The sequence below is a fragment of the Loxodonta africana genome, chromosome 13 (assembly GCF_030014295.1).
Source record: "Loxodonta africana isolate mLoxAfr1 chromosome 13, mLoxAfr1.hap2, whole genome shotgun sequence".
Lineage (NCBI taxonomy): Eukaryota > Metazoa > Chordata > Mammalia > Proboscidea > Elephantidae > Loxodonta > Loxodonta africana.
Genome location: NC_087354.1, coordinates 95,424,828 through 95,496,916, shown reverse-complemented (window position 1 = coordinate 95,496,916; position 72,089 = coordinate 95,424,828). Strand labels below are relative to the sequence as shown.

Genomic DNA, 72,089 nt, shown 5'->3' with positions numbered 1-72,089 from the left:
ACAGGAAAAGAAAGTATACTTGGTTGCTATTGGTTGGAGTGTTCTGTATGTCTATGATGTCAAGTTGGTTGATTGTGGCATTTAGATCTTCTGTGTCTTTACTGAGCTTCTTTCTGGATGTCCTGTCCTTCACAAAAAGTGGTGTGTTGAAGTCTTCTACTATTATTGTGGAGCTGTCTCTCTCACTTTTTAATACTGATAGAGTTTGTTTTATTTATCTTGCATCCCTCTTACTTCGTGTATAAATATTTAATATAGTTATATCTTCTCGGTGTATTGTTCCTTTAATAATTATATAGCATTCTTCCTTATCTTTTGTGGTGGATTTAATTTTAAAGTCTATTTTGTCAGAAATTAATATTGCCACTCCTGCTCTTTTTTGATTTTATTTGCTTGATGTATTTTTTCATCCTTTGTGTTTTAGCTTGCTTGTTTCTAAGGTGTGTCTCTTGTAGGCAGTGTATAAATGGGTTGTGTTTTTCAATCCATTCTGCCACTCTCTGTCTCTTTATTGGTGCATTTAGTCCATTCACCTTCATTGTAATTATGCATATTTATGAATTTAGTGCTATCATTTTGATGTCATTTTTTGTGTGTTGTTGGCAGTTTCTTTTTCCCACTGAATTTTATTTGTTAAATAGGTTATCTTTACATATTGTCCATTGCTTATATCAGTATTTTTTTATTTTGTTTTTACTGAGTCTCTATTTTTTTCTTGTATTTTAATTTGGTGTGTAGGATAGTTTGTCTCCTTTGTGGTTACCTTATTATTTACCCCTATTTTTCTAAATTTAAACTTTTCTTTTATTTCTTTGTGTTGCCTTATCTTCCTCTCCATATGGAAGATCTATGACTACATTTCTTAGTCTCTCTTTATTGTTTTAATGTCATCTTCTTTTACATGATAACATCACTGTTACCCTGTTTTTGAGCACTTTTTTTATCTTGATTTATTTTTTTGATTTCCTTGTCTGGGTTGACATCTAATTTTTCTGCCCAGTATTCTAGTTTTGGATTGATGCCTGGTATTAATGATTTTCTAACCAAAGAACTCCTTTTAGTATTTCTTAAAGTTTTGCTTTGATTTTTACAAATTTCCTAAACTTCTGTTTATCTGGAAATGTCCTAATTTCACCTTTGCAGTTGAGAGACAGTTTTGCTGGATATATGACTCTTGGCTGGCAATTTTTTTCCTGAAATTTTTGTGTAAGTTATCCCATTGACTTCTTGCCTGTGTGGTTTCTGCTGAGGAGTCTGAGCTTATTCTTATTGGCTCTTCTTTGTAGGTGACTTTTCATTTATCCCTAGCTGCTCTTAAAATTCTCTCTTTATCTCTGGTTTTGGCAAGTGTGATTATAATATGTCTTGGTGATTTTCTTTTAAAATCTACCTTATGTGGAGTTCGATAAGTATCTTGGATAGATATCTTCTCATCTTTCACGATAATAGGGAATTTCTCTGCCAACAAATCTTCAACAATTTTCTCTGTATTTTCTGTTATCCCTCCCTGTTCTGGTACTCTAATCACTTGTAGGTTATTTCTCTTGATAGGGTCAACATGATTCTTAAGGTTTCTTAATTTTTTTTTTAATTCTTTTATCTGATTTTTCTTCAAATATATTAGTGCCAAGTGCTTTATCTTCAAGCTCAGAAATTCTGCCTTCCACTTGCTCAAATCTGCTTCTCTGACTTTCTATTGAGTTTTCTACTTCTGGAATTTTATTGTTAATCTTCTGAATTTCTGATTGCTGTCTCTCTATGGATTTTTCCAGCTTATTAAATTTTTCATTATGTTCCTGAATAATCTTTCTAATTTCTTCAGTTGCTTTATCTGTGTGTTCCTTGGCTTGTTCTGCATATTGCCTTATTTCCTCCTTGATGTCTTGAAGGGTTCTGTATATTAATCTTTTGTATTCTGCCTCTGGTAATTCCTGGAAAGTACTTTCATCTAGAAGATTCCTTGATTCTTTGTTCTGAGAGTTTGTTGAGGCAATCATGGTTTGTTTCTTTACATGACTTGATATTGACATTTGTCTCCAAGTCATCTATAAGTTATTGTACTAGTTCTTTTTATGTTTGCTTACTATGTTTTAGCTTCTTGCTTTGTTTTGTTTTGATATGCCCAAATAGTTTGCTTGAGTGACCTAGCTTGATGATTTTCACCTTTGGAGCTCTGATGTCCTGTCCCCAGATGGTTAGAGCTGTTATCAGGTATATCAGTCTAGGAGTCCATTCACTTTTCTTATATGAATTCAGCTCAAGTGTCCAGGTATCTGATCAGGAAGTGTGTGCTACAGGCTCTGCCCTACAGTCTTAGAGGGGTAGGGGTGGTTGGTGTAGTTACCAGTATCTGGTTGCAACAGGGAGTCACACTCTGAACAAGGCAGGGGCTGAGAATCAACCCCTCTGTGTCTCTGAGGAAAGAGTGTCCCTGTTCTCTAGGGTGTACAGGTAGGTGGGTTCTACAGAAGGACCATGGGCACCCAATGTTTTTGGTCATAAGGACTGGGAGGTATCATTTATCCTTGGACACCTGTCGTGGGCGGCTGTGTGACCTGAGTAGAGCTATCAGTCCTTAGGCCTCTGGTGTGGGTAGGTGAGGACCCTGTTTAATAGGCAAGGGAATGTCAAACAGGAAACACCCACTGCTTCACCACACAGCTGAAATGGTTGGAGTCCAGTCTCCTCAAATAAGCCCACACAGGTTCATGGGGAAAGGTACTCAAAGTCCATGGACCATTTATGCCTGGACAGGAGCAGTTTCTGTCTTGAACTCCCCCGATTACTGGATCTGGCAATTTATTTTTTCCCACAGTTGCAAATTTATTCCTTCTCCAAGGCCAGGAGGATGGCTCTAGGCACTCAACCAGGCCTTTCTCAGGTCCAGGGAAGTCAGCCACTGAAGACATTTTGGGAACGGGGGGGGGGGGGCCGGGAGCTCAGTAAAATATACTCAAGTACTTAGATTTGCTGAGAGCACTGTTCTGTTTCTGTTCCAGAGGTGTGAGTAGGCTGTGTGGCTGGCTGCTTCTCCTGAGGAAACTGCAGCCAAATGCTAGTACCAGCCCACCGCCACCACTAACTGGAATGGTGCCTGAGGGCTCCCCATGATTGATCCTTTTTTAAGATGACAAGAATAGATAAATATAAGGAGACCAATGTCCAGTGTTGGTTTCCAAGGAGGAAAATGGTGGAAAATTAACAGTTTATAGAGACTAGGTATTTTGGGTACAGAGAAAAAGGGCAGTGAATGTGGAGGTAGTGAGCACAGCACAACCAAAGCAAAAAATACTGAGCACATAAAAAAAATATAGGGATGGGAATATGCAAATCATTATATGTGTAAGCATAGGTTTGTACGTAGGTGAGAACAGATAGAAGTATCTTTAGGTGTGTGTAAACATAAATATTTGGGTATAGGCACATATATTCATTGAAGACACAAATAGGGGAACTCCTCATATATTACCAGACAACTGCCAACATTGATGTTCTGGATTTGAAGTTTTAGGACCATAATCTCATGGGACAATACAGTCAATTGACATAACATAGTTCACAATAATGATCTGAATCCTAGAGAAGTGAAGATGTCTGTGGTCTTAAAACCTGTGATTAGCCATCTAAGACACAAACTACAGGTCTCTACTGACTAGGAGCAAAACAGTCAGAAAGTAACCAAAAGAGCAGAGAAGAACCAAACCTACATGAACTACAACCTCATCCACCCTGAGACCAGAAGAGCTAGATGCTGCCAGGCTACCACCATTGACCATTCTGAATGAGGTCACAATAGATGGTAACAGACAGAATGAGAGAAAACCATGGAGCCAAACTCAAATTTTTACTAAGACACACACACACAAACAAAACTGCAAAACCAGACAACCTGGAACAACAGAAAACAAAGGATTCTCTGAGACTGCCATCCTGAGACACTCTTTAAACCTAGAACTGAATCTATCCCCTGAGATCAACTTTTAGCTAAATAACAGAGTGTCACACAAAATAAAGGATATTACCTGTATGATCAGTGATCTGCTAAAAAATCATCAGTATGAGACCAAAAGGTCAACAATTATTCAAAAGCAAAAATGAGAAGGTAAAGGGGAAGGGAAACTAGAGCACTAGAAGTAGAACAATCAGAACACAATTAAGGAGAATGTTAATACATTGTGATGAATGTACCTAATGTCACTGAATAAATTTTCTACTGACCAGGATAAAACAGAAAATTTAAAACAGAAACCTAAGTTGCTGTGCAAATTTTCAGCAAAAAAATGAATAAAATAATAATAATAATAGATACAATTCTGGAATATTGCCCAGATGTCTACGTATAGCTCCTCCTTCCTTGAATAGGCTGGCAAATCTACAAATACGCCTCTCACAGTGAATCACATAGCCCTTGGATTACAGGATGACTGAGGCAAGGAATTTGGGGTCCCTTTACCATTTTTTTTTACCGTGGTGCATTATGGGAAATGTTAAAGATATTTTCATTCATTTGAACGTTCTCCAAATTAAAAAAAAAGAGTGCATGATTGTATCAGACAAACGTATATCATTCCCTAGATGAAAAAAGACATAAGTTCATTAAAAATTATTAGAAGTATTAACGGTGTTGAAAAGTTAAGTGTCTTTATGAGCATTTTGTTAGAAAATCACAAAACAAAACAAAAAAAAGTAAGGACTAATACAATCCCACAGACTCAACCAAAACACTTAGCATTTAGAGATGGGGGAAACAGCTGATGCATTTGAATTACTTTCTGTATGATACTGGAAATTTTATGATAAGCCTTAAAGCTCAGTAGAAAACAAAGAAGTATGAATAGTACCCTAGATCCTCCTCCCTTGTCCATTTCATCCATTTCCTTCCAAATTCAAACCCCTCCTTAAAGGTCCCTTTTGAAACCCTAAGTCCAGTGAAGAAAATGTTTCCTCCGAAAGTAAGTTGAATTCCACCATTTTCTTGATAGCTTTTTTCACATACTTGTTTCTCAGGCTATAGTCAGGGGGTTCAACATGGTTATCACTGCAGTATGGTACACCGTGGCCTTCTTCTTGTCAGTGTCCAGACTGCTGCCAGGGGTGGGCCTGAAATGAATGGGAAGTATTGTTCCATGGAAGACAACAATGGCTGTGAGGTGGTGGGCACAGGTGGAAAAGGCTTTATGTCTTCCCTTTGCAGAGCACATCCTCAAGATGGTGATGAGAATAAACAAGTAGGAGGTAAGGACGGCAATGATAGTGATGATCTCATTGACAGCAGCCACAATGTACAATGGAAACCCTGGTAGCATAGTGGTTAAGAGCTAGAGCTGCTAACCGAATGGTTGGCCTTTCAAATCCACCAGATCCTCCATGGAAACTCTATGGGGCAGTTCTACTCTGTCCTATAGGATGGCTATGAGTCGGAATTGAAAATGTCCAACAGCAGTTCATTCATAGCGACAGCAGATCAAGCAAGTGATAAGGAAAGGGTTTGATTGCAGAAGTAGTGTTTACTCATGATTGAGAGCTAGGACAGGATCTCAAGAGCTAAACACATGCAAATCAGAGAACATACAGCTCCTCAGAGGTATCAGCCAGGCAACAGCTCTTTACAGAGTTTCTGGGACATGATGACCTTGTACAGCAGTATGTTGCAGGTGGTCTCAAATCAGTTGTAGGCCATCTCGGCCAGCAGGATGACCTCAGTGTTTGCATAATTACAAAACAAATAGAACTGCACAATGCATTCTAGGAAGAAAATGGCTTTGTCTTTGTTTATGCATGTTTCTTTCCATGGAAATGATTGCTATTAGACACATGTTTTAACCCACATGATGATATGTTGGATTCTGATATATAGTAAATGACAGTATTTGTTTACTAGATTATTTTCCCAAAGTTCAACCACAAACTATTCTTACTGAATGCATGTCTCCTGAGAAAGAGAGTCTAATGATAGCAAAATTCTAAAAGAATGAGGAAAAAAAAAAAAACATAACTGGCAGTGATTCCTTAAATCTTGTAGGCAAAACACGACAAAGTTATCTTGTTTATGTATTTATCTTAAAGAGATGGGACGTGTGCTTAAAGGTTGATTTAAATTTAAAATGTTGAATGAGATTCATGTCATGATCACAATCCATGAATTGAATAATCTCAATGTGAATCTCCAAACCGTTGATGTAAATGAATTTAAAGCATACAGGATAATTCCATTTTAAAAAATATTATATTAGCAATGGTCAATGAAATTATAATATTTTAATATTTTCTGAATGTTTTAATTGCACTGTCTTAAGCAAGGGGTCTCTAAGTGGAAGAATAACCAATACCCTAAATTGTCATATGATAAACCATGGGAATATGTTTTTGATAACCTTGCCAGAACCTGAGAAAGTGAGTGACTCTACCAACTATACAAAGAAAATATGCAAAAATGTATTTATTAAAACAACAATCATTATTACTGCTCACTATTATACAGGTCAGGTGGGCAGTTCTGCTGATCTGGTCTGTGTTTGGCTGATCTGGGCTCAGCTTACTTAGGTCTATGAGATCAACTGGCAGGTCAGCTGACATAAGAGTTTCTCACCCTTGAAGCTGGTGGTGGGCTAAGTGTCAGAGAGTATAATGGAAGGAGTGGGCAACTGGGTTATTTTTCTCTCTTTACTCAATAGTCTAACCTGTGTTTGTTCATATGGCAGCTTCCCAGGTTTCTTTTTTTTTTTTCAATAGTGGGTGTAAAATCCTGAAATCTCTCAAAGGTTTGGAATTTGCTTCAATGTCTTTTTTGCCACCTTTGTTAGCCAAAATAATTCACAAACGTAGGCTGCGTTGGCAAATTGGTCAAACTGAGAGTTCTGTTGAGCAGGATTCAGTAATCACACCCATGTTCAAAAAATAGATAAATAAATTATACATAACATTTGCAATGGCTGGGTGGGCAAACTAATTGACAAACAAATAGGGCAGGTGCTTGATGTCGCTACTTTTTGCATATAATGGTTTTCTGAGATCCATTTCTAAGCCTGTGGTGCAGCCTATCAAACTTATCATTCTGTCACTCCGGAGCTCTTTTGAAAACACGGTCAGGGTATAGACAATATTTATTCAACTTTGCAGTCATGCGAAAATAACCTGAATATAACATACTACGCAGGAACACACGGGTGCAAGCACACACATACATTACACAGTATTCACTCGATAATAATTGACTGACTCAATGTTACATTCTTATTTCCTCGAGATTGTTTATTCCGTTCTCTCCTGAATAAGATGCCTTCTTCACTGAAATGTGTCTCCTAAAATCCTGCCCATTCTCCAGGCCAACTTCAAATAATACCTCTTTTATGAAGATTATTTCTAATGTCTCTAAGTGGATTTGAACTATTCCTTGCTCAAAACTTTTAAGATATTTCTTCTGGCCTGCCTTTTACAACAGCCCCGTTCTTTATTTCGCCAGCATTACCACCAAATTATGCATTCCTTGAGGACAAAGCCTATTTCTTACCTTTACTGCCATTTGTAGATATGTCATCAAAAAATGTGTGTTTACTGAGAAACTACTATATTTCAAGTACTTAATGAGAAAGTGGGATGAAATTAATGTTTATTCAGATTATGCAAGGTGCCCCACATATCTATATTATCTTTTGTTCCTCACTATCAGATTATGAACCAGTTAATGTTCTCACAATTTGCATAGGTTTAAAACTAAAGATGAGAGAGACGCTGAACTTTTCCTGCAATGAAGAGACAAAGCCAAATTTAGTCTTTTTGAAACAATATCCACGTACTTGCCATTGTGCAAAATTAAGTATTAATCTTAAATGTATCTTCTAAAAAGGCCTTTTTGGACACACTTTATTTAAAGGTTAGGGACAAATTCTACTAAAATAATATGCTCAATGAGAAAAGACTCTAGTGTCCATTAATTTGCTGACTGTATTCTTGACATCCTTATTCCTCAGACTGTAGATCAAGGGATTCAACATGGGGATCACCACTGTGTAAAACACAGAGGCAACTTTGACCGCGTGCCTGGAGTTTTTGGAGTTGGGCACACAGTAGAGGAAGAGGATGGTGCCATGGAAGATGGTGATGGCAGTCAGATGAGAGGCACAGGTAGAGAATGCCTTACAACACCCACTGGCTGAACTCATTTTCAAGATGGTGACAACAATAAACACATAAGAAGTGAGAATGATGAGTAATGTACTCACCATATTAAAAGTAGCAAAGATGAAAAGCAACAACAGGCTGAGAGAAGTATCAGAGCAGGAAAGGAAGAGAAGTGAGGAGAACTCGCAGAAGAAGTGACTGTGTTGGCCATGAAAAGATAATTTCAAAGCAGAGCATGTGAGCATCAAGGAACACCCTACTCCCCAAGTATATGATCCTGCCACCAGCATAGCACAGAGTCTCTGGGACATGGCAACTGTGTAGAGCAGAGAGTTGCAAATGGCCACAAAACGGTCATAGGCCATTACAGCTAATAAAAAGATTTCAGTCACCACAAAGGTACAAAACAAAAAGAATTGTACTACACATCCTAAAAATGAAATGCTTCTGTCTTCTGCAACTAGGTTCCCCAGCATTTTGGGAGCAATGATCAAGGAAGAGCAGAAATCCACAAATGAGAGGTGGCTGAGGAAAAAGTACATGGGGATGTGAAGTTTGGGGTTAATTTTGATGATTACAATCATCCCAAGATTCCCTACAACAGTGACACTGTAGATGGCCAGAAAAACCAGGAAAAGGGGAACCTGCAGTTCTGGGCAATCTGAGAAGCCCAAAAGGGTGAACGTGGCTGTGCTTCTATTTCTCTCTGGCACTAACGTGGCTTCAGTTCATTGAAATCTAAAAGTCAGTCCTGGAAATTAAAAAATAAATAAATAAATAAATAAACATAGGAATGATACAGGAAGCTTAGTCAACTATCCTTTGCTAAGACTGGAAAAGATGTCTCTTTCAGAATGCTAAGACTGGAAAAGATGTCTCTTTCAGAATGCTAAGACTGGAAAAGATGTCTCTTTCAGAATGCTAAGACTGGAAAAGATGTCTCTTTCAGAATCTACGTGTTTATTAACTAATAAATGCTAAACCAAAATTTTAAAACATGCTATTTTTTAAAATTTTCTTAAGAAAAACTATGGAACCGAATTTTATTTATTTAAGGTCTTGAGTCTAGTTTTCTGTATTTATGAATATATAAGATGAGATTTTTTTTTTTAAGATGAGATTTAGGGATTGCATAAAAATTCATTGCCATCAAGACAATTTTGACACATAGTGACTCTATAGGACAGATTGAACTGCCTCATAGGGTTTCCAAGGAGCAGCTGGATTCAAACTGCCAGCCTTATGGTTAGCAGTTAATCTCTTAACCACTATACCACCAAGCCTCCTGGGATTATATGGTAGGTAATTTTAAATCAAATCCTCACTTAACACTTTCAGTTCTCCTTGAATATTATAAGCTCATAAAAGACAAGCCCCACCTGAGGCAGTGACAAATTATGTCCGCTCCACAGTCAATAACAAAAATCAGAATTGTCTAAATTATTTTATCAACTAACACAGTACATGTACACACTATGGACATAAAGAATGGACAGCCTTAACACTTCCCATTTGTGTTTTTATTGTTAATGCTGCACAGTATGCTAGCCTTTGTTTTTTCTTTCTGACACAGTAAACCTGATTCCAAAATAAATCTTAATTAATTTAACACCCTAAGTGGTGCCAATGGTTAATGCCCTTGGCTGCCTATCCAAAAGTTTGGAGGTTCCAGTCCACCCAGTGGAGCCTTTGAATAAAGGGATAGTGACCTACTTCAGAAAAGTCAGCCATTGAAAACGTTTTGGAGGATAGTTCTACTCTTACACATATGGGGCCATCATGATTCCAAGCTGGTTTTTTTTTTTTTTAATGTTTTTTCCGATTAGGAAATCCTAAATTCCAGTCAGGACCCTGGGCAGCTCAGTGATTAAAAGTACTCCCTGCTATCCAAAGTTTCAGGGGTTTGAACCAACCAGCTTCTGTGCAGGAGAAAGCGGTGGCACTCTGTTCTGGAAAGATTTACAGCCTTGGAAACCCAACGGGGCACTTCTATTCTGTCCAGTAGGGTATGTTTTTTTTAAGTTCCTATTCTTTCTCATTGCTTCAGGAATAGAAAGAAATTAGAACAGATGAAAAAATAAAAATATTCTGGTCCACATCCTTACTCTAGAGGTGGCATAATACAAACCAGAAGAAGCCTTGACTTTCCCAGTGACCTGCAGATCAAGACCAGCCTATGACTCCCAACCATGTATGCATTTCCCCACCCAAACACTGGTCCATTTTAGAGATCTACCTACTAATATATTTCCTTTATCAATGATCACTCTCTTTAATTTGTGAGCAAACTAGGGACTGTAAATATGAGAAGTATTCCACTGACATTGTTATGTGCCACAATGATATACTTGAGGGCAGCATCCAGATGATACACAGGAGAATGGGATTTAGAGATGTTTATACACCAGGAATAAAGACACTTTGACTGAGAAATTCCCATTCCCAAATTATCTCCAACTTACTTCTCTTCCTTCAACACACCTAGAATACTCATTCTGTCCCTATATTATGTCGGTAGAAGATAAAAGCATGGAGTAGTAGTGCATGTTTAAGCCATTTCATGTAAAAACAGTGATATAAAGGAATCATTGTATTTCTAGAATTGGTAGCCAGCACCTCTCACATCCCAACATACTTGGAAATTTTTTCTGTCTATGATTTCTCATAAGTTTATCTCTTATTCTGTAACCTAACAAATCATTATCAAATGGCCAAGAAATAAAGGTATCAGGTTTTGTGCTGGACTGAGATCCTCAATGATCCTATCATGTTCCTGTATAAATCTGAGCGCTCAAAAGCCAAAGCATCACACATACAGTAATTTTAATCATAACATTTTTAACACCATATTTTATTTATCTAAGACATTTGAACGTTAATTTTGATCAAACTCATGTCTTTAACGTCATTGCCCTTTTTTCTCCTAAATAAAAAATAATAATAAATATATCTTCTCATTTAGTCCAGGAAATAAAGATAGGAGAGCTAAAATCTTCTTCCATATAATTTCCTCCCATTTCATTGTTCTTTTGGTCTCAGTAGACACCTGTTCTTCATGACATGCTTTATAATCTTAATTAAAGCTTGAAAGATAGATTGATAGGTAGATAGATAGATGACAGATAGATAAGTTGATTGATAAATATCATTTTTTATGAAAGATTCTGTCTAATCACTGATTATTCCGTTCTGCTTAAATGCCTGTCTATTGTACCTTGACGACTGCTCCAAAAATTTACAAAAGTAAGAAAACACACATTCTCAAAACTGTCAGGGCACATCTATTCCCCCACCTCAGGCATCTGTCATCCAGGGCACTATTATTGAGGGGTCAAGTCCTCTACGCAAAGAGTGCACATTCTGTTCCTTGTATGATCAGATATGCACCTTTTGCTATGGCTCTGTATTCCTCATGAAATCTCTACATCTAAAGGTTACATATTACCCATTAGTTGTTTCCTGGATACACGACACTGAAGTTAATAACACTATGACTTTAGAATTTTAAAACAAACCTGCTAATGGCAAAGGGAAGGCTTCTCCTGCATCTGGGAAACTTGGATGGGAGTGAAGTGTATGCCGTATTACATCTGTACTCACGACCTTGAGTCATGAACCCTAGAGACTATCTCTTGCCTCATTCTCTAGAGGACAAAAAATAAACAATTAAAATTAACTACCTTTCTCAGCTGTACTAGAAAACCAGGAGGAACATTATAGTATCATTAGGGACATTTTATAAGAAACAATTTATATTTCAAAGTCATCTTCCCCAGTCTCCTGAACATTCGCATACTCTCCCACAGTTATCAGTTATGTGTATCAATGTTGTTATTTTGTTGTTATGTGCTGTTGAGTCAGCTCTGACTCAGCGACCCTATGCACAGCAGAACGAAACACTGCCTGGTCCTGCACCATCCTTACAATCGTTGTTATGCTTGAGCTCATTGTTGCAGCCACTGTGTCAATCCACCTCATTGAGGCTCTTCCTCTTTTCCACTGACCCTGTACTCTGCCAAGCATGATGTCCTTCTCCAGGGACTGATTCCTGCTGACAAAATGTCCAAAGTATGTAAGACGCAGTCTCGCCATCCTTGCTTCTAAGGAGCATTCTGGTTGTACTTCTTCTAAGACAGATTTGTTCATTCTTTTGGCAGTCCATGGTATACTCAATATTCTTCGTCAACACCACGATTCAAAGGCGTAAATTCTTCTGCAGTCTTCGTTATTCATTGTCCAGCTTTCACATGCATATGATGTGATTGAAAATACCGTGGCTTGGGTCAGACACACCTTAGTTTTCAGGGTGACATCTTCGCTCTTCAACATTTCAAAGAGGTCCTTTGCATCAGATTTGCCCAATGCAACGCGTCTTTTGATTTCTAACTGCTGCTTCCATGGTTGTTGATTGTGGATCCAAGTAAAATGAAATCCTTGACAACTTCATTCTTTTCTGCATTTATCCTGATGTTGCTCATTGGTCCACTTGTGAGGATTTTTGTTTTCTTTATGTTGAGGTGTAATCCATACTGAAGGCTGTGGTCTTTGATCTTCATGAGTAAGTGCTTCAAGTCCTCTTCACTTTCAGTAAGGCAGGTTGTGTCATCTGCATAACGTAGGTTGTTAATGAGCCTTCCTCCAATCCTGATGCCCCGTTCATCTTCATATTGTCCAGCTTCTCATATTATTTGTTCAGCATACAGATTAAATAGGTATGGTGAAAGAATACAACCCTGATGCACACCTTTCCTGACTTTAAACCAATCAATATCCCCTTGTTCTATCCAGACAACTGCCTCTTGAACTATGTAAAGGTTCCTCATGAGCACAATTAAGTGTTCTGGAATCCCCATTCTTCCCAGTGTTATCCATAGTTTGTTATGATCCACACAGTCAAATGTCTTTGCATAATCAATAAAACACAGGTAAACATCCTTCTGGTATTCTCTGCTTTCAGCCAGGATCCATCTGACATCAGCAATGATATCCCTGGTTCCACGTCCTCTTCTGAAACTGGCCTGAATTTCTGGCAGTTCCCTGTTGATGTACTGCTGCAGCCATTTTGGAATGATCTTCAGCAGAATTTTGCTTGCACGTGATATTAATGATATTGTTCTATAATTTCCACCTTCAGTTGGATCACCTTTCTTGGGAATAGTCATAAATATGGATCTCTTCCAATCAGTTGGCCAGGAAGCTGTCTTCCATATTTCTTGGCATGGACAAGTGAACACTCCAGTGCTGCATCTGTTTGTTGAAACATCTCAATTGATATTCCATCAATTCCTGGAGCCTTGTTTTTTGCCAATGCCATCAGAGCAGCTTGGACTTCTTCCTTTGGTACCATCGGTTCCTGATCGATCATATGCCACCTCTTGAAATGGTTGAATATTGACTAATTCTTTTTGGTATAATGACTCTGTGTATTCCTTCCATCTTCTTTTGATACTTCCTGCATCATTTAATATTTTCCCCATGGAAAATATTCACTATTGCAACTCGAGGATTGAATTTTTTCTTCAGTTCTTTAAGCTTGGGAAATGCTGATCATGTTCTTCCCTTTTGGTTTTCCATCTCCAGCTCTTTGCACATGTTATTATAATACTTTATTTTGTCATCTCAAGAGGCCCTTTGAAATCTACTGTTCAGTTCTTTTACTTCATCAATTCTTCCTTTTGCTTTAGCTGCTCGACGCTCAAGATATGTGTATCAATAGGAGACATAATTATTAAATATAAGTTGACTGAATGCTATGTGCTATTCTAATAGGTGAGAAATGATGCCTAAGTGTAGTTTTCATTTGTGCTTCTATTATTGAGTCCAGTCGAACAACTCTTGATACCTTTTAGAACTATTTGTTTTTCTTTAATGTGGACTCTTTAATCATATCTTATGTCCATTTTTCTATAGGACTAATTTTCATTTTCTATTCAACTCTGTGATAGAGTTGGTGATTTCTCATTTTTTTTTAATTTTATTTTATTCTCTCTTGTTTTTGTTATGAAGTTTCTGTATATTCACGTAATCTAAATTTTAAACCTTATTTTCGTAACCTCTTTTGATGTGTGGAGTAAGAAAGTGATCCAATTCATCTTTTCATCATGTGGCTAAGGAAAGATGGCCATATGGCTCTTGAACATCTCTTTGTCAAAAGACAACACTATTTTAGTAATAGACACTTTATAAGATGTCCGAAATCCTGGTGGTGGAGTGGTTAAGTGCTATGGCTGCTAACCAAAGGGTCAGCAGTTCAAATCCACCAGGCACTACTTGGAAACTCTATGGGCCAGTTCTACTCTGTCCTGCTGGGTCGCGATGAGTCAGAATTGACTCGACAGCAATGGATTTGGTTTTTTGATTTGGTTTATAAGATGTTTTTGCAGAAGATTGTTCAATGCAATTTGTCATTTGATTTCTTGACTGCTGTTTCCATGGGTGTTTATTGTTGATTCAAGCAAAATGAAATCCTTGACAACTTCAATCTTTTCTCCATTTATCATGATGTTGCTTCTTGTTTATACAGTGGTATAATGATCCTTTTCCTCACTCTTTCTCAACATTTTCATTTGTTTCAAGTGCAAAGGTGCTCAATCATAAGATCTGTAGAATCCATGACAAAATCTTCAGATAAGAATTATTTCCATTTATCACACAACACATCCACCTGTGTCTCCCAACAGAGACTGAATGCTTCCTCCACATGTTTGGAAATCACTAGTGACATACAACAGAATAACTTTAAAGTCAAGTTAACAAATCAGAAAGACCTTTTCTAAGATGAGTTGACAGCATTGCTCACATTGAACTGAGAGAGAAAAAAACACACCGTCATAAAATTTATTGATTCTGAAAGTGACAGTTTAAACAGATTCATTACAAGCATCCTCAGATGAAACAGAATTAAGTGGTTTTCTTAAGGCAGAAAAAAAAAGAGACAAGGCATTGTGTCTCATAAAATAAACTAGCCTTCATGGTACAGGTTTATTACAAGCCCAATACCAACGTTTTGGGATTTAATTCATTCCAAAACAATTATTTTCAAAATAATTTCAAAATAACTTTGACTAGCAACAAAGTGCTGCCAACTTCTTGCTTTGTCAAGTATACTATCCAAACACAATAAAAATAAATTCATTAATTAAACACACCCACACTCATAAGCAAACAAAACTACTATCTAATGATATAATTATTCCAAGCCAAAGCAATGTTTCTGGAGCTGGATCAAGAACTCCAGACAGCATCTGAGGTATAGAAGAGTTGGGATAAGTCTAGACATGGGGAAGAGGAGGTGCAGGGAGAGCACAGAAGCTGGGAGAAGCTACACGCTAACATTTGAAATGCTCACTCTTTGGAGTCATTTTGGGATAGAGCTGGGAAACAGCCCTAACAGGAATCACAGAAAAGGGACTCATATGAGGAAGCAATAGCCTAATTTTTTAAAAGGTGCATAAAATGCCTTTGGGAGTTCTCAGGAGAAGCAATTGGAAAGAGGCAAAGGGAGACCATGGTGAAGTGAGAAAGTGCTGTTGAACCTCAATGAGCCCCAACATGGGCAGGAACTACCTATGACCAGAGGAACAGCAAGGGCAATAGGGCTAGAGGAATTCTTCAGACTGACAGGGCAAAACAGAAAGAAAATTGTTCCACTGTGGGCAGGTGCACCCATGGGGGAAATATACAGAGAGCCCATCTTTGCCAGAGAAACTCAAACTCCACCACTTACATCAGCATCTGAGGGTAGCTAAACAACTCCCTCCCTCCCACACATGATTATTGAATTCCAGAGTTCAAGCATTCAGAATTACTGGGTCAGCAATGAAAAAAGCCTAAGGATAAGAGTGCTGTCTAGCAGATTTCAGAAGACAAAACCAAGCTCACTTCTGACTCATAGCAATATTGTGAGGCCGAGTGGAGCTCCACTATGTCATTTCCAGTGCTGTAAGTCTTTATAGAGGCAGGCTACTACACCTTTGTCCTAAGGAACAGCTGGTGGTGAGGGTCCTGGTCTTCTGTTTGGGAGACGTGCACTTGGCCCTGGGACACCAGCGAGTACAACCAAAAAGTTTTCCCATGAAACAAAAATAAAAGATTTAACATAAAATAACAAAGATAACCAAATGGTGCAAGTTCAACAAAAAAATAGTAAAACATGCAAAATCATAAAAGAAGAAAGACCAGTCAAAAGCAAAACAAGAAGAAAAGGGAAATTCTACTGTGGAGGCCAGACTAACACAAAGAATTGATAATTATCAGACTATGGTGAAAAATATGTTTAAAGAAAGCAAAAAGCACACACAAAACAAATTAGCAGAGACAGGGCAACAAATGGAACAACAAAGTGAAAGACTCAATGTGGAAACCGAAAACATCAAAAAAGAAAACTACTGGAACTGAAGAATAAAACAAATGAATCACGAAAAGCAAGAGAAACACTCAACAATAGAGTTGAACATATGGAAGATAGAATAAATGAATTAGAAGACAAATTAACTGAACTTACGAAGTCTCAAGAAAAAGAGCAAAGAAAAGTGAACAAACACTAAAGGAAATATGAGATTCAGTTAAGAAACCTAAAATTAGAATTATTCGAATCCCAGAGCACCATGACAACAATACATGGAAATGATTTTCTGAGATATAATTTGAGAGAATTTTCCAGATCTGAAGAGAGAACCAAGCCTCTACATACAGAAAGCTACACAAACCCCAACTAAATGAGACAAAAAAAAGAGCAACTCCACGCCATATCTTAATAAAATTCTTGAAAACCAAGTACAAGGAGATAATTCTGAAAGCAGAAAGAGAAAAGCATAAAATAACATACCAAGGTGCTTTCATGACAATTATTGCAGATTTCTCCCCAGCAACTCTAGAAGCCTGAAGACAATGGAGAGACAGACATACAGAAAATACTGAAAGGAAACAATTGCCAACCAGGAATTCTTTTTTTTTTTTTAATTGTGTTTTAAAGAAAGTTTACAGATCACATCAGTTTCTCATACCAAAACTTATACGCACATAGTTATGTGACCCTAGTTGCTCTCCCTGTAATGTGACTGCACATTCCTCCTCTTCACCCTGTATTTCATGTGTCCATTCAACCAGCTCTCTTATCCCTCTGTCTCCTCATCTTGCCTTGTGACAGGAGCTGCCCACTTAGCCTCATGTATCTACTTGAGCTAAGAAGTACTCTCTTCACCAGTAGCATTTTATGTCTTATAGTCCAATCTAATCTATGCGTGAAGAGTTGACTTCAGGAATGGTTTTAGTTTTAGGCTAACAGAGAGTACAGGAGCCAAGTCCTCTGGGATCCCTCCAGTCTCAGTCAGACCATTAAGTCTGGTCTTTTTACTAGAATCTGAATTTGAGTTCTGCACTTCAATTTCTCCTGCTCCATCAGGGACTCTCTGATACGTTCCCTGTCAGGGAGGTAATTGGTGGTAGCCAGGCACCATCTTGTTCTTCCAGTCTCAGGCTGATGGAATCTCTGGTTTATGTGGCCCTTTCTGTCTCTTGGACTCATATTTTCCTTGTGACTTTAGTGTTCTTCATTCTTCTTTGTTCCAGGTGGGTTGGGACTAATTAATGCATCTTAGATGGCCACTTGCTAGCTTTTAAGACCCCAGATGCCACTCCCAAAGTGGGATGTAGAACATTTTCTTAATAAACTTTGTTATGCCAATTGACCTAGATGCCCCCTCAAACTCTGGAATACTCCACTGAAACCCGTCAACCATGGGTAATCCTGCTGGTATTTGAAATACTGACGACAGATCTAGCAGCATCACAGCAACAAACAAGCTAATGCAGTAGGACAAATTGACAGATGTATGAAGGAGAAACAAAAGGGAACAACATGCTTGACATTTCTCAAGATGAAGGAACTGAAGAAAAAAATCAAGGCTCTAGTTGCAATAACGAAAAAGTCTGTGGGCAAAATACTGAACTACACAAGAAGCATCAAAAGAAAACTGAAGAAATACACAGAATCACCGTACCAAAATAATTGGCCAACATTCAACCATTTTGGGAGGTAGCATATGCTCAAGAACCAATGAAGGAAGATGTCCAAGCTACACTAAATACATTGGCAAAAAACAAAGCTCAAGGAATTGACAGGATACCAATTTAGAGGTTTCAACAAAAAGTTGCAACTATAGAAGCACTAATTCATCTGTGCCAAGAAATTTGGAAGATAGATAATTGGTCAACCAAGTGGAAGATATTCATATTTGCACACATTCCAAAGAAAGGTGACCCAATTAAATGTGGAAATTATAGAACAATATCATTAATATCACACGTAAGTAAAATTTTGCTGAACATAATTCAAAAATAGTTGCATGGGTTCATGGACGGGGAACTGCCAGAAACTGAGCCGGATTTGGATGAGGACTTGGAACAAAGGGTATCACTGCTATTGTCAGATAGAGTTTGACTGAAAGCAGAATACCAGAAAGATATTTACCTTTGTTTTACTGACTATGCAAAGGCATTTTATTGTGTGGATAATAACAAATTATGGGTAAAATTGAGGAGAATGGGAATTCCAGAACACTTTGTACTCATGGAGAACCTGTACATAGACCAAGAGGCAATTATTTTAACAGGACAAAGTGATACTTGGAGGTTTAAAATCAGGAAAGGAAGGTGACAGGGTTGTATTCTTCCACCGTATTTACTCAATCTGTGTGGCAAGGAAATAATCTGAGAAACTGGGCTATATGTAGAAGAACAGAGCATCTGATTGGAGGAAGCTCATGATATGCTGATGACACAACCTTGCTTGCTAAAAGTGAAGAGAGCCTGAAACACTCAGTGACTGAGATCAAAGACTACAGCCTTCAATATGGATTATACCATAACATAAAGAAAAAGATTCATGATACATCTTTCAACAGGGATAAATCTAGAAGGCATTATGCTGAGAGAAATAAGTCAACACAAAAGGAAAAATACTGTATGAGACCACTATGGTAAAAAACCAAGAAAAGTTTGCACATAGAAAGAAACAAACTTTGATGGTTACAAAGGAGGGCTGGGTGGGGAGGGAAAAATACTAAATAGACAACAGATAAGTGATAACCTTGGTAAACGGTAAGACTGTACACAATATTGGGAAAGTCAGCACCACTTGACTAAGGCAAGGTCACAGAAGTTTCACAGACACATCCGAACTCCCTGAGGGACTGAATTACTGGGCTGAGGGCTGGGGACCACAGTCTTGGGGGACATCTAACTCACATGGCATAAGACAGTTTATAAAGAAAATATTCTACATCCTACTTTGCTAAGTAACATCTGAAGCCTTAAAAGCTTGTGAGGGGCCATCTAAGATACTCCACTGGTCCCACTCTGTCTGGAGCAAGGGAGAATGAAGAAAACCAAAGACACAGGGGAAAGATTACTCCAAAGGACTAATGGACCACAATTACCAGATCCTTCACCAGATTGAGTGCAGCACAACTAGATGATGCCTGGCTACCACCACTGACTGCTCTGACAGGGATCACAATAGATGGTCCTAAATAGAGCTGGAGAAAAACGTAGAACAAAATATTAACTCATAAAAAAAAGACCAGACTTATTGGTCTGAAAGAGACTGGAAAAACCCCAAGAATATGGCCCCCAGACAGCCTTTTAACTCAGTACTGAAGACACTCCTGAGGTTCAGTCTTCAGCCAAAGATTAGACAGGTCCATAAAACAAAATGAGACTAAATGGGCACACCAGCCCAGGGAGAAGGACAAGAACATAGGAGACAGGATAGCTGGCAGTGGGGAACCTGTGTTCAGGAATCGGAGAGTGTTGACATGTTGTCAGCGACCAGTGTTGCAAAACAATATGTGTATTAATTGTTTAATGAGAAACTGCTCTGTAAATCATCTAAGACACAATAATAATAAGAAAAAAGATCCTCACAACTGGACCAATAATCAATATCACGATAAATGAAGAAAAGATTGAAATCGTCAAGAATTTCATTTCAATTTCAGTTTCATTTTTCAATTCCACAATCAATATCCATGGAAGCAGCAATCAAGAAATCAAAAGACACATTGCTTTGGGTAAATCTGCTGCAAAAGACCTACTTAAATTGTTAAAAAGCAAACATGTCACTTGGAAGACTAAGGAGTGCCCTACTCAAGCATGGTATTTTCAATCGCCTCATAGGTATGCAAATTCTGCACAATGAACAGAGAAGACTGAAGAAGAGTTGATGCATTTGAATTATGGTGTTGGTGAAGGATATTGAATATACCATGGACTGACAAAAGAATGAACAAATCTGTCTTGGAAAACCTACAGCCAGGATGCTCATTAGAAGCAAAGATGGGGAGGCTTCATCCCATTTACTCTGGACATGTTGTCGGGAAGGACCAGTCCCTGGAGAAGAACATCATGCTTGATAAAGCAGAGGGTGAGTAAAAAGAGGAAGATCCTCAACAAGATGTATTGACACAGTGTCTTCAATAATGGGGTCAAACATAGCAACAACGGTAAGAATGGTTCAGGGCTGAGCAGTATTTCATTCTGTTATACATGGAGTTGCTATGAGTCAAAACCAACTGGACAGCACCTAACAAAAACAACAAGAGCAGCTTTGTATGTATTATTCAAGAGAATACTCCAAATAAAAAGTCAAGAGCATTAAATAAATACTTGTCTCTATATCTAGGGGGAAAATTAAAAAAATAAGAAAGAGAGTTCTCCAAAAAAATGCAACAAAAAATGCAATCATTAGGACCAAGTATATGATATTTTTAGGGAATAAATTCAATGATTAAATCCTTCAAACAGCACATCAAGTTTGTAAGAAGTAAGTACAAAGTAAACTAATAAAAAAAATTTGTATATTGATGTTAATGGAGACACACCAACGTAAATGCGGGAGGGAAGTGCATACCAGGAATAGTTTAAGGTTATATTTTAAATGTTATTCATATGTCAAATATTATTGTAATTGTAAGTTGTAGAATGTAATACGTGTGGCAACCAAAAGGAAACATTGAGAATAAATAAGGAAGAAAACAAAAAGTCTCATCACAGTAAAATAGACAAACCACTGGCTAGATTGACCAAAAAAAAAAAAAGAAGAGGCAAATAACCTAATGAAGAAATGAAATTAGTGACATTATAACAGATTCAATAGATATAAAGAAGGTCATTACTATGAAGGTGATTACTGTGAAAAATTTTACCACAACAAATTTGAAAACATAGATGAAATGGACAAATTCCTATGAAAATGCTACCTACCCAAACTAACAAAAAGAGAGGTAGAAAATTTAAACACACTCATGACAAAAAAAGAGACAGACGATATCATCAAAAATCTGCCAACAGAAAAAGGCCCATGACTAGATGGCTACACTGGAGAATTCTACCAGAAATTCAGATAAGAGTTGACACCAATCCTACTTAATCTCATTAAAAACATAGAGAGGGGCGGGTCCAAGATGGCTGAGTAGGTAGAACTACCTCATATCCCTCTTGCAACAAAGACTCGGAAAAACAAGCGAATCCAGCACATACATGACAATCTATGAACTCTGACCATCAAACACAGAACTAAGGAGCTGACCTGTGTGACAGGGGAGCAAAAAGCCGCGCCTTGAAGAAGCCACCGCTTCTGGATCCGGCATCCCGCGCCACAGCCTTGAGCCCTCGCGGTTCCCTTGTGCCAGAGTGTGGGGCTGATTGCGGCTTCCTGAGACGGGCCAAGCATGGGACACAGCCCTAATCCCTAACCCCCTGGAGTAACCTCGGTAGAGACTCAGCCAGAGCAAGCAGGCTGCATGCTGATGTGGCTGACAAGAGAATGAGCAACCACGGGGAAGCAGTGACTGCTTTTGAAGCTTGTAGCCAGCATCCCAGTCAGAAAACCTTGACACCAGGCTTTGGACTAAACACAGAGGAGCTGATCATGGCTTCCTGAGACAGTGTAAGCTTGGGACGCAGCCTTAGCCCCATGAAGTAACCTTGGCGGAAACCCAGCCAGTGCATGCAGGCTGCACAACGATGCAGCTGACAGGGGAAGGAGAAATCATGGGGAAACAACAACTGGTATTGGAGCCTGGAGTGCAGCATCCCAGCCAGAAAACCTTGGTGCTGGGCTTTGGACTAGGAGCAGAGGAGCTGATCACGGCTTCCTGAGAAGGCGGAAGCACAGGATGCAGGTCTGACCCTCAGGGGCAATCTCGACCCAGCCAATGCACACAGGCTACTTGCCCCTCTGGAATCTCAGATAAAACAGTCATCGCCAAGCAAGACAAGTAACTTTGTCTATATTGTGCTACTCTCTCCTATCTATCTGATCCCTCCCCTCCCTGCCCCAGGTGGCTTCATTAAAATTGGAATTTCCTGGGCCAGCAAGTGAAGTGCTCTGCAGGTTTTTTTTTTTTCCCAACCCATTCTCCTGGCCTGAGAGAAGCAGCAATTAACAACCCAGAGGGAAAAATCCTTCCCCGACTTCCCTAAACTGGAATAAAAATACAGAATGAGCTCCAGCCAAGCATAAAAGATCCACAGTCTTTGGCTTTCATCCCTACAGAGAACAAGGTGGCTATTATACTGCAAAGGCAATTCTGATAGAGATCTGACTGTAATTATTTTAGCTGAGCAGTGGAAAGACAAGTTCTGGAGGTCTGATACTTCTCTACCTATTAAACAGAGCCCTCACTGATCCACAGCAGGGAACTGAGGGCTGAAGATCCACCCAAACCACCTAGTGAATATAAATGGACTAAATGCACCAATAAAGAGACAGAGAGTTGCAGACTTGATAAAAAAACACGATCCGTCTATATGCTGCCTAAAAGAGATACACCTTAGACTTAGAGACACAAGCTAAAACTCAAAGAATGGAAAAAAATATATCGAGCAAACAACAACCAAAAAAAATTAGGAGTGGCAGTACTAATTTCCGACGAAATAGACTTTAAAGTTAAATCCACCACAAAGGATAAAGAAGGACGCTACATAATGATTAAAGGGACAATTGGTCAGGAAGATATAACCTTATTAAATATTTATGCACCCAATGACAGGGCCACAAGATACATAATACAAACTTTAACAGAATAGAAAAGTGAGATAGACACCTCCACAATTATAGTAGGAGAATTCAACACATCACTTTCGGAGAAGGATAGGACTTCCAGTAAGAAGCTCAATAGAGACACGGAAGATCTAATTGCTACAATCAACCAACCTGACCTCATAGACTTATAAAGAACACTCCACCCAACAGCTGCAGAGTATACTTTTTTTCCTAGTGCACGTGGAACATTCTTTAGAATAGATCACATATTAGCTCGTAAAACAAACCTTTGCAGAATCCATAACATCAAAATATTACAAAGCATCTTCTCAAGCCATAAGGCCATAAAAGTAGAAATCAATAACAGAAAAATCAGGGAAAAGAAATCAAATACTTGGAAATTGAACAATACTCTGCTCAAAAAAGACTGGGTTATAGAAGACATTAAGGAGGGAATAAAGAAATTCATAGAATGCAACGAGAATGAAAACACTTCCTATCAAAACCTCGGGACACAGTGAAAGGAGAGATCAGAGGTCAATTTATATCAATAAATGCACACATATGTAAAGAAGAAAGAGCTAGAATGAGAGAACTGTCCATACAACTGGAACAAATAGAAAGGGAGCAACAAAAGAATCCATCAGGCACCAGAAGAAAAAAAAATAATAAAAACTAGAGCAGGATTAAATGAAATAAAGAACAGAAAAACAATTGAAAGAATTAACAAAGCCAAAAGCTGGTTCTTTGAAAAAATTTTAAAAAATTGATAAACTATTGGCCAGACTGACAAAAGAAATACAGGAAAGGAAACCAATAACCCGAATAAGAAATGAGATGGGCCATATGACAACAGACCCAACTGAAATTAAAACAATCATATCAGATTACTATGAAAAGTTGTAATCTAACAAATTTGAGAACCTAGAAGAAATGGGTGAATCCCTAGAAACACACCACCTACCTAAACTAACACGATCAGAAGTAGAACAATTAAATAGACCCATAACAACAAAAAAAAGAGATGGAAAAGGTAATCAAAAAGACACCCAACAACAAAAAAAAAACCCTGGCCTGGATGGCTTCGCTGCAGAGTTCTACCAAACTTTCAGAGAAGAGTTAACACCACTACTACTAAAGGTATTTCAAAGCATAGGAAAGAATGGAATACTCCCTAACTTATTCTATGAAGCCAGCATATCCCTGATACCAAAACCAGGTAAAGACACCACACACAAAAAAAGAAAATTACAGACCTATATCCCTTATGACCATAGATGCAAAAATCCTCAACAAAATTCTAGCCAATAGAATTCAACAACATATCACAAAAATAACCCGTTGTGACCAAGTGGGATTTATACCAAGTATTGAAGGTTGGTTCAACATTAGAAAAATAATTAATGTAATCCACCATATAAATAAAACAAAAGACAAAAACCACATGATCTTATCAATACATGCAAAAAAGGCATTTGACAAAGTCCAACACCCATTCATGAGAGAAACTCTCAGCAAAATAGGAATTGAAGGAAAATTCCTCAACATAATAAAGGGCATTTACACAAAACCAACAGTCAACATCACCCTAAATGGAGAGAGCCTGAAAGCATTTCCCCTGAGAATGGGAACCAGACAAGGATGCCCTTTATTACCACTCTTATTCAACATTGTGTTGGAGGTCCTAGCCAGAGCAATTAGGCTAGACAAAGAATTAAAGGGCATCCAGATTGGCAAGGAAGAAGTAAAATTATCTCTATTAGAAGATAGAGATTTCTGATTTTATACACAGATTTCTGATTTTATACACAGAAAACCCTAAGGAATCCTCAAGAAAAATACTGAAGCTAAGAGAAGAGTTCAGCAGAGTTTCAGGTTACAAGATAAACATACAAAAATCAGCTGGATTCCTCTACACCAACAAAAAGAACATTGAAGAGGAAATCACCAAATCAATACCATTCACAGCAGCCCACAAGAAAATAAAATACTTAGGAATAAAGCTTACCAAAGATGTAAAAGACCTACACAAAGAAAACTACAAGGTACTACTTCAAGAAACTAAAAAGGACCTGCATAAGTGGGAAAACATACCTTGCTCAGGGATAGGAAGATTAACAGTAAAAATGTCTATTCTACTAAAAGCTATCTATATATACAATGCAATTCTGTTCCAAATTCCAACGACACTTTTTTTTAATATGATAGAGAAACAAATCACCAACTTCATATGGAAGGGAAAGAAGTCCCAGATAAGAAAAGCATTGATGAAAAAGAATGAAGCGGGAGGCCTCATTCTACCTAATTTGAGAACATATTATACAGCCACAGTAGTTAAAACAGCCTGGTACTGGTACAACAACAGACACATAGACCAATGGAACAGAATTGAGAACCCAAATATAAATCCATCCACATATGAGCAGCTGATATCTGACAAAGGACCAGTGTCAGTTAATTGGGGAAAAGATAGTCTTTTTAATAAATGGTGCTGGCATAACTGGATATCCATCTGCAAAAAAATTGAAACAGGACCCATACCTCACACCATGCAAAAAAACTAACTCCAGGAAGGGGGCCAAGATGGCTGACTAGGTAGACGCTACATCAGATTCCTCTTGCAACAAAGACTCGGAAAAACAAGTGAATCGATCACATACATGACAATCTACAAACCCTGAACAACAAACACAGATTTAAAGAGTTGACCTGAGTGACAGAAACCGAGAACGAACAACTACAGGGAAGCAGCGTCTGTTTTCGGAGCCTGGAGCCAGCGTCCCAGTCAGGTAACCTTGGCGCCGGGCTTAGGATTGGGCACAAGAGAGCTGAACACAACATCCTGTAATGGCGCAAACACGGTCCACAGCAGTACCCCCCGGAACTGACCTCGGGAGGGGGCCCAGCCGGTCAACGTGGGTGGCATGGTGACGCGGCTGGCAGAAGGAGAAGTCGCCGGGAGGCAGCGACTGGTTTTGGAGCCGGGAGTGCAGTGTCCCAGCCGGGGAACCTTGGCGCGGGGCTTTGGACTGGGAGCAGGGGAGCTGACCAGGATATCCTGTGAAGGTGCAAACATTGGGCACAGCCCTACACCCCTGAACTGACCCCGGGAGGGGGCCCAGCCAGTCCGCGCGGGCGGCGCTGCAATGCGGCTGGTGGGAGGAGAAGTCCCTGGGAGGCAGCGACTGGTTTTGAAGCCGGGAGTGCAGCGTCCCAGCTGGGGAACCTTGACACTGGGCTTTGGATTGGCAGCGGAGGAACTGACTGCGGCTTCTGCGGGCCAGACCCTCAGGGGCAATCTCTACCCGGCCAGCATACATAGGTGACACGCCCCTCGGGAATCTCAGATAAAATAGTCATCCCAAGCAAGATAAGCAACTTTGTCTATATTCCGGGGTGATACCCTCTCCTGTTTTTCTGAAACCTCCCCTCCCCTTCCCAGGAGGCTTCATTAACATTGGAATTTCCTGAGCCAGAGGGAGAACTGCTCCACAGCTTTTCTTTTCCCTTTTTTTTTTGGTCTTTTCCTAACCCATTCTTCTGGCCTGAGAGAAGCAACCACAAAAAACCCAGGGACCAAAAATCCTTCCCTAATTGGACTAAAAACACAGAACCAGCTCCAGCCAAGCACATGTGATCCATATCTCCGGCTTTCATCCCTACAGGGAACAAGGTGGCTATTACAATGCAAAGGCATTTCTGATACGGATCTGACTACATTTTTTTTAGCAGATTCACTGTGAAAACAAGTTTCCCAGGTCTGATATCTCTGCACATTCAACAGAGCCCTAACTGACCCACAACAGGGAACTGAGGGCTGAAGCTCCCACCTGACCACCTAGCCTCCTGCCTTAGGGGTCTAAGGAGGGTGACACCTACCAATCTGTAGAGGTACTTGCATTGGGGGCCTAAGGTACAGCTGCAGAGCCCTCCAACCAAGGTGCTTTAGGAATAGAGACACACCTACCTCACTGACACTTGGGGGAAGCCTGTCAGCATCCTGCCCCCCTGGAGTGTGAACCCCAGCTGCTAATAGAATCTGGTGCACACAATTATCACCACTACTTCTCAAGGTGGATAGGTATTAGGGTGCAGCACACACTTGATGACCCAAAATCAGATTCTACTCAAGAATAGTGAATAGACGCACGCATATATATCTGGCAACAGCCCAAACTAGCTGGTAATAGGTCATAAGTAACTCAAGGGCTAAAACAATCAAGACAGCGCAATCTAGTAGCCCATCCATGTATATAGAAAGAAAACAAAACAAGATAAGACTCAGTGAGCAAATATAGAATAAATCACTACTATATCTTTTTTTTTTTTTTTTAGTGATGGCTCGGAGACAGCAGTCGATATCAAACCACATAAAGAAGCAGACCATGACAGCTTCTACAACCCCCCAAACAAAAGAATCAAAATCTTTCCCAAATGAAGATACACTCCTGGAATTATCAGATATAGAATATAAAAAACTAATTTACAGAATGCTTCAAGACATCAGGGAGGACCTCAGAAATGAAATAAGACAAACTGCAGAAAAAGCCAAGGAACACACTGATAAAACAGTTGAAGAACTCAAAAAGATTATTCAAGAACATAGTGGAAAAATTAATAAGTTGCAAGAATCCATAGAGAGACAGCATGCAGAAACCCAAAAGATTAACGATAAAATTACAGAATTAGACAACGCAATAGGAAGTCAGAGGAGCAGACTCGAGCAATTAGAATGCAGAGTGGGAAATCTGGAGGACCAGGGAATTAACACCAACATAGCTGAAAAAAAATCAGATAAAAGAATTTAAAAAAATGAAGAAACCCTAAGAATCATGTGGGACTCTATCAAGAAGGATAACTTGCATGTGATTGGAGTCCCACAACAAGGAGGGAGGACAGAAAACACAGAGAGAAAAGTTGAAGATCTGCTGACAGAAAACTTCCCTGACATCAAGAAAGACGAAAGGATAACTATCCAAGATGCTCATTGAACCCCATTTAAGATTGATCCAAAAAGAAAAACACCAAGACTTATCATCAAACTTGCCAAAACCAAAGTTAAAGAGAAAATTTTAAAAGCAGTCAGGGCTAAAAGAAAGGTCTCCTACAAGGGAGAATCAATAAGTTCAGACTACTCAGCAAAAACCATGCAGGCAAGAAGGCAATGGGATGACATATACAGAGCACTGAAGGAGAAAAACTGCCAGCCAAGGATCATATATCCAGCAAAACTCTCTCTGAAATATGAAGGCGAAATTAAGATATTTACAGATAAACACAAGCTTCGAGAATTTGCAAAAACGAAACCAAAGCTACAAGAAATACTAAAGGAAATTGGTCAGAAAACCAATAATATCAGATACCAGCACAACACAAGGTCACAGAAGAGAACATCCTGATATCAACTCAAATAGGGAAATCACAAAAACAAATTAAGGTTAATTAAAAAAAAATGCTCAAAACACGGAATCATTGAAGTCAATACGTAAAAGATCACAATAATCAAAAAGAGGGACTAAATACAGGTGGCATAGAACTGCCATATGGAGAGGAATACAAGGCGATAGAGGACAATACAAGTTAGGTTTTTACTTAGAAAAATAGGGGTAAATATTAAGGTAACCACAAAGAGGTATAACAACTCCATAACTCAAAATAAAAACCAAGAAAAACGTAACGACTCAGCAAACATAAATTCCACTACTATGAAAACGAGAAACACACAATTTACAAACAAAAACGTCTCAGCACAAAAAAGTAAGAGGAAAAATGAAATTGTCAACAACACACATAAAAAGGCATCAAAATGTCAACACTAAACACTTACTTATCTGTAATTACGCTGAATGTAAATGGACTAAATGCACCAATAAAGAGACAGAGAGTCTCAGACTGGATAAAGAAACAGGATCCGTCTATATGCTGCCTACAAGAGACACACCTTAGACTTAAAGACACAAATAAACTAAAACTCAAAGGATGGAAAAAAATATATCAAGCAAACAATAAGCAAAAAAGAAGAGGAGTAACAGTATTAATTTCTGAAAAAACAGACTTTAAACTTAAATCCACCACAAAGGATAAAGAAGGACACTACATAATGATAAAATGGACAATTGACCAGGAAGATATAACTGTATTAAATATTTATGCACCCAATGACAGGGCTGCAAGATACATAAATCAAATTTTTACAGAACTGAAAAGTGAGATAGACACCCCCATAATTGTAGTAGGAGACTTCAACACACCACTTTCGGAGAAGGATAGGACATCCAGTAAGAAGCTCAATAGAGACACGGAAGACCTAATTACAACAATCAACCAACTTGACCTCATTGACTTATACAGAACTCTCCACCCAACTGCTGCAAAGTATACTTTTTTTCCTGCCACACATGGAACATTCTCTAGAATAGACCACATATTAGGTCATAAAACAAACCTTTGCAGAATCCAAAACATCGAAATATTACAAAGCATCTTCTCAGACCACAAGGCAGTAAAACTAGAAATCAATAACAGAAAAACTAGGGAAAAGAAATCAAATACTTGGAAACTGAACAATACCCTCCTGAAAAAAGACTGCGTTATAGAAGACATTAAGGATGGAATAAGGAAATTCATAGAATGCAACGAGAATGAAAATACTTCCTATCAAAAGCTCAGGGATACAGCAAAAGCAGTGCTCAGAGGCCAATTTATATCAATAAATGCACACATACAAAAAGAAGAAAGAGCCAAAATCAGAGAACTGTCCCTACAACTTGAACAAATACAAAGTGAGCAACAAAAGAATCCATCAGGCACCAGAAGAAAACAAATAATAAAAATTAGAGCTGAACTAAATGAATTAGAGAACAGAAACACAACTGAAAGAATTAACAAAGCCAAAAGCTGGTTCTTCGAAAAAATTAACAAAATTGATAAACCATTGGCTAGACTGACTAAAGAAATACAGGAAAGGAAACAAATAACCAGAATAAGAAACGAGAAGGGCCACATCACAACAGATCCAACTGAAATTAAAAGAATCATATCAGATTATTATGAAAAATTGTACTCTAACAAATTTGCAAACCTAGAAGAAATGGATGAATTCCTGGAAAAACACTACTTACCTAAACTATCACAATCAGAAGTAGAACAACTAAATAGACCCATAAGAAAAAAAGAGATTGAAACAGTAATGAAAAAACTCCCAACGAAAAAAAGCCCTGGCGCAGATGGCTATACTGCAAAGTTCTACCAAACTTTCAGAGAAGAGTTAACACCGCTACTATTAAAGGTATTTCAAAGCATAAAAATGACGGAATACTACCTAACTCATTCTATGAAGCCACCATCTCCCTGATACCAAAACCAAGTAAAGACATCACAAAAAAAGAAAATTACAGACCTATATTTTTTTACCCCTCATGAACATAGATGCAAAGATTCTCAACAAAATTCTAGCCAGTAGAATTCGACAAGATATCAAAAAAATAATTCACCACGACCAAGTGGGACTTATACCAGGTATGCAAGACTTTTTTTTTTTATGCAAGTCTGGTTTAATATTAGAAAAACCATTAATGTAATCCACCATATAAATAAAACAAAAGAAAAAAACCACATGATCTTACCAATTGATGCAGAAAAGGCATTTGACAAAGTCCAACACCCATTTATGATGAAAACTCTCAGCAAAATAGGAATTGAAGGAAAATTCCTCAACATAATAAAGGGCATCTATACAAAGCCAACAGCCAACATCACCCTAAATGGAGATAGCCTGAAAGCATTTCCCTTGAGAACGGGAACCAGACAAGGATGCCCTTTATCACCACTCTTCTTCAACATTGTGCTAGAAGTCCTAGCCAGGGCAATTAGGCTAGACAAAGAAATAAAGGGTATCCGGATTGGCAAGGAGGAAGTAAAATTATCTCCATTTGCAGATGACAGGATCTCATACACAGAAAACCCTAAGGAATCCTCCAGAAAACTACTGAAACTAATAGAAGAGTTTGGCAGAGTCTCAGGTTATAAGATAAACATACAAAAATCACTTGGATTCCTCTACATCAACAAAAAGAACATCGAAGAGGAAATCACAAAATCAATACCATTCACGGTAGCCCCCAAGAAGATAAAAACACTTAGGAATAAATCTTACCAAAGATGTAAAAGACCTATACAAACAAAACTAGAAAGCTCTACTACAAGAAATTCAAAAGGACATACTTAAGTGGAAAAACATACCTTGCTCATGGATAGGAAGACTTAACATAGTAAAAATGTCTATTCTACCAAAAACCATCTATACATACAATGCACTTCCTATCCAAATTCCAATGTCATTTTTTAATGTGATAGAGAAACAAATCACCAACTTCATAGAGAAGGGAAAGAAGCCTCGGATAAGCAAAGCATTACTGAAAAAGAAGAAGAAAGTGGGAGGACTCACTCTACCTGATTTCAGAACCTATTATACAGCCACAGTAGTCAGAACACCCTCGTACTGGTACAACAACAGACACATAGACCAGTGGAACAGAATTGAGAACCCAGATATAAATCCATCCACATATGAGCAGCTGATATTTGACAAAGGCCCAGTGTCAGTTAATTGGGGAAAAGATAGTCTTTTTAACAAATGGTGCTGGCATAACCGGATATCCATTTGCAAAAAAATGAAACAGGACCCATACCTCACACCATGCACAAAAACTAACTCCATGTGGATCAGAGACCTAAACATAAAGACTAAAACGATAAAGATCATGGAAGAAAAAATAGGGACAACGTTAGGAGCCCTAATACAAGGCATAAACAGAATACAAAACATTACCAAAAATGATGAAGAGAAACCCGATAACTGGGAGCTCCTAAAAATCAAACACCTATGCTCATCTGAATACTTCACCAAAAGAGTAAAAAGACCACCTGCAGACTGGGAAAGAATTTTCATCTATGACATCTCCGACCAGTGCCTGATCTCTAAAATCTATATGATTCTGTCAAAACTCAACCACAAAAAGACAAACAACCCAATCAAGAAGTGGGGCAAAGGATATGAACACGTACTTCACTAAAGAGGATATTCAGGCAGCTAACAGATACATGAGAAAATGCTCTCGATCATTAACCATTAGAGAAATGCAAATTAAACCTACGATGAGATTGCATCTCACTCCAACAAGGCTGGCATTAATCCAAAAAACACAAAATAATAAATGTTGGAGAGGCTGTGGAGAGATTGGAACCCTTATACACTGCTGGTGGGAATGTAAAATGGTACAACCACTTTGGAAATCTATCTGGTGTTTTCTTAATAAGTTAGAAATAGAAGTACCATACAACCCAAAAATCCCACTCCTCGGAATATACCCTAGAGAAATAAGAGCCTTCACACAAATAGATATATGCACACCCATGTTTATTGCAGCTCTGTTTACAATAGCAAAAAGATGGAAGCAACCAAGGTGTCCATCAACGGATGAATGGTTAAATAAATTGTGGTATATTCACACAATGGAATACTACACATCGATAAAGAACAGTGACGAATCTGTGAAACATTTCATAACATGGAGGAACCTGGAAGGCATTATGCTGAGCGAAATTAGTCAGAGGCAAAAGGACAAATATTGTATAAGACCACTATTATAGGATCTTGAGAAATAATATAAACTGAGAACACATACTTTTGTGGTTATGGGGGGGGGAGGGTGGGAGAGGGCTTTTTACTGATTAATTAGTAGATAAGAACTGCTTTAGGTGAAGGGAAGGACAATACTCAATACATGGAAGGTGAGCTCAACTGGACTGGACCAAAAGCAAAGAATTTTCTGGGATGAACTGAATGCTTCAAAGGTCAGGAGAGCAAGGGCGAGGGTTTGGGGACTATGGCTTAAGGGGACTTCAAAGTCAATTGGCAAAATAATTCTGTTATGAAAACATTCTGCATCCCACTTTGAAATGTGGCATCTGGGGTCTTAAATGCTAACAAGCGGCCATCTAAGATGCATCAATTGGTCTCAACCCACCTGTTTCAAAGGAAGGTGAAGAACACCAAGGTCACACGATAACTAAGAGCCCAAGAGACAGAAAGGGCCACATGAACCAGAGACCTACATCATCCTGAGACCAGAAGAACTAGTTGGTGCCCGGCCACAATCGATGACTGCCCTGACAGGGAGCACAACAGAGAACCCCTGAGGGAGCAGGAGTTCTGTGGGATGCAGACCCCAAATTCTCACAAGGAGACCATACTTAATGGTCTGACTGAGACTAGAGGAATCCCGGCGGTCATGGTCCCCAAACCTTCTGTTGGCACAGGACAGGAACCATTCCTGAAGACAGCTCATCAGACATGAAAGGAACTGGACAGTGGGTAGGAGAGAGATGCTGATGAAGAGTGAGCTAATTATATCACGTGGACATTTGAGACTGTGTTGGCATCTCCTCTCTGGAGGGGGGATGGGAGGATGGAGAGAGTTGGAAGCTGGCAAAATTGTCACGAAAGTAGAGACTGGAAGGGCTGACTCATTGGGGGAGAGCAAGTGGGAGTACGGAGTAAGGTGTATATAAACTTATATGTGACAGTCTGACTTGATTTGTAAACGTTCACTTGAAGCTCAATAAATGTTAATTAAAAAAAAAAAAAACTAACTCCAAATGGACCAAGGGCCTAGACATAAAGTCTAAAACGATAAAGATCATGGAAGAAAAAATAGGGACAATGTTAGGATCCCTAACACAAGACATAAACAGAATACAAAACATTACCAAAAATGACGAAGAGAAACCAGGTAACTGGGAGCTCCTAAAAATCAAACACCTAGGCTCATCTAAAGACTTCACCAAAAGAGTAAAAAGACCACCTACAGACTGGGAAAAAATTTTCAGCTATGACATCTCCGACCAGCACCTGATCTCTAAAATCTACGTGATTCTGCTAAAACTCAATCACAAAAAGACAAACAACCCAATTAAAAATTGGGGAAAGGATATGAATAGGCACTTCACTAAAGAAGGTATTCAGGCCGCTAACAGATACATTAGGAAATGCTCTCAATCATTAGCCATTAGAGAAATGGAAATTAAAACTACGATGAGATTCCATCTCACTCCAACAAGGCTGTCATTAATCCAAAAAACACAAACTAATAAATGTTGGAGAGGCTGCAGCGAGATTGGAACACTTATACACTGCTGGTGGGAATGTTAAATGGTACAACCACTTTGGAAATGGATCTGGTATTTCCTTAAAAAGCTAGAAATAGAACTACCATATGACCCAGCAATCCCACTCCTCAGAATATATTGTAGAGAAATAAGAGCCTTTACACGAACAGGTATATGCACACCCAAGTTTATTGCAGCACTGTTTACAATAGCAAAAAGCTGGAAGCAACCAAGGTGTCCATCAATGGATGAATGGATAAATAAATTATGGTATATTCACACAATGGAATAGTATGCATCGATAAAGAACAGTGATGAACCTATGAAACATTTCATAACATGGAGGAATCTGGAAGGCATTATTCTAAGTGAAATTAGTCCAATGCAAACGGACAAATATCGTATAAGACCAATATTATAAGATTTTGAGAAATAGTTTAAACTCAGAACACATTTTTTTTGTGGCTATGAGAGGGCTGAGGAAGGGAGTGTGGGAGAGGGTTATTTACTAATTAGATAGTAGATAACTACTTTAGGTGAAGGGAAGGACAACACTCAATACAGGGGAGGTCAGGAGAACTGGACTGGACCAAAAGCAGTTTCCTGAATAAACTGAATGCTTCAAAGGTCGGTGGAGCAAGGGCAGGTGTTTGGGGATTATGGCCTCAGGGGACATCTAAGTCAATTAGCAAAATAAATTCTATTAAGAAAACCTTCTGCATCCCACTTTGAAGTGTGACGTCTCAGGTCTTAAACGGTTGCAAGCAGCCATCTAAGATACATCGATGAGTCTCAGCTCACCAGGATCAAAGGAGAATGTCACAAGGTAATTAAGAGCCCAAGAGACAGAAAGGGGTACATGAACTAGAGACTACATCATCCTGAGACCAGAGGAGCTAGATGGTGCCTGGCCACAAGTGATGACTGCCCTGACAGGGAGCACAACAGAGAACCCCTGAGGGAGCAGAAGAACAGTGGGATGCAGACCCCAAATTCTAATAAAAAGACCAGACTTAATGGTCTGACTAAGACTAGAACTGGGCTGGGTGGATAAGACTAGAAGAATCCCTGCAGTCATGGTCCCCAAACCTTCTGTTGGCCCAGGACAGGAACCATTCCCTAAGCCAACTAATCAGACATGGTTTGGACTGGATAGTGGGTTGGAGAGAGATGCTGATGAGGAGTGAGCTGCTTGCATCAGGTGGACACTTGAGACAACATTGGCATCTTCTGTCCAGAGGGGAGATGGGAGGGTAGAGGGGGTTAGAAACTGTTAAAACGGTCACAAAAGGAGGGACAGGAAGGAGGGAGCGGGCTGGCTCATTAGGGGGAGAGTAAGTGGGAGTATGTAGTAAGGTGTATATAAGTTTATATGTGAGAGACTGACTTGATTTGTAAACTTTCACTTAAAGCACAATAAAAATTATTAAAAAAAATGAAGAGGAACACTACCAAACTACCAAACTCTATGAAGCCAGCATTACCCGACACACAAACTACGTAAAGAAATCATGAAAATTACGGATGAATATCCTTATGAAAATAGACACAAAGCTTTTCAACAAAATTCTAGTCAGCAAACTTAAGCAACATATAAAAAAAAAAATCATAGACCATGATAAATTGAGATTTGTACTAGTATTACAAGGGTGGTTCACCATTAGAAAATCAGTTTAACCCACAACATAAAAAAAAAGGAAAATAAATACATGATCATATCAGTTTATGGAAAAAGGCATTTGATAAAATTCAGCATCCTTTTTCTGATTAAAAAAAGCTTCAGAAAAATAGGAAAAGAGAAATTTCTCAACATAATTAAGGGCATGTATACAGCAACAACAGCCAACATTATACTGAAAGGAAAAAGGCTGAGTCTTCTCTTTCAGAAAGAGAATGAGACAACGATGCCCATTATCATCACTCTTATTCAACATTCTACCGGAAGTCCTAGCCAGTGCAATAAAACAAGATTTGAACTGCTGACCTTTTGATTAGCAGCCAAGCTCTTAACCACCGTATGCATCCTGTTGTTGTTAGGTGCAGTCGAGTTGATTCCAACTCATAGAGACTCTATATACCACAGAATGAAATACTGCCTGTGCCTGTGCCATGCTCACAATCATTGTTATGCTTTAGCCCATTGTTGCAGCCACCGTGTCAATTCATCTCCTTGAGGGTCTTCCTCTTTTCCACTGACTGTCTAATTTACCAAGCATGATGTCCTTCTCCAGGGACTGATCCCTCTTAACAACATGTCCAAAGCATGTAAGTTGCAGTCTCACCATCCTTGCTTCTAAGGAGCATTCTGGTTCTACCACTTCCAAGGCAGATTTGTTCATTCTTTTGGCACTTCACAGTATATTCAATATTCTTCGCCAATGCCACAATTCAAAAGCATCAATTCTTCTTTGGTCTTCCTAATTCATTGTTCGGCTTTCACATGCATATGATGCGATTGAAAATACCATGGCTTGGGTCAGGTGCACCTTGGTCTTTAAGGTGACATCTTTGCTTTTCAACACTTTAAAGAGGTCCTTTGCAGCAGATTTACCCAAAACAATGCGTCTTTTGATTTCTTAACTGCTGTTTCTATGGATATTGATTATGGATCCAAGTAAAATAAAATTCTTTACAACTTCAGTCTTTTCTCAGTTTATCATGATGTTGCTTATTGGTCCAGTTGTGAGGATTTTTGTTTTCTTTATTGAGGTGTAATCCATACTGAAGGCTGTGGTCTTTGATCCCTAAGTGCTTCAAGTCCTCTTCGCTTTCAGTAAGCCAGGTTGTGTCATCTGCATAAAGTAGGTTGTTAATGAGTCTTCCTCCAATCCTGATGCCCCGTTCTTCTTCATATAGTCCAGCTTCTCAGAATATTTGCTAAGTGCACAGATTATATAGGTATGGTGAAAGGATGCAACCCTGATGCACACCTTTCCTGACTTTAAACCACTCAGTATCCCCTTGTTATGTCCAAACAACTGCCTCTCGATCTATGTACAGGTTCCTCATGAGCACAATTAGGTGTTCTGGAATTCCCATTCTTCACAATGTTATCCATAATTTGCTATGATCTACACAGTCCAATGCCTTTGCAGAGTCAAGAAAACACAGGTAAACATCCTTCTGGTATTCTCTGCTTTCAGCCAGGATCCATCTGACATCAGCAATGATATCCCTGGTTCCATGTGCTCTACCGAATCCAGCCGGAATTTCTAGCATTTCCCTGTCCATATACTGGTTTTGAATAATCTTCAGCAAAATTTTGCTTTTGTGTGGTATTAATGATATTGTTTGATAATTTCCACATTCTGTTGGATCACCTTTCTTGGGAATAGGCATAAATATTTATCTCTTCCAGTCAGTTGGTCAGGTAGCTGTCTTCCAAATTTCTTGGAAGTTAGAGGAGTGCGTGCTTCCAGTGCTGCACCCGTTTGTTCAAACATCTCAATTGATATTCCCTCAATCATTGGATCCTTGTTTTTCGCCAAAGCCTTCAGTGCAACTTGGACTTTTTCCTTCAGTATCATCAGTTCCTGATCATGTGCTACCTCTTGAATCAGTTGAACATCAACCAATTCTTTTTGGTATAATGGCTTCGTGTATCCCTTCGATCTTCTTTGGAGTCTTTCTGCATCGTTTTACATTTTCCCCATAGAATCCTTCAGTATTGCAACTTGAGGCATGAATTTTTTCATCAGTTCTTTCAGCTTGAGAAATGCCAAACAATTTCTTCGCTTTTGGTTTTCTATCTCCAGCTCTTTGCACATATGAGTATAATACTTTTTATTCTTGAGTTGCCCTTTGAAATATTCTGTTCAGTTCTTTTACTTCATCATTTCTTCCTTTTGCTTTAGCTGCTAGACATTCAAGAGCAAGTTTCAGAGTCTCTTCTGATATCTATTTTGGTCTTTTCTTTCTTACCTGTCTTCTTAATGACCTCTTGCTTTCTTCAGGTACGCGTCCTTGGTGTCATTCCACAACTGGTCTGGTATTCGTTCATTAGTGTTCAACGTGTCACATCTATTCATGAGATAGTCTGTAAATTCAGGTGGGATATACCCAAGGTTGTACTTTGGCTCTCATGGATTTGCTCTAATTTTCTTCAGTTTCAACTAGGACTTGCAAGTGAGCAGTTGATGGTCTGTTCCATAGTTGACCTCTGGCCTTGTTTTGACTGATGATATTGAGCTTTTCCATCATCTCTTTCCACAGATGTAGTCAATTTGATTCTGGTGTATTCCAACTGTGAGGTTCACATGTATAGTAGCCATTTATGTTGGTGAAAAAAGGCATTTACAATGGAAAGGTCGTTGATCTTCCAAAATTCTATCCCAGGATCTCCAGCATAATTTCTATCACCAAGGCCATATTTTCCAACTATTTGTCCATTTTTTTTTCCAACTTTTGCAATCCAATCACCAGTAATTATCAGTGCATCCTGATTGAATATTCAATCAATTTCAGACTGTAGAAGCTGGTAAAAATCCTCAATTTCTTCATCTTTGGCCTCTGGTTCTTGCATAAATTTGAATAATAGTAATATTAACTGGTCTTCCTTGTAGATGTATGGATATGATCCTATCACTGACAGCACTGTACTTCAGGATAGATCAGGAAATGTTCTTTTTGACCATGAATGCAATGTCATTCCTCTTCAAGTTGTCATTCCCAGCATAGTAGACCATATGATTGTCTGATTCGACATGACCAATACCAATCCATTTCAGTTACTGATGCCTAGGATATTGCTGTTTATGCATTCCATTTCATTTTTGACAATTTCCAATTTTCCTAGATTCACACTTCACTTACTCCATATTCCAGACAGTAATGGCTGTTTGCAGTTGTTTCCTCTCATTTTGAGTCATGCCACATCAGTAAATGAGGTCCCAAAAGCTTGACTCCAGGTCATTAAGGTCGACTCACTTTGAGGAGGCAGCTCTTCTCCAGTTGTCTTTTGAGTGTCTTTCATCCTTGCGGTCTCATCTTCCGGCACTATACCAGATGTGTTTTGCTGGTATGCATAAGGTTTTTACTGGCTAATTCTGTTCTGAAGTAGACTGCCGGGTCCTGCTTCCTAGTTTATCTTAATCTGGAAGCTCTGCTGAAACCTGTCTGACATGGATAACCCTGCTGGTATCTGAGTACTGGTGGCATAGCTTCCAGCATCACAACAATATGCAAGCTCTGACAGTCCAACAAACTGACAGACATGTAGGGGGTGTGTACCATAAAACCTTAAAAATAATGGCACAAGTGGATATATGCACAGCTCCGTTCATTGCTGCTTTATTCAAAATAGCAAATAAATGGAAACAACTGAATTGCCCAACAAAGGATCCATTGATAAACAAATTGTGGCACATACATACAATGGAATACTGGGCAACCATTAAAAAAAAAAATGCGTCCATGAATCGTATTATAGCATGGATGGATCAGGAAGTTATAATGCTAAGTGAAATAAATCAAGCATATAAGGACAAATATTGTATGGTCCTTCCTTTATAAGATGACAAGCACAGATAAATATAGTGAGACCAATATTCATTGATGGATACCAGGGAAGGGGTTAGGGAAAATAAGGTTTATGTAGCAGAGACTAGTTATTTTCAGTGACGAGAAAAGTGGCCTTGAATGTGAATATAGTCATCACATTACAACCAAAGTAAAAAAGAATGTTTGAGCACATATGCTAGATATAGGAAAATTGATGTATGAGTAAGTATATGTGTGTACATACATGAAAACAGATAGAAGTATCTATAACCCACTGCTGTTGAGTTGAGAGGTATCTATAGGTATGTGTAAATACAAAAATGTGGGTGCAGGCACATATATTCATTGAAGACAAAAATATGAATACTCCACACACATAACCAAACACCTTTCAACATTGATTTGCTGGGTTTTCAGGCTTAAGACTATAGTTTCCTGGGACAACTCAATGTACTGGCGTAACAGTTCACGAAAATAGTGATCTGAATTCTAGTAAAATGAGTAGTGTCTGGGCTTTTAGAAGCTTGAGGTGTAATAGTGAGTGGTGCCATTCTCATATGCACCCCTTGATTCCCAAGAATCCTGGCTATGGGAGAAACACCATCATATATTGAACACTGGCTTAGAGCATATACAGCCTCCTGGAGAACATTGCCTTAGCCTCTGGCATTTAAAAGGGTGAAGTTACAGTCTCTTAGGTTTTAAAGGGTAAGATCTTCACCAACTTGGTTCCAGAGTGTGGGGCCACTGTTCACTTGTCCCAGCAGGATGGAGTTGGGTGTGCTGCCCAAATCTGAGGGGGCAGGGATGCCATGCCCAAGGGGCAGAAGAATGAGGACATCCAGGGCTGAGGGGGTAGTGTCACCACTCAGAAGGACTAGACAAATGAGGCCACCCAAAGTCAAGGAAGCAGAGTTGCTGTTCCAATGGGCCTGAAAAGCAGAGCTGAAGCCCAGGGCCAAGGAACCTCCTCCCAGAATCCAGAGAGTGTTGCTAACACCCAGAGTCTGGGGTGCAGGAAAAAAAAAAGTGCAGGACAAGTGTCTAAATGGGCTCAGAGAACAGAGGATTATTTTTAAGCCTTGAGAACTAATGTAAAGTATTTTGCTGGCTTGCTTGGTGCCTGTTACCCTTTTTTCCCTCCAATTTGAAACGGAAATGTCTACCGTGTTCCTGTTCCACCATTGCATTTTGGAAAGAGAAATGGTCAGGCATTTGACTGTGTTCTGATTCATGGGCTGAGGCCACTGGTTTGCCTGGATGGTCAGGGAATTGGAAGGAACATGATTGGAAAATTGGAGACAAGGAGTTATGGGGAAGAGACATGCAGATGGGCCTATCTGAATGGGCCAAAGTAGTGAAGATATTTGTGTCTCATGTGAAGGTTCATCAAAGGGTGACCTCAGCAGAGAAGGATTTTAATATGAAGTGGATAGAATGACATGTTCAGTGAAAAACAGTCATCATTTTTCCCCAGCCACTCCCATCATTGCCCAATGGGCTCAAGAAAAAGTGGCCTTATTGGCAGGGATGGAAGTTATATATGGACTCAGAAACACAGAATTCTATTCACCAAGTTTGACTACAGCCACTGCTGAGTGCCCAATCTGCCAGCAGGACAAAACAACACTGAGTCCCTGATATGGCATCATCCCTCGAGGTGATAAGCCAGCCACCTAGTGGTAGGTTGGTTACTCTGGGCCACTTCCATCATGGCAAAGGTAGTGTTTTGTTCTTACTGGAATAGACACTCTGGATATGGATTTCTTTCCCTGCACGCAGTGTTTCTCCCAAAAATACCACCCATGGACTTACAGAATATCTTATCTACTGTCTTGGTATTTCACATGTTATCACCTCAGATCAAAAGACTCACTCCACAGCACATGAAGTGCAACAACGGGCCTGTTCTCATGGAATTCACTGGTCTTACCATGTTCCCCATCAAACTGAGGCAACTGGCTTGATAGAATAATGGAATGGCCTTCTAAAGACACAATTATGACACCAGCTAGGTGGCAATACCTTGCAGGGTTGAGGCCATATTCCCCAGGAGGTTGTATATGCTCTAACCAGCATCCAATACGTGGTGTTGTTTCTTCTGTAGCCAGGATTCATGGTTCCAGGAATCAGGGGTGGAAGTAGGAGTGGCACCACTCACTATTACCTCTAGTGACCCACTCACAAAATTTTTGCTTCCTGTCCCCAGGACAGGAATGCTCCCACCTGAAGACACATCACTGATCCCATTGAACTGGAAGTTAAGAATGCCAGCTGGCCATATTAGTTATCCTTATGCCTGTGGATCAATAGGCAAAAAAGGGAGCCACCGTATAGTCTGGTGTGACTGATCCTGATTAAGGAGAGGAAATTGCATTGTTATTACATAATGGAGGTAAAGAAGAGTATGTCTAGAATGCAGGAGATCTGTAAGGGCATCTCTTAGTACTACCATGCCCCGTGATTAAAGCCAATGGAAAACTATGGCAACCCAATTCTGACATGACTATGAATGGTCCAGACCCTTTTGGAATGAAGATTTGTATCACCCCACTAGGCAAAGAACCACTACCAGCTGAGGTGCTTGCTGAGGGTAAAGGGAATATTGAAAGCGGAGTGGAAGAAGGTAGTTCTAAATACCAGTTACATTCACTTGACCAGTTGCAGGTGAAAGGATACAACGCTGACATGCACCTTTCTTGACTTTAAACCATGAGGTATTCCCTTGTTCTGTTTGAATGACTACCTCTTGATCTATGCACAGGTTACTCATGAGCATAATTAAGTGTTCTGGAATTCCCATTCTTCACAGTTTTATCCATAATTCGTTATGATCTACACAGTTGCACGCCTTTGCATAGTCAATAAAACATAAGAAAACATCTTTCTAGCATTCTCTGCTTTCAGTCAGGACCCTTCTGACATCAGCAATGATATAATTCATTCTGTATACTCTTCTGAATGTGGCTTGATTTCCGGCAGTTCCCTGTCGATGCACTGCTACAACCACTTTTGAATGATCATCAGCAAAATTTTACTTGTATGTGATATTAATGATATTGTTCCATAATTTCTGCATTCACTTGGATCCCCTTTTTTTGGAATAGGCATAAATATGAATCTTTCCCAGTTGGTTGGTCAGGTAAGTGTCTCCCAAATTTCTTGACTTAGACGAGTGAGTCCTTCTGGTACAGTATCTGTTTGTTGAAATATTTCAATGGGTATTTTGTCAATTTCCTGGAGCCTTGTTGTTCACCAATGCCTTCATTGCAGCTTGAACCTCTTCCTTCAGTACGATGAATTCTTCATCATATTCTGTCTCCTGAAGTAGTTGAATGTTGACCAATTCTTTTTGGTACAGTGACTGTGTATATTCCTTCCATCTTTTTTGATGCTTCCTATGTCATTTAATATTTTCCCTGCAGAATCCTTCAATATTACAACACGAGGCTTGAATTTTTTCCTCAATTCTTTCAGCTCGAGAAATGCTGAGCTTGTTCTTCCCTTTTGGTTTTCTGTCTCTAGGTATTTGCACGTTTTATTATACTACTTTAATTTGCCTTCTTGAACCATCCTTTGAAATCTTCTGTTTAGCCCTTTTATTTCATCACTTCCTCAGCTTACTTAACTACTTGATGTTCAAGAGTAAGTTTCAGAGTCTCTTCTGACATCCATTTTGGTCTTTTCTTTCTTTCCTGTCTTTTTAATGACCTTTTGCTTTCTTCCTATATAATGTTTTTGACATCAGTCCACAACTTGTCTGGTCTTCGGTCATTAATGAAAACTAAGAATAGCTTATTATTGGGATAAGTACATTCTCACGAGAACACAGTAACCAGGAAATATAGTAAGGGGGCTTATTTCACAGAAATAAAGGAAAGATGGTAACAAGTTTAGAAAATGCATACATTCAGGATGCATCACCTAATACAATGCTCAATCTACATAGTAATGAGGCTCCAACTCTGGTTTCCTGAGTTTCACATATTTCAAAAGGCACTCATCTTGAGGCTAAATGCACTAAAGCTGGTAGACCACTTTACCAAAGAACTCCATAGGCTTAAAAAGTAGGTGCTCAACCATGTATTCCACAGATCATGAAAGGGATTTATGAAATCATAAAATACAACACATAGAAGTAAAAATGTTTGTATGTACTCTCCAGAACATCTTGAGGTTATGTTGCATTAAGTAAATGGTCTTTCAGAATAAATTCTTCTTTGAGATTTCACTGTCTCTTACTGTTGATGTTGTTGTGTCAAGTCAATTTTGATTATTAGGGACCCTATAGGATAGATTATAACTGCTCCATAAGTCTTCCTAGCATTGTAGAAAAGAACTTGAATCCTGCTTCAAGTTAAAACAGAGAGGTTTAAGGGTTTAAAACAATTGCAGTTAGGGAATTCCATAGCTTTTTGAAAATGGAACCAGGTAGTCCTGGAGCAGGTTCTTTATACATGTATTCTTATGGGGTAAAAGAGGAACTAAACCATAAAAAAAAAAAAAAAAACTAGTGCCATCAAACCATAGGGAGGGCAATTACAGGAAAGTCAATAAATATTGTAATAACCACACTCTGGTTGGTTATTGATTATTACTAATATAATTAGTGACTACAAATAGTTTCACAGGATGCTTAGGTCATGGTCACAGGATGCTTACATGTATTTTCTTTGTCTGTCTTGCAAAAGTATCTTGGTAACAGCACCCAGACAGCACTCTTCCTGAGTACATGTGTTCTGAGGGGTGCAGAGAGTCACTTGGTTAAAACCCCTTGGGGCATATTGTTTTACATCCTTGTTTTGACCATCAAGGAAAAACATGTTTTTCCTCAAAAACACAGCTTTTAGTCTAGAAATCCAGATTAAAACTAGATAGCATAGCCAGCATATTATGCCTCTGTCTCACTGACTTCCCTGAAAGATGTCTTTTCCTGAAACACTAGGCTCTAATCTTTACAGGAGTAGATTACCATATCTCTTCTCCCACAGAGCCACTGGTGGGTTTGAACCACTGACCTTTGGCTTAGGGCTGAGTGCTTAACCATTGGGGTATATAGTATCGAGCAATTTAACCTCTGAGAGTTTTTGTTTCCTCATATATGAAACAGGGTATTGATAGTATGCTATGTTATGTAATTACTTGGGTCTTAAATGTGATAAAGTTTGTCAAAACTTAACTCAGTGTCTGTCACATAAAAAGCATCAAAGAAATATGTTATTATTAGTAATAGTATCATATTATTATAGTTATTTGTCTTTATTGTGATTTGTAGTATTTGGTTAGTTTTCAGAAAATTTGAAGAAGCAGATAGATACTCCATGGATCAAAATCCTGTGGAATTCACTCCAGAATTAAACTTCTTTCACATATTCAAGGGATTTGAACTTCTCAATTCATAATATATTAACATGATAAACATTCATAAACATCTCGTACAAATACATCCTACAGATTTTACAAGCATTGTAGGTTCTGGTCCAGTTGCTCATTGGGACTCCAACAGTGTTTTGAGTTTGGGTCAGTGAACTAGGACTTTTGCACCTATTAACTTTCAGAATGCATCTTTCACATCTTTGTTCCTCAGGCTGTAGATGAGGGGGTTCAGCATGGGGCTGACCACTGTGTAGAATACAGAGGCCACTTTGACTGTCTGCCAAGAGTTTTTGGAGTTAGGCACACAGTAGAGGGAAAGGATGGTCCCGTGAAAGATGGTGATGGCAGTCAGGTGGGAGACACAGGTGGAGAAGGCTTTGCGATGTCCACTGGCAGATTGGATTTTTAGTACACTCACAAAAATAAAAACGTATGAAGTGAGAATGATTAGTAGTGTACTCACCTCATTGGAGGTGGCAAACCCAAAAAGCAGACGTTGGGGAATGCATATATCAGAGCTAGAGACAGCTATGAGAGTAGTATACTCACAGAAAAAGTGGTTGATTACATTGTGTCCAGAGAAGTCTAGAAGGAGAGCATAGCAAAGGAGTACCAAGGAGCCAAACATCCCCCACAGATATGAGCCAGCCACCAGCAGGGCACAGAGTCTTTGTGACATGGCCACTGTATAGAGCAGAGGATTGCAGATGGCCACAAAGTGGTCATAGGCCATCACTGCCAGCAGAAAGGACTCAGTCACCACTGCAGTGCAGGACAGGGAGAACTGGAGCATACAGCTAAAGTAGAAGATGCTTTTATCTGCCATGACCAAGTTTTCAAGCAGCTTTGGAGTAACGATAGAGAAGTAACAAAAATCAACAAAAGAAAGGTGACTAAGGAAAAAGTACATGGGGGTTTGAAATTTGGGGTTAATCTTGATGATCACTATCATCCCAAGATTCCTTACCACGGTGACACTGTACATGATCAGAAACACAAGGAAAAGAGGAATCTGAAGCTCTGGGTAATCTGTGAATCCCAAGAGGGCAAAGGTTGTCTCCACACTCAGGTTTCTTTCAGCCATCACTGTACTTCCTTTGAAGGGAAAGGGGTGGGAGGAGAGTGTTGTTCCTGTCAAAGGGGAAGGTTTATGGGGGTGAATGACAAATATGTTTTGTTATGGTAGAGAAAAGAAAGTGAGAATAAAGAGTTATTGGAACTAGTTCTCTCCATAAGGAACATACCTTATGCAAATAGCTGCTATGTGTATGCCAAACCAAGTTGATGTCTAAAGCATTTATGAATTTCCATTGCCCTTTGAAATATTAGAATACGGGTTTCCATAGAAACACTTGTGATACTGAGTGTGTAGGAGTTATATTCACATGTACATTAGCTTTTTCCTTGCATGCACAAGTACCATCAAAGGCACATAACTGACACTAAGCAAATACATACATACATATAGGACATACATACGGTACATAAGCTAGCTAGATTCTGTGAAAAAAATGTAAAATGTTTGTCTCAAAGAATAAAATATACTGCTGCTATATTTTGCCTGTATTCTCAAATCAATTAAAATATTTAAAGGAATATGCTTGTATTTTAAGGAGAAAATGAAATATTAAAGAACTTAGGAAAAAAGCAGTGCAATTTCATTAGCACTTTTTATTCCATGAAGGCTACTACTCCTTTCGAATATCTTGATTGCCCAGTGATTGAGGCTAAGGGGGATAATGACTTCCTTTTGACATGAGGGAGTGCCCACTTTGTTAGGGTTTATGGCTTAGCTTGATGTAAGGCTTATCTTCTGTTACAACCCAGGCATTATATATACATACGTATAATATGTTTATTTTATATATATATTTTATGTAAATATATATATATATGAGGAGCCCTGGTAGAGTAGAGGTGGCATGGCGGTTAAGAGTTTGGCTGCTAACCAAAAAGATGGGCTGTTTGAATCCACCAGTTGCTTCTTGGAAATTCTATGGGACAGTTCTACTTTGTCCTATAGGGTCGCTATGAGTCCAAATCAACTGGATGGGAATGGGTTCAGTTTTGGTTTGAGTAGAGTCGTGGTTAAAGTGCTCGGGTGCTAACTTAATGGTCAGCGATTCAAAACTCCAGCTTCTCCATGGGATGAAGATATACTTGTCAGCTTCCATAAAGATTTACAGCCTCAGAAATCATATAGGGCAGTTCTACTCTGTCCTATAGGGTTGCTATGAGTTGTAATTGACTCAACAGCAGCTGATAAATATATATGTATATGTGTATGTATATGCACACATACATGCATACATGCACACATGCACACATGTATCATGTATACATGCATGTATGTATATATTTTAGCGGTTCCAAGATTTATCAAATTAGAGTTATAACAGGACTAACTAGAAAGTTATGTTTGCATATAAATTATAACTTGTTGACTCAATTCTTAGAAAAGTTTATATACCAATTTAAGGTGCATATAAAGAGGATAAGGATAAATATCCATTTTTAAGCAGAAAGTTTATTCTATTCTTTGTGAAATTGCTGTCAATGGATAATAAAGATAAATATTTCCATATTAACTTCTCTCTTTAATATCATGGGGCTCAGACTTAGCAGTTACAGTGACTTAATACTGAAAGAAAAATCAGAGAAGACCACAGTTATCACATCAGGAAAATAATATTTTCACCGGTTCATTAAAAAACCTGAGGCAACTCACCTGCTGCAGAGAAACAGGCCACCACTGTCGTGTTTCTCTGTAACCCGAGTGTTTCGGGAGCACTGCAGCTATTACGTCTACCTCTACAGCCCTTGGGACTCCAACTCTGGGGAATCCCTAGCATCTGTGTCTCAAGCCAATTAATTAAGGCAAGTGCCAGGTTCTTTGTACCATTGTTAATGACTGAAATTTCCTTGTAATCACATAGAAAATTTGCAGCATGAAGTTGCCTACCAGGCTTTATTTGCACATTACTAAGAGTCCTGTGGAATTAACAAAACTAAGCTAATTTTTTTAAGGCAGGATTTCTCGCATCAGAGATCCTTGCTACATCTATAATACAATTGCCTAGAATTCTAGGTTATGAACTTTCCTAGGCCCAAATCAGAATTCCTAGGAATGGGACACAATCATACCCACATTTAAGAAGGAGCTTGGGTGACACGTATAAACATTGAGGCGTAAAAACCACTGCTAAGTGCTAAAACCACATTGGTAAGATGGTAAGATCTGGTGCCTTTCTTTTTTTTTTAACAATCTTGGTGGCATAGTGGTTAATAGTTTGGCTGCTAACCAAAAGGTCAGCAGTTCGATTCCACCAGGTGCTCCTTGGAAACCCTATGGAGCAGTTATACCCTGTCCTGTAGGGTCGCTATGAGTCGGAATTGACTTGACTGGCAACGGGGTCTTTTTTGGTATATTTAATAGGTTTAACTCATTCATCCATTAAGTCAACATATGTTTTAATATCTTATCATGCTGATTATTTTACATTTGCCTCTACATGTCCATTTTCTGCTTTTCTGTCTCTTTCAGTGTGTTCCTTTGCTGTGATATGTATGATATCAGAAGGTTGATATCAACTTTTAAGGTTCTATGTCTTTAGCAGCCGGTATTCTTTCTAAAATGATGTTACTAAGAAGCTATTGGTGTTAGGAAGGAGAGAGTTTGACACATTAGACTGTGAGGTTCGTAATTATGATTTTTAATTTTTGTTCCCTTGGTTACCCATCAGGACAGTCACATAAAAATCAACATTTTGTCTTCACACTCAGTGATGTCGTATTTACCATCACTTCCTGTACAATAACAAACATATATATACGGCCTTGGGGAAAAAGGAATAAAAAACTTGGTTGAAGTTTAGGGATAGTGCCTCCAGACTCTTATTGCTAATTCTTCTATATGCATACCCCTAGTCAGTTATAATTTTTCAGAATTTCTCTGTAACTATGCCACCCTTATTGCTTAAGTTGGATTGAAGAATTTTTTTTGTTTTTTGTGTTTTAATCATTCACAATGTCAATATGCGAATCAAGGAATTTGAGTTTTACAGTTTGATGTTTACTTACTGTATTAGTTTCTTAGGACTGCCAAAAGAAATCACCACAAGCTTCGTAGCTTAAAACAACAGAAATTTATTTGTTTGCAGTTCTGGAAGCCAAATGTTTGAATTCATGGTACTGACAGGGACGTGCTCTCTTTGAAGGCACCAGGAGAAAATTCTTCCTTGACTCTTCCAGGTTCCGATGGTTCCTTGTGTTCCTGGGCTTGTAGCAGCATAACTCCAAGTTCTGCCCCCATCTCCACATGGCCTTCTTCCCTATGTGACTCTGTGTCCTTGGCTACTTCTCATAATGAGATTCTCACTGGATTTATGGCCCAGCCTAAGAGAATATGAAGGATTCCTGGTGGCGCTGCAGTTAAGAACACGGCCCAAAGGTTGGCAGTTTGAATGCACCAGCTGCTCTATAGGACAAAGATGTAGCAGTCTGCTTCCATAAGGATTGCAGCCTTGGAATTCCTATGGTGCAGTTCTACTCTGTCCTATAGTGTTGGTACGAATGGGAATTGATTCCATGGCAATCAGTTTTCATTTTAAGGAGGTATGATTGTATTTTTAATCTTTAGCTTAACTATGTCTTCAAAGACCCTATTTCCAAAAAGGTCATATTCTGAACTTCTAAGTGGGTATGAGTATTTTGGGGGGAGACACTATTCAATCCACTACACTTGATTCACTTCACATACGATTCAAAACTATTTTGCTAAAGATTCAAGTAACTGGAAATCAAATTATCAGATAACTGGTGTATTGTAATAGATGTAAAATTTAGATGGGTATATTGACTAGATAATTTGAATTAGCATCTCTTCTAGAGACACTGAACAATATTCAACATCATAAAGCAAATTCTTTCCAGAAATAAATAAATCTTCAAGAGTGTATTGTGTGGTTCATTAACTTTCTGACAGTCTCCTTCACATCTTTGTTCCTGAAACTGTAGATCAGGGGGTTCAGCATGGGGATGACCACTGTGTAAAGCACAGATCCTACTTTGGCGATGAGCCATGAGGTTTTGGAATGGGGTACACAATAGAGGAACAGGACAGTTCCATGGAAAATGGTGATGGCGGTCAAGTGGGAGGCACAGGTGGAGAAGGCTTTTCGGCACCCCCCATCAGAAGGCATTTTTATGACAGTAATGAACATGAAAATATAAGTAGTGAGGATGATCATCAGGCTGCTCACCTCATTGAACATGGCAATGACAAAACAAAGCACCTGGCTGATATAAGGATCAGAGCACGAGACAGAAACAATGACAGAGTGCTCACAGACAAAGTTATTTATGATAGTAGAACCACAGAAGGATAACGCCAGAAGAAAATAAATAAGTGTCAGGGAAGCAACTATACCCCATGCATAGGGCCCGGCCACTAATGATGCACAGATCTTTGAGGACATGACAACCGTGTAAAGCAGGGGGTTACAAACTGCCACAAAACGGTCATAGGCCATAACTGCCAATATGAATGTTTCTGTAATTGCAAATATACAAGCCAAGAAGAACTGCATGATGCACCCTGTGAAGAAGATGGTTCCGTCTCCCACAACCAAGTTTTCTAATAGTTTCAGTGTAACTATACTGGAGTAACAGAAATTAACAAAAGACAAGTGACTGAGGAAAAAGTACATGGGGGTGTGCAGTTTGGGGTTGATCCTGATGATCACAATCATGCCCAGGTTCCCCACTGCAGTGACCGTGTAGATGGCCAGGAACACCGTGAAGAGGGGCACCTGGAGGTCTGGGTATTCTGAGAAGCCCAAGAGGGTGAATGTGGCTCCAGTACTCTGATTTTCTTCAGTTAACGCCATGATTGTTGCTAGAGAAATTCTGAAGTAAAGATAATAAAAATTAGTAACAATATTAATGATAATAACATACTTATATAACATTTACCATTTCAAATATTGAGCTAAAACATTAAAATGTATTAATTAATTAATTTACATCTCCAAGTAACACTATAAACTATAAAACAGGTAGCCCCATAATTTCTTTAAGAAAACTGATGTATATGTAAGTGAAGGAGCTTGTTTGAGATTACACAGTATAGTCAGTGATGAGCTGGATTTTGAACCCAGGAAATTGTTCTTGAGTGACAGAACTTAAGTAGTTTTCTTCAGGATAGCAGTTTCAGAAAACATGTGCATTTCACCATTCTGTCATTCTAAAAGTTCATGTTTATTAATAGCACTAAGAAAACAAAGAATGTAAATTTAGCACTAAAGGAAAAATTATAAAGGTAAGATCAGGAGAGGTAGGAGACATAAGACCACCATCATTAGAATACTGAGACTGAGAATCATAAGAGATAGCCTGGCTCAGGAAAACGGCATTTGTAAATGCCCATAATATTGTTTGAATTTTGCAAAAAATACATGGATGTTTAAGGGGATATGCAGATTGCATATTGCTGTCGAGTCCTATTCATAGTGACCCTAAAGGACATAGTAGAAAGGCTGGCACAGGTTTTCCAAGGCTGTAATCTTTAAGGAAACAAACTGTCCTATCTCTTCCTGCTGTTAAGTTTGTGAGTTCGAAACACTCACTTCTCAGTTAGCACCCAAGCACTTAGCCACTGCTTCACCAGACCTGCTTAAAGGAGACATAACCTTGTATATCTACAAGTTATTCTTTGATTCTTTCCTGAATGTGCAATTACTTTAGGGTTCTAAAATTAATGTAACACCCTGGTAAAAACAATGAGCTTACATTTTTTTTGACATATTGCTCTTTTAGTCCTGTGTTTTCATTCTCATTTTAGTCCTTTCTTATTTAGTCATCTGATGCCCTTCGAATACTCATGTAGTCCACTTCATCATTATTTTTAACTCTTCATTATTTATTTATTTAGTTTTATTTTTAACTGACAAAAATACCGGGAATATGATCTCATCAATGCTCATACCCAAGCCCAAACCAAACCCAGTGCTGTCGAGTCGATTCCGACTCACAGATACCTATAGGACAGAGTAGAACTGCCACACAGAATTTCCAAGGAATGCCTGGTGGATTCCAACTGCCTACCCTTTGGTTAGCAGCCATAGCACTTAACCACTGCGCCACCAGGTTTACCTCAAAGCTTATAGATTCCGTGAATCAGAGGGGAAGTTACAATGTATTTCCCCATATTTTCCAGAGCACATTTACCAATAGTTATATGCTCATTGCCAACCAGTCCATTCCGACTCACAGGAATACTACTTTTTTAGTTATTTTTCAGGGGTTTTGACTAAAGCTATAATTGTGATAATCTTTTTTTAGGCAATCTTTGTATGTGTTATTTTGAAAGAAAATGAAGTATCTTGTAACCACAGTTTATAATCAAAATATAGAATAGGCCAAAAAAAAAAAGTAACCAAGAAGAAACACACCTCTGAAATTTCCAGATTAATAAAAGATTCTTAATGTGAATTCCATAAATGAAGACAGCATGCCAGCGTTTTTGCATTGCTCAAGGTTGAAAGGGATTATTATATCCTTTAGAGTTAAAAGATTATTTCTGACTCAAAAAAGAAAAAAAATGTATTCCTATATGAGGAAGAGGAATAGGCTGGAGATTGACAAAGGGTCCCTGAGTCAGCATAATGAAAAAAGGATGGGCTTTGGAAAAAAATTAATTTCAGGTTCAGAATTGCCATCAGCTATGTGATCATTTATGAATTACTCAAATCTTCTGAGCCTCGGTTTCTTTACCAGTAATATTAAAAAAAAAGATAAAATAATCCATAGCTCATAAGAGTGAGAGTATTAAATTGGAAAATGGTGGTAAATACTTAACTCAGTGTAATAATTGTGGAATTCAATAAATCTAGGCTCCCCACTTTCTCATTTTTTAATTTTTAGTGTTGTTATGAACTGATATGATTTTTAAACTTTTATATTATTATAAAACTGATTAGAAATAGAGGAAAGGTCAAAGTTTCTAGCAATAGACATGAGGGTACAATGTGGACTCTTGGCCTCTTTAGTCTTAAGTCACCAATTCCTACCCTTCAATACATTTTCCCTACTCTCCCCTTTGACGTCATATCACCATCTGGCTCTCTCTGGTCCTCCTTTTCTCATCTCAGGTTGGTTCCTACAGCAGGGATATCAAACGTCAACCACTCATCTGATGCATTGTGGTAGCTGATGCACAGTCCAACTTTCTGTGGTGATCTTACCCAACAATGTGAAATCATCAGTTTCTCTGGCCCTGGATTACTGTGGTTATTATGACAGTCTATGGTTCGGAAGACCTCACTTGTTCCTTACTACCCATCACAACAAATCTGACTTTCTCTGCTCTATTTACCTAAAGCCTTACTCTAGCTATTCCCCACTATTCGTCCATCTGCAGTCATACCGATAGTCTCAGGCCCTCATCAACAACACATACTCATGCATTCATTTGCTTATTTTATTATTCTTTTTACTTTGAATAGTCTCTTTTCTGGTCTACTACTGCAGCATTTGTAACAGATAAAACATTATATCAAAATGAATAGCACAAGGAAACGTTCTCTCTTTAATCCAGAAATATTTTCCACGTTCTCTACATACCTCCAGACATTACCTTTAGGAATGCAAAATTTTATGTTCATGATTCTTTTATGCACAGTATTCTTTTCTTTACAATATACTGAGGTTTTGAGAACATATCCACATTTTGATTTTTTTGGTTTTAACTATATTTTCAGTGTGCTTGTATTATGTCAGGCATACGGTGGATAGTTTCAAAGCAGAATTCAGAATGACACCCCAGGGAAAGAGGAAGGAAGTAGAGCTTAGCAACCTGAACCTGCAGGTACATGGGCCTGGTAGATAATATGGCATTTAGAATAACACAGAATGTTCCTTGTTTCAAAGGTTGCAGAACCTCAAAGCCCCCCATGCACTTCTGAAAGATAACACAGGGTACATCACCCAACCTGAAGACAGTTCATCTGAAGATCCAGGTCCTATTACTAATACTCTGCAGGACAGCTCCCACTCAGAATTCAAGCATTCTTAAAAATATTAAGTAGGTAAATACAGCAGGAGTCCACGATAGATTTCAATGAATTTTCCAGGAATATGATTTTCCTTTCTTAATACCCAGAAAAACTCAAGAGAGCACAGAAAAAGAGAGAGAGAGGATTAGAATCTAACCTCTGTGAACAAAATGTAAGGCTTACGTATGCTTCCAGAGCCTTGGGAATTTAGACACTAGAGAATATTTACTGAAATGTTTATTTTCAGAACATAAACCCATCAATTAGATGAAATACTCTCCCATGAGCCATTCTGGAAGAATATAATTTCCTCCAAATCACTGGAAACAATGTCGCATCAAAAGTGCTTCATGAATTTCTTTAAAAAAATCAATTAAATAAAATATGCCAGTTGACTTAGAATACATGGTAACTACAGTAAAACACAAAAGAAAATAAAAATCAGCTGAAATACAACAATTCAGATAACTGCTGTTGATGTTTGTTGAGTGACTTTTCTGTGTGTGTGTGTGTGTTTGTATGTATGTTGGGATGTATAGACAAAGGAAACTGCATTCTAGCTTTTCAATTTAACATCAAATAATCATCATTATCCTTGTAAACCCTTGATCCACTCAACTGAAATTAATTTGTGTCTCTTCAAAACATGGGCTTACATTTTCCAAGATTATAGTGGTATAATGGAATCATAAAATCTCTTGATGTCCATACCTTCTTACATTTCCAAAAAAAAATGTAGCTTAATTAATTCTGTTGTTGTTGTTAGTTGCCCTCAATTTGCTTCTGGCTCATAGTGAACAGAAAAAAATGTTGCTTTGTCCTCTGCCGTGCTCACAATAATAGGTATGTTTGAGCCCATTGTTGCAGACACTGTGTCAATCCATCTCATTGAGGGTCTCTCTCTTTTTTGCTGACCCTCTATTTTACCAAGCATGATGTCATTCTCCGGGGATCTGTCCCTCTTGTAAGTGAGACAAAGTCTCACCATCCTCAACCCTAAGGAGCGTTCTGTCTGTACTTAGTTCCACTGCTCCCAAATGTCACCCCAGTTAGAACAAATTATGCTTTCTGTGGGCTCCTGACACTCAAACTAACTCTTGCCAGAGTCTCTACCACAACCCATTAAGATGACAGGAATTATTTTTCAAAGGGCATGAAATTCTTTATTGTAGATAGCATGGGCTTGCTCCAGAATCCTAGGAACCTGCACTGTTATTCTCCCACTAGGATTAACATCAGCTCCACACGGTGACTCATCTCACCACTGACACTTCTACAACCTAAACCAGCCATGGAACACTTTCCTATACTGGGTCCCACTGAAAGTTGACAGCCTTCTGTGTCAATGGATGTATTAGTTTTCTATGCTGCATAACAAATTTACACAAACTTAATGGTTTCAATCAACACGTATTTATGACTGTATAGTTTCTGTAGGGCAGATGTTCGTGCACAACTTAGCTGGGTTTTCTTCCTTAACAACCTACAATGCAGGTGTTAAGAACTCTCCTCCCCTCAAAAAACCGTCCATTTGACTTTAACTCATGGCAACTCCATGTTTTACAAAGTAAAACTACTCTATAGGGTTTTGTTGACTGTGATGTTTATGGAAGCAGTTTGCCAGGCCTTTCTTCCATGAGCTGCTAGGTAGGTTTAAACTGCCATCCTTTAGTTTAGCAGTCAATGGCAAATCCAGACATTTCCTTATATGCATCTTCATTTTGATTCTTTTTGCTGTAATGAAACTGTAATTGAGTCCTGTGTGTCATTTTAGCAAATTCTCAAACCTCAGGGAGTGGTGGGAGTTAACATGTTAGATGTGAGGGGCCTGCAGACCCCCTAACTTGCAGCTGATATCTGAGGTCTTGAGAAGATATGGAGTCTGGAGGACTCTGCTCTTTATTTTTGAGACCTGACCTAACTCTGAGTGGTTAGGGTCAGAAGAAAAAGTGGGTCATAAGAAACTGGTATCACAACAAAAATGACCTGATATGATTTTTTTTTCTCTTTTCTTTTCACACATTTTTTTTTTACTCCAGTGGACCTTGTAATACTTTTATGAAAAGCAATTGCTGTTCTAAATTCTGTTTAAAAGCAAGAAATGTTTTTCTTGTCCTGATCCAAACATTGAGTTACAGAGGTGTTCTGTCCTATATCAGAAGTAATTGCATAGAAAAGCCATCCCTTTTTAGACAAACCACAGCTCCACCTTTGATCTCGACAAGACACTTATATCAGAGGAGAATTATACCTTATCAGTACAGTTCCCAAAACTTCTTAGATGAATTTGAATTATGAGAAGATCAAGGTCAGCAAAGGCACGACAGAGGTGCAGATTTACCTATTATAGACATATGTTTTATTTATGTGTGTGGAAACCCTGATGGGATAATGGTTAAGTACTACGGCTGCTAACCAAGAGGTCAGCAGTTTGAAACCACCAGGTTTCAACTGAGCTTCCAGACTAAGACAGACTAGCAAGAAGGACCCGGCAGTCTACTTCTGAAAAACATTAGCCAGTGAAAATGTTATGAATAGCAGTGGAACATTGTCTGATATACTGCTGGAAGATGAGCCCCCCAGGTTGGAAGGCATGCAAAAGATGACTGGGGAAGAGCTGCCTCCTCAAAGTAGAGTCAACCTTAATGACATGGATGGAGTAAAGCTTTCGAGACCTTCATTTGCTGATACGGCACGACTCAAAAGGAGAAGAAACAGCTGCAAACATCCATTAATAATCAGAACCTGGAATGTACAAAGTATGAATCGAGGAAAATTGGAAATCATCAAAAATGAAATGGAACGCATAAACATCGATATCCTAGGCATTAGTGAGCTGAAATGGACTGGTATTGGCCATTTTGAATCAGACAATCATATAGTCTTCTATGCTGGGAATGACAACTTGAAGAGGAATGGTGTTGCATTCATCGTCAAAAAGAACGTTTCAAGATCTATTCTGAAGTACAATGCTGTAAGTGATAGGATAATATCCATACGCCTACAAGGAAGACCAGTTAATATGACTATTATTCAAATTTACACACCAACCACTATGGCCAAAGTTGAAGAAATAGAAGATTTTTATCAGCTGCTGCAGTCTGAAATTGATCGAACTTGCAATCAAGATGCATTGATAATTACTGGTGATTGGAATCAGAAAGCTGGAAACAAAGAAGAAGGATCAGTCATTGGAAAATATGGCCTTGGTGATAGAAACGATGCCAGAGATCGAATGATAGAATTTTGCAAGACCAACGACTTCTTCATTGCAAATACCTTCTTTCACCAACATAAATGGCGACTATACACATCGACCTCACCTGATGGAACACACAGAAATCAAATTGACTACTTTTGTGGAAAGAGACAATGGAAAAGCTCAATATCATCAGTCAGAACAAGGCCAGGGGCCGACTGTGGAACAGACCATCAATTGCTCATATGCAAGTTCAAGCTGAAACTGAAGAAAATCAGAGCAAGTCCACAAGAGCCAAAATATGACCTTGAGTATATCCCACCTGAATTTAGAGACCATCTGAAGAATAGATTTGACACATTGAACACTAGTTACCGAAGACCAGAGGAGTTGTGGAATGATATCAAGGACATCATCCATGAAGAAAGCAAGTGGTCACAGAAAAGAAAGAAAAGACCAAGGTGGATGTCAGAGGAGAACCTGAAACTTGCTCTTGAGCGTCGAGCAGCTAAAGCAAAAGGAAGAATTCATGGAGTAAAAGAACTGAACAGAAGATTTCAAAGGGCCTCTCGAGAAGACAAAATAAAGTATTATAATGACATGTGCAAAGAGCTGGAGATGGAAAACCAAAAGGGAAGAACACGCTTGGTGTTTCTCAAGCTGAAAGAACGGAAGAAAAAGTTCAAGTCTTGAGTTGTAATAGTGAAGGATTCCATGGGGAAAATATTAAATGATGCAGGAAGCATCAAAAGAAGATGGAAGGAATACACAGAGTCATTATACCAAAAAGAATTAGTCAATATTCAACCACTTCAAGATGTGACATATGATCAGGAATCGATGGTACTGAAGGAAGAAATCCAAGCTGCTCTGAAGGCATTGGCAAAAAACAAGGCTCCAGGAATTGATGGAATATCAACTGAGATGTTTCAACAAACAGATGAATCGCTGGAGGTGCTCAGTCATCTATGCCAAGAAATATGGAAGACAGCTTCCTGGCCAACTGATTGGAAGAGATCCATATTTATGCCTATTACCAAGACAGGTGATCCAACCAAATGTGGAAATTATAGAACAAAATCATTAACTTCACACGCAAGCAAAATTCTGCTGAAGATCATTAAAAAACGGCTGCAGCAGTACATCGACAGGGAACTGCCAGAAATTCAGGCTGGTTTCAGAAGAGGACGTGGAACCAGGGATATTATTCTGATGTCAGATGGATCCTGGCTGAAAGCAGAGAATACCAGAGGGATGTTTACCTGTGTTTTATTGATTATGCAAAGGTGTTTGACTGTGTGGATCATAACAAACTATGGATAACACTGCGAAGAATGGGAATTCCAGAACACTTAATTGTGCTCATGAGGAATCTTCACATAGATCAAGAGGAAGTTGTTCGGACAGAACAAGGGGATACCAATTGTTTTAAAGTCAGGAAAGGTGTGCGTCAGGGTTGTATTCTTTCTCCATACCTATTTAATCTGTATGTTGAACAAATAATCCAAGAAGGTGGGCTATATGAAGAAGAACAGGACATCAAAATTGGAGAAAGACTCATTAACAACCTCTATTATGCAGATGACATAACCTTGCCTGCTGAAAGTGAAGAGAACTTGAAGCACTTACTCATGAAGATCAAAGACCACAGCCTTCAGCATGGATTACACCTCAGCATAAAGAAAACAAAAATCCTCACAACTGGACCAATGAACAACATCATGATAAACGGAGAAAACATTGAAGGTGTCAAGGATTTCATTTTACTTGGTTCCACAATCAACGCTCATGGACGCAGCAGTCAAGAAATCAAAAGACGTATTGCACTGGGCAAATCTGCTGTAAAGGACCTCTTCTAAGTGTTGAAAGTCAAAGATGTCACCCTGAAGACTAAGGTGTGCCTGACCCAAGCCATGGTATTTTCAATTGCATCATATGGATGTGAAAGCTGGACAATGAATAAGGAATACTGAAGAAGAGTTGACGCCTTTAAATTGTGGTTTTGGTGAAGAATATTGAATATGCCATGGACCGTCAAAAGAACGAACAAATCTGTCTTAGAAGAAGCATAACCAGAATGCTCCTTAGAAGCAAGCGTGGCAAGACTGCGTCTTACATACTTTGGACATGTTGTCAAGAGGGATCTGTCCCTGGAGAAGGACAATATGCTTGGCAGAGTACAGGGTCAGCAGAAAAGAGGAAGACCCTCAACGGGGTGGATTGACACAGTGGCTGCAACAATGAGCTCAAGCATAACAACGATTGTAAGGATGGCACAGAACCGGGCAGTGTTTCATTCTGTTGTGCACGGGCTCGCTATGAGTCGGAACCGACTCAACGGCACCTAACAACAACAACAAGAACTGCCCCTTAGGGTTTCCAAGGACTGGCTGGTGGATTCAAACTACCAGCCTTCTGGTTAGAAGCCAATCTCTTAACCATTACACCACCAGGGCTGAAAAAAAAAAAGAAAAGAAAAGAAAAATCTACATAGGTATAGATATTTTACTATTTAAATGGCTGTACTTGTTAATATTATTCATATAAAACTAAAGCATACACATAGGGCAAGAAAGAAAATTATAGAAACCAGAATCAAACACAGCATATCAAAAGCACAAAGAACCTTTCTAAATTTTACAATGACTTGTTTTTAAATTTTTCACCTTTTCTAGGCATAGTATGCAATTAAATACTTCCAGAATTCTTGAGTTGAAATATACCTTAAAATCTAGCCAAAATTTCTACTTAATATTTGAGACTTCTACACTTAATCTTAATCTTATCCATGAGATGGTCATGTAGCTTCCATCACCAAAATATCCGACACTGGTACACTGTCTCCTGGAATATTTTATGGGGTTTTTTTTGATTGTTGTGCTTAACTTTTATTATTATTTAAACTCAATTAATTAAACCTTGATGAGTAGTAAAAATTAATTGAAGTCACTTCTTAATATATATACCTATGTGTATATACACATATGTGTATATGTACACATATAGTTTCAAGAAAGCATATATATTTTATGTTCACCAACAATAATTCCTTAAAAAAATACTCTACACTGCAAATTATGTATTTTCTTAACCAAAAGAAGTAAGCTCTCTTTTATGATGAGACATACTCGAAAATGAGAACAGTAACATCATAAAATGAATGTTCCCAAGACACAGACATGAGGTTGTAGTAGAAATGCATCCATGATCTGTTCCGTTTTTTTTAAACTTGAAAATGAGAACAGTAACATCATAAAATGACTGTTGCCAAGACACAGACATGAGGTTGTAGTAGAAATGCATCCATGATCTGTTCCATCTTTATAGCTTTACCTGGTATGAGTGCAAGGTCCTAGACTCAGCCCCAGGAGTGCCTACTTCTCATGTACTACAGGTAGCCCCAACATAAAGCCTTTGTCCTGAGCATATCCTTCCCAATAACAAATGGGACTGGAAGGATCCATTTTGAACATCCATTATTGTTCATGCTATTTTTATAATTAAATTCTCCTTCAATATTTGAATACATACCTTATCTTAATTAGGCAAAACCTTGGCAGGTAAGGGAAATTGCTACTATTGCTGTCATTAATTAAAACACTTATTATGTCAACAACAAAAAGATACACAGAGAAAGCTTTGATATTGCCCCCTAGCAGTTTCAAATAAATGTGTTGAAAATCCATGGGTTAGAATTAGGGTTTTATTCAAATTGAAACTAGGACAAGGGGAGTTCAAAATCAACAAACATCTCCAAAGTCTTCTGTCATTTTCTCTATCCGTCCTCAATAGTATCACCACTGCCAGTTCCTGCAACATACAATTTAATTCTCAGGAACATTTCATGCCTATTAGTGAAAATTCAAACATGTCCAATCATGAAAAGGGCTCTGTTACATCCTTTAACTAATCCGTATGAGCTGGAGCTCCATGTTTTCCACCTTAATTGAAAAATACCAGAAAAGAACTGAACTGACCTGAAACCAAGAGCTTTTGATTAATTAACTTAATGAGGATTTCCTTTTATTATTAATGAACTTCAGAGCTTTTCTTCTCAGAAATTGAACATCCTTTAAAAAATTAACAGACCTGAGGTTTCTAGCACAAGTAACAGTGTATTTAACCGAGTGTGCCAGGAAAATGGCATTTTATTTCCTAGATACAAGAAATATCAGAGATTAAAAAAAAACTGAACCCAAACCCACAGTCCATATCCTCCTAATCTCTGGAATTTATATCTGCTTTTCTTTCAATGATCGTGGAGATATAGACCCTATAGACCCTAGAGGATCATAGCTAAAATATTGCTCAGTGATCCACAAACCAAGAAATTAGTTGAAACACTGTTTCTTGTGTCATGGTATGGATGTATTTTCTTTAAAATTGTTAGGGATAATTACTAGGTGTATTCCATCAGCCTTCTTTTAGAAATTGAATTATTTAAAAAAAATTCACACCTATGGAAGAAAGCATGAACTACAGACTTTTTTGGAAAAAGAACATATAAAAAATAGAAAAGAAATAGGTACTATTAACTCAATTGCATTACAAATTCCACATTCATGTTTATAGTGAAGAAATTTGGCAAAGACTACCTTAACCAAAAGATGAAGGTTACCATCATGAGTGATGCCATGTGAATATCATGCACTCCCTGATATGATGTGATGATAAAGGCACCTCACTTCTGCGATAGACCTCTCCCAAACTCATAATCCCAGTTTAATTGCAGAAAATCATCAGACATACCTAGATTTGGGGAACATTCTATAGGGTACCTAGCCAGTGCTCTCTAAGATTGTCAAAGTCATGAAAAACAAGAAAAAAGTTAGAAACTGTCACAGAGCAAATGGCACTAGAGAAACTCTATAACTAAATGCAATATGATACCCTGGATTGGATCCTGAAACAGAAGACATTTCTAGAAAAACTTGCAAGATTCAAACACAGTCTGGAGTTTAGGAATACTAACGTACCAACAATCAATACCCATGGAAGCAGCACTCAAGAAATGAAATAATGTATTGCATTGGGAAAATCTGTGACAAAAGATCTATTTAAAATTTAAAAAGCAAATATTTCACTTTGATTACTAAGGTGCACTTGACCCAAGCAAGATGTATTCTCAATGGCGTCATACACATGTGAAAGTTGGACAATGAAAAACGAATACCAAAGAAGAATTGATGCATTTGAATTGTGATGTTGGTGAAGAATATTGAATACACCACGGACTGGCAGAAGAAAGGATAAATCATTCTTGGAGGCAGTACAGCCAGAAAGTTCCTTAGAAGTGAGGATGGTGAGACTTTGTGTTACTTACTTTGGACACATCATCAGGAAGGACTGATGGCTGGAGAAGGACATCTTGCTTGGTAAAGTAGAGGGTGATTGAAGAAGAACTAGCTGCTTCATGAGATGGACTGACACAGTGCGAGTAGCAATGACTCAAACATAACAAGAATTGTGAGGAATGGGCAGTATGGGGCAATATTTTGTACTGCTGTACATGCTGTTGTTGCTGTTAGGAGCTGACGAGTCAGTTCCAACTCGTAGTGACCCTATGCAAAGCAGAACGAAATACTGTCTGGCCCTGTGCCATCTTTACAATCGTTATAATGCTTGAGCTCATTGTTGCAGCCACTGTGTCAATCCACCTGGTTGAGAGTCTTCCATTTTTCCTCTCACCCTGTACTTTGTCAAGCATGATGTCCTTCTCCAGGGACTAATTCCTCCTGACAACACGTCCAAAGTATATAAAACACAGCCTCACTACTCTTGCTTCTAAGGAGCTTTGTGGTTGTACTTCTTCTAAGACAGATTTGTTCATTCTCTTGGCAGTCCATGGTATATTCAATATTCTTCGCCAACACCAATATTCAAAGGCATCAAGTCTTCTTCGGTCTTCCTTATTCACTGTCCAGCTTTCACATCCATATGAAAATACCATGGCTTGGGTCAGGCGCATCTTAGTCTTCAAGGTGACATTTTTGCTTTTCAACACTTTAAAGAGGTCCATTGCAGCAGATTTACCCAATTCAATGAGTCTTTAGATTTCTTGACTGCTGCTTCCATGTCCGTTGATTGTGGATCCAAGTAAAATGAAATCCTTGACAACTGCATTCTTTTCTCCATCTATCATGGTGTAGCTCATTGGTCCAATTGTGAGGATTTTTGTTTTCTTTACGTTGAGGTGCAATCCATACTGAAGGCTGTGGTCCTTTATCTTCATAAGTAAGTGCTTTAAGTCCTTTTCACTTTCAGCAAGCAAGGTTGTGCATCTGCATGATGCAGGTTGTTAATGAGTCTTCCTCCAATCCTGATGTCCCGTTCTTCTTCATATGGTCCAGCTTCTCAGATTATTTTCTCAGCATATGGACTGAAGAGGTATGGTGAAAGAATACAACCCTGACGCACACCTTTCCTGACTTTAAGCCAATCAGTTTTCCCTTGTTCTCTCCAAATAACTGCCTCTTGATCTACAAAAAGGTTCCCCATGAGCACAATTAAGTGTCCTGGAATTTCCATTCTTCACGATGTTATCCATAGGCTCCCTATGAGTCAGAGCCAACTTAACATCACCTAAAAACAACAACATATATATATATATATATATATATATATATATATGACGATGGTACCAAGTACCTGTAGGAAAGTTTTATAATGAGACAGGGAAGGAAAGACAGACAATAGAAAATGCAGTAATGAACAGATTATTTTTTGTGAAAAATTGGTGCTCAGTTCCACTAGGGATCTCTGGAAGACTCTATAGGACCAGTTTTAGAATCATCCCACACAAGGGGTGAGAAAGCTGGTGTTTTCATCCACCAATTACCATCTACTGTTGTTTGAGAGACATTCCTGGAGGTATTCACACTCTGGCACTTTCAAGCTCCCTGTGCATGAACAGATGACACTCCTTCACTCAGTAAAAAAAAAAAAAAAAGGAAGAATAAAAGCCTTCAAGCAGAGATTCATGGGTATTTACAATTAAAAAAAAAAACTACACAAAGGGAAAATTAAAAGAAGAAAAGAAATTAGCAGAGAGCAAACATAAAATAGGCGGATTCAACAAACAAAAAAATTGTTTCTTTGAGAAAACTAATAAAATGTATTAGGCACTCATAAGACTAATCAGGAGGAAAAAAAAAAAAGAAGTCAAAACTCACTAATACCACCCATGGGAAATGATCATCCCTGTGGATTCTGCCATGTTTACAAAGAGATTTTTATTTAAAAAAAAAAAAAACTTGTACCATTAAATTTGAAAACTTAGTTATCATGGATGAATTACAGGAAAGACAAAATTTAGTAAAAATGAAGGAGAAGAAATTGAGTTAATAATATTCTGACCATTATCAAAGAAAGCAAATCCATAATTAAAAAAGAAATGCAATTGAATACTTTCCTATTCCCCAGTGAATTCTAATCTTTAAGTTTTTTTTCCACTGAAGATAGAATTTGCAATTTGTTTTGAGAAGCTAATGTAATTTCAATGCCCAAAACTAACAATGACACTACAATATAATAAATTACAGAACGATTTCACTCATAAACATTGATTTTAAAATTCTAAACAAAATATTGATGCATTAAAATAATCAATAAATAAAAAGGGTAATATGTCACATATAAATCACCTTAGAAGCAAAATTGAGCTTTTCGTCATCTCTTTCTACAGACGTAGTTGATTTGATTCCTCTGTTTTCCATCTGGTGAGGTCCAAGTGTAGAGTTGCCATTCATGTTGGTGAAAAAAGGTATTTGCTATGAAGAAGTCATTGGTCTTGCAAAATTCTCTCATGTGATCTCTGGCATTGTTTCTATCACCAAAGTCATATTTTCCAACTACTGACCCTTCTTTGTTTACAACTTTTGCCTTCCAATCACCAGTAATTATCAATATATCACAACTGCATATTCGATCAATTTCAGACTGAAAAAGTTGGTAAAAATCTTCAATTTCTTCACCTTTGGCCTTAGTGGTTGCTGCATAAATGTGAATATTAGTCATATTAACTGATCTTCCTAGTAGGTATATGGATATTATCCTATCACTGACAGCATTGCACTTCAGGGTAGATCTTGAAATGTTCTTTTTGATGGTGAATGCAATACCATTCCTCTTCAAGTTATCATTCTGGGCATAGTAGACCTTATGATTGTCTGATTCCAAATGGCCAATACCAGTCCACTGAAGCTCACTAATGCCTAGGATATTGATGTTTATGTATTTCATTTCATTTTTAATGACTTCCAGTTTTCCAGTTTGAAACCACAAGGTGCTTCTTGGAGACTCTATGGGGCAATCTACTCTGTCCTATAGGGTCGCTATGAGTTGGAATTGACTCCGTGGCAATGGCTTTGGTATGGTTAAGTCCAACTTTCCTAGATTCATACTTCATACATTCCACATTCCAATTTGTAATGGATGTTTGCAACTGTTTCTTCTCATTGTGGTTCGTGCCACATCAGCAAATGAAGCTCTTGAAAGCTTGACTCCATCCACATCAATAAGGTCAACTCCACTTCGAGGAGACACCTTTTCAATATCATCAGTCTGAACAAGGCCATGGGCTGACTGCAGAACAGACCATCGATTGTTCCTATGCAAATTTAAGTTGAAACTGAAGAAAATTGGAACAAGTCACAAGAGCCAAAGCACTTTCTTGAGTATATCACATCTGAATATAGAATAGATTTGATGTGTTGAACACTAATGACCAAAAATCAGATGAGTTGTGGAATGACATCAAGGACATCATACATGGAGAAAGCAAAAGGTCATTAGAAAGACAAGAAGGAAAGACAAGACCAAAACTAGTGTCAGAAGGGACTCTGAAACTTGCTCTTGAACATAGAGTAGCTAAAGTGAAAGGAATAGTGATTAATTAAAAGAGCTGGACAGAAGGATTCAAAGGGTGGCTCAAGAAGACAAAGTAAAATATTATAATTGACTTATGAAACAACCTGGAGATGGAAACCCAAAAGGGAAGAAGACAATCGGCATTTTTCCAGCTGAAAGAACTGAATTAAAAAGTCAAGTCTTGAGTTGCACTATTGAAGTATTCTATGGGGAAAAATATTAAAAATTTCAGGAATATTATAAGATAGAAGGAATACTCAGAGTCACTATGCCAAAAATAATGTGTTAACATTCAACCATTTCTGGAGATAACATATGAGCAGGATACAATGGTACTGAAAGAAGAAGTCCAAGCTGAACTAAAGGTATTAGCAAAAAGCAGGACCCCAGGAATTGATTGAATACCAAATGAGATGTTTCGACAAAGGATGCAGCACTGGAAGTGCTCACTTGTCTATGCCAAGAAATTTGGAGGGTAATCACCTGGTCAACCAACTGGAAGAGATCCATATTTATTCCCATTCTCAAGAAAGGTGATCCAGCTGAATGGGGAAATTATTGAAAAAATATCATTAGTCACATGCAAGTAAAATTTTGCTGAAGATCATTCAAAAGTAGCTACAGCAGTATCTCCGCAGCGAGTTACCAGAATTCAAGCCAGATTCAGAAGAAGCCATGGAACAAGGGATATCATTGCTGATGTCAGATGGATCCTGGCTGAAAGCAGAGAATACCAGAAAGATGTTTACCTGTGTTTTATTGACTATGCAAAAACATTCAACTGTGTAGATCATAACAAATTATGGATAAAACTGAAGAATGGAAATGCCAAAACTCTTAATGGTGCTTGTGAAGGACCTGTACATAGATCAAGAGGCAGTTGTTCCAACAGAACAAGGGGATCCTGTGTGGTTTAAAGTCATGAAAGGTGTGCCTTAAGGTTACATCCTTTCAACATATAGATTCAGTCTGTGTGTTGAGCAAATAATCCAAGAAGCTGGACTATGTGAAAATGAATGGGCATCAGGATTGGAGGACACTCACTAATAACCTGTATTACACAGATGACACAACCTTGCTTACTGAAAGTGAAGTGGACTTGAAGCACTTACTGATGAAGATCAAAGACCACAGCCTGAAGTATGGATTACACCTCAACATAAAGAAAACAAAAATCCTAACAAATGGGTCAATAAGCAATATCATGATAAATGGGGAAAAAGTTGAAGTTGTCAAGGATTTCATTTTACTTGGATCCACAATCAACACCCCTGAGAGCTGCAGTCAAGAAATCAAAAGATGTGTTGCATTGGGCAAATCTACTGCAAAAGATCGTCTTAAAGTATTAAAAGCAAAGATATCACTTCGGAGATTAAGGTGGGCCTGACCCAAGCCATGGTGTTTTCAATTACCTCATATGCATGTGAAAGCTGGAGAATGAATAAGGAAAACAAAAGAACTGATGCCTTTGAATTGTGGTGTTGGAGAAGAATACTTAGTATATATACCACAGACTGCCAAAAGAACAAACAAATCTGTCTTGGAAGAAGTACAACCAGAATGCTCCTTAGAAGCAAGGATGGTGAAATTGCATCTCATATACCTTGGGGAGGTTGTTAGGAGGCATTAGTCCCTGGAGAAGGGCATCATGCTTGGTAAATTAAACAGGCAGTGAAAAAGAAGAAGACCCTCAAGGAGATGGATAGACACAGTGGCTGCAACAATGGCCTTAAGCATAACGACAATTGTGAGAATGGGTCAGGATTGGGCAGTGTTTCCTTTTGTTGTACATAGGGTCACTATGAGTTGGAACCAATGGACGGCACTTAACGATAACAACAGCAAGAAGGAAAATTTGGTTCAATATTAAAAAATCAAGGAATTGAAGTGGCCTTTTCAAAATATTAAAAGAGCTAAATTGCATAAGTTGTCTTATGAAGAAAAGTAGTTGACAAAATTAAATAATCTACTCACAAACAAAAAAAAAGCAAAAAACACATACACATACAACAGCACAGAGCTTAATAATCTGGAAAAGAATCTCAAATAACCTACACCAAAACACATTCTTAAATATGAAATATTAAATAATTTGTGAGATCAGGAAGTCAGGGAAGCACACTTTTATCATTTTTATTCAACATTGTTTTTGTTGTTGTTAGGTACCATTGAGTCAGTTCTGACCTATAGCAACCCTATGTACAACAGAATGAAACACTGCCTAGTCCTGCACCACCCTCACAATTGTTGTTATGCTTGAACTCATTGCTGCAGCCACTGTGTCAAACCATTTCTTAGGTGCTTCCTTTTTCTCTGATCTTCCACTTTACTGAGTATGAGGTCCTTCTCCAGGGATTGGTTCATCCTGATAACGAGACTTGCCTTTCTCACTTCTAAAGAGCATTCTGGTTGTACTTCTTCCAAGACAGGTCTGCTCATTCTTTTGTCAGTCCAGAAGAATATTCTTTGCCAGCACCAACAGCATCGCTTCTTCTTTATTCATTATCCAGCCTTCGTATGCATATTAGGCAATTGAAAACACTATGGCTTGGTTCAGGCACACCTTCGTCCTCAAAATGACATCTTTCTTTTTTAACACTTTAAAGAGGCCTTTTGCAGCGGATTTGCTTAATGCAATGCATTGATTTCTTGAGTGCTGCTTCCATAAGCATTGATTCAAGATCCAAGCAAAATGAAATCCTTGACAATTTCAGTCTTTTCTTCATTATTCGTGATGTTGCTGAATTATACCAAAGTCAAATAATGCAAGAAAAACAATTAAAAGATAAGATTGGAAACAAGAAAATCACAATATATTTAACCCAAAATATTTAATTATATGCATGTGGAAAATCTAAAATAATCTACAAGTAAAGTGTAAAGCTTTAAGGAAATCTTAGAGTGACAAGAAGGAAAATTAATGTAAAATTAAATTGTATTCTAAAAGCAACACACATTTTGCAAATGACATGAAAAAATATAACCCAAAAAATATCGAGTATCGAAGGATGTGCAAGATGTCCAAGACTTGTGCAGAAAAAAAAATATATATATATATATGTAAAACTTTTACTACAAAAATTAAAGTAAATTAAATAAACAGAAATATGTAGCATGATCATAATTTGGAAGATTAGGTGACAGAAACTTGTCAAAATGCAGTTTATCAGTTTTTATTCAAGGTCTGAGTCACAGTCATGGTTTAAGGGTTTAAGTGGTAACACTTCTATGTTTAATGGTAATCCATATTCGCTGCTATTTTCATAAATATCAGCCTTGTGATTATTTTGTGATACAGTGTATTTCCATTTGAATACAAGATTCTTTACATTATTACATAGTGGAGAGTTCTTAAATATTCTGATGCTCAGTAAAAGGAAAAAATATCATATGAGACTACATTCTAAAACCCAAAAAAAGGTTTACACACAGAAAAAAAAATCTGCCTTTGGTGGTTACTAGGGAGGGTTGGAGTGGGGAGGGTAAATCACTAACTAAATAGTAGACAAGGTAATTTTGGTGAAGGGGAAGAGAATATGCAATATAGGGAAATTCAACACAACTTGACCAAGGCAAAGTCATAGAAGTTTCCTTGACACATCCAAACACCTGGAGGGACCAAGTTACTTGGGCTGAAGACTGAAGACCATGGTCTCGTGGGACATCTAAGTCAACTGACATAACATAGTTCATGAATAAAATGTTCTACATCCTACTTTGGTGAGTAGCATCTGGGATCTTAAAAGCTTGCAAGTAGCCATCTAAGGTACGTCCATTGGTCTCATCACTTTTGGAGCAAAAAAGGAGGAAAACCAAAAACACAAATAAAATATTAGTCCAAAGGACTAATGGACCACATGAACCACAGCCTCCATCAGCATGAGCCTTGAAGAACTAGACGGTACCCTATTACCAACATTGACTGCTCTGACAGGAATCACAACACAGGGTCCCTTACAGCAGGAAAAAAAAGTAGAACACAATTCAAATTCACAAAAAAAGACCATACTTCCTGGCCTGACAGAGAGTGGAGGAACCCCTGAGACTGTGGCCCACAGACACCCTGCTAACTCAGAACTGAAGCCACTCCCGAAGTCTACCCTTCAGCCAAAGATTATCGTTGTTGTTGATAGCTGCTGTTAAGTTAGTTCCAACTCATAGCAACTCTGTATACAACAGAACAAGACATTGCAGAGTCCTGTGCCATCCTCACAATCGTTGTTATGCTTCAGCCCATTGTTGCAGCCAAAGATTAAAACCACTGCCATCAGTTTGATTCTGACTCATAGTGGCCCTATAGGACAGAGTAGAGCTGCCCCCATAGGGTTGCCAAGGAGAGGTTGGTGGATTAGAACTACCAATCTTTTAGCAGCCAGGCTCTTAACCTCTGCACACACAATATCTCTTGTGAGGAATGTGCTTCTTAGTTCAATCAAGTATACAAGATAAAATGGGCAACACCTGCCCAAAGCAAAGATGGGAAGGCAGGATGGGCATGAAAACTGGACGAATGGACACCAAGAGCCTAAGGTGGACAGGGAAAGGGAGAGAGTGCTGACACATTGAGCTATCGCAACCAATGTCACAAAACAAATTGTGTATAAATTTTTGAATGAAAAACTAATTTGCCCTAAAAACTTTCACCTAAAACACAATTAAATCTTTAAAAAAAGTCAACCCAGTGAACGTAATTGATAGAATTAAAGAGGCATTTGACAAAGATATGTGATTTTAATATAAAAAAAATCATGTAGATATAGACAAATATATATCTTAGAAATCACAAAAAACATAGTATTGCAGGCAGTCCTTATTTTTGTCAGTCACTGAACTGTAACTTTTACCTAGCATAGTGGAGTAGCAAGTAACTATGTAACATGAACAAATATATAAATAAACAAACAAATAATTATAGTAAATAGAAACAGAAATGTGCCATGTTTAATACTATATGCCTTGAAAAGAAAAAAATATATATATTACAAAAGAATATGTATACTAAATTGATAGTTTTGCAAAATTACTAGATACATAAATATACAAAAATCACTCATATGTCTTCATACAAGTAGCAAAAAAATGACAGTTTTAATAAGTAAGCCATTTTGATAAATAAAATTTGCCCTCCTGAATCAAATTTCCAGCTTTTCTGAGAACAAGTGTTTAAGATACATCTCAAACAGAACACCATAACATTCCTTGAAACCAACACAACAGGCATGAGCAATTGATTTTCATATCCAGGGCAATTTCAGGTAGTCCCTGTTTTTCACAGTGTTTATTCAATACTTTTCTCTTTAAGTGAGGTTCAAATGTCTACTCATATAAAGTTGGGCCATACCTAAATAGACATGGAGTATGAGAAACTCCTGCAGGTTGCAATAGAACAGAATTCAAGTGAGTGCCTGACTACTCAGAGGAGGCTTCTACTCCTAAAGCCCAGGATAGGAAGAGACAGGGGGTCTCCAGAATATTTCCGAATCTAATAACAACCCTCAAACCCATCTTCCTCTCAATATTCACAGACTCTTCTCAATAATGTTAGGCTCATAAAGATTAATCTCATTATACCCTTTATATCTATGAAGTTAGTTGTTCACTGAAGCCCAGAAATGCTTGAGACCTCCCTCATCACCCATTTGCCAATCCCCATATGAATCTGTTTCTCATGGTTTCTGACACATCTCTTACTTCTTTCCAACCACTTATATCATTCCACCATGATCTCTGGGATTCAAAATATCAGTTACTGAGTAAG

The 72,089-nt window shown here is 38.4% G+C and overlaps 2 protein-coding genes across 2 annotated transcripts; both read right to left on the bottom strand.

Annotated features, from left to right (window-relative positions):
• Window positions 1–45,268: 45,268 nt before the first annotated feature.
• On the bottom strand, window positions 45,269–47,021 carry LOC135233056 (olfactory receptor 5D14-like). Its single transcript, XM_064296175.1, has one exon. The coding sequence runs from the start codon at window positions 46,293–46,295 to the stop codon at window positions 45,390–45,392; it is 906 nt and encodes a 301-aa protein (XP_064152245.1). The 5' UTR covers window positions 46,296–47,021; the 3' UTR covers window positions 45,269–45,389.
• A 2,080-nt stretch (window positions 47,022–49,101) lies between these two features.
• Window positions 49,102–51,341, bottom strand: LOC135233055 (olfactory receptor 5D13-like). The gene has a single exon (XM_064296174.1). The coding sequence runs from the start codon at window positions 51,178–51,180 to the stop codon at window positions 50,158–50,160; it is 1,023 nt and encodes a 340-aa protein (XP_064152244.1). The 5' UTR covers window positions 51,181–51,341; the 3' UTR covers window positions 49,102–50,157.
• Between the last annotated feature and the right edge of the window lie 20,748 nt (window positions 51,342–72,089).

Coding starts and splice junctions, on each gene's coding strand:
- LOC135233056 (XM_064296175.1), bottom strand. CDS start 46,295: ATGGCTGAAAGAAACCTGAGTGTGGAGACAACCTTTGCCCTCTTGGGA.
- LOC135233055 (XM_064296174.1), bottom strand. CDS start 51,180: ATGTTATATAAGTATGTTATTATCATTAATATTGTTACTAATTTTTAT.